The sequence below is a fragment of the Colobus angolensis genome, unplaced genomic scaffold (genome assembly GCF_000951035.1).
Source record: "Colobus angolensis palliatus isolate OR3802 unplaced genomic scaffold, Cang.pa_1.0 Scaffold126, whole genome shotgun sequence".
In the NCBI taxonomy this organism is placed as follows: Eukaryota; Metazoa; Chordata; class Mammalia; order Primates; family Cercopithecidae; genus Colobus; species Colobus angolensis.
Window position 1 is genome coordinate 8,512,816 of NW_012113808.1, and position 61,244 is coordinate 8,574,059.

General features: G+C 40.9%; 2 protein-coding genes, 1 long non-coding RNA gene and 1 pseudogene across 4 annotated transcripts in view; 3 read left to right on the forward strand and 1 right to left on the reverse strand.

Moving 5' to 3' along the window:
• The first annotated feature begins 4,983 nt into the window (after positions 1–4,983).
• Positions 4,984–16,578, forward strand: SFT2D2 (SFT2 domain containing 2). The gene is made up of 6 exons (XM_011933415.1): positions 4,984–5,072; positions 8,586–8,667; positions 10,084–10,119; positions 10,207–10,265; positions 12,553–12,582; positions 15,897–16,578. The coding sequence occupies exons 2-6, from the start codon at positions 8,599–8,601 to the stop codon at positions 15,934–15,936; spliced, it is 234 nt and encodes a 77-aa protein (XP_011788805.1). The 5' UTR covers positions 4,984–5,072; positions 8,586–8,598; the 3' UTR covers positions 15,937–16,578.
• Positions 16,579–18,994: 2,416 nt separating this feature from the next.
• Positions 18,995–20,823, reverse strand: LOC105505550 (annotated as a pseudogene). Its single transcript, XR_001000764.1, has one exon. The product of XR_001000764.1 is annotated as an ankyrin repeat domain-containing protein 36B-like (transcript).
• A 1,675-nt stretch (positions 20,824–22,498) lies between these two features.
• On the forward strand, positions 22,499–26,506 carry LOC105505552. The gene is made up of 2 exons (XR_001000765.1): positions 22,499–25,624; positions 25,721–26,506. It is a non-coding gene; the product is annotated as an uncharacterized LOC105505552 (long non-coding RNA).
• Positions 26,507–48,326: 21,820 nt separating this feature from the next.
• TBX19 (T-box 19) overlaps positions 48,327–61,244 on the forward strand; it is a 32,491-nt gene continuing 19,573 nt past the window's right edge. Inside the window, exons 1-3 of the mRNA XM_011933416.1 lie at positions 48,327–48,557; positions 58,429–58,693; positions 60,097–60,231. Of these exons, the coding sequence (XP_011788806.1) occupies positions 48,361–48,557; positions 58,429–58,693; positions 60,097–60,231 (597 nt within the window). The 5' untranslated portion in view covers positions 48,327–48,360. The remainder of the gene's footprint in view (positions 48,558–58,428; positions 58,694–60,096; positions 60,232–61,244) is intronic.

The window sequence follows — 61,244 nt, forward strand, 5'->3', positions numbered from 1 at the left end:
GGGCGACTGGGCTGTCGGCCCCTGCCCGGAAATGTGCTTTAGGGCCGGGTAGGGCTGGGGGCCCCGAGGTCCTGGCGGAAGGAGCCCTCGCTGGGTGGGTCGGAGCGCCAGACTCGGGCTGGGGTGTTGGGGTGGCGGTCCCCACCTCGCGACGGCGCTGGTGGCCGCGCCCCGAGCTCTGCCTTGGTTTTCGGTCTGGTTTAGGTTATAGGTGTGACATTTCCTATACACTCCCTGTACACATTGCCTTGTGATTGAGGGGGAGAAATTGCCCCCTATCCCATGAGGACAGGGACCACGTCTTGTGTCTCTGTGTCCACAGTGCCCACACCTAGACTCTAGACACCCAGCGCCTCAGGAGACTGCCCGCGTGTTGGTTTGTTTTATTAGAAAAGCTTTTTTTTTTTTCCCCCCCCCCGAGACAGAGTCTCACTCTGTCGCCCAGGCTGGAGTGCGGTGGTGCTATCTCGGTTCACTGCAGCCTCCGCCTCCTGGGTTCAAGCGATTCTTCCACCTCAGCCTCCCAAGTAACTGGGATTACAGACACCCGCCACCAAAGCCGGTTTATTTTTGTATTTTTATTAGATACGGGGTTTCACCATCTGGGCCAGGCTGTTCTCGAACTCCTGACCTCAAGTGATCCGTCCACCTCTGCCTCCCAAAGTGCTGGAATTACAGGCATGAGCCACCGCGCCCGGCCTATTAGAAAAGTTTTAATCGTGCTGGAACCTGGCTACTAATGTCCTATGTTGTAGAACCACACAGAATGCTGCATTTCTATTTGGGGTGCTTTTAGCTTTTGTTTTCCTTTTTGGATGACAAAATAACGTTTCTCTTTACTTTTTGGTGGATTCTTTAGCCTCCGTTCCTCATCTGTGAAATGAGGATGTTAAGATGATATGGCCAACTGGAAACTAATCGGTGTTTCTTCTGGTTTCCCAGCAAGGTCTTCTTTCTCAGCAGGCTGCTTTCACCCTCGTTTGTGGTTGCTGATTTTATTCGGTTTTGTTTTGTGTGATACTGGGACTTACACTTTCTGCATGACATCTCAGAATGCAAAACGTGCCCTCTTACTCTTCACCTTGAGGGAGTAACTCTATGGGATCGAGGTTGGAGGCACTGAAGTTTAACTTCTTGACATTTCAAAACTAGTTGGTGGGTTCTTTTTAATTTGTTGCCTTTGTTAATTGGTCGAGGCTCAGGAGTAATTTCACGGGTTCTTTTTTTTTTTTTTTTATTTCTAGCCTCTATTATGAATCTCAAGTGGAACCTCAGACCAGGCCTAAGAAAGGTCTGACTCGTGGGTAGCTGACCCTCGTTATTTAAAGCTTTATTTCCATTGACTGTCAACAAGCCTTTATGAACAGTTGGTGCTTAAGAGGGAGACACTTTATCTCCCTGCAGACTCTTGGGGGTGGAGTGTTGACAGTGGGATGATGCAGATATTATTGTCTTGAAAATCATCACGAAGCAGTGGGCTGACCCTCAACAGTAGACGACTAGTAAAGTTTGCAAACATAAATGCTGAGCTTGTTTTTCACCTAAAACGGTGAATGTCTGTGTTGGATACTGTGTGAAGGGCTGTAATGTGTTATGCTGAGGCATCTGTTGGATCTAATTGAAAAGGAATAGGTGCTTCGTTGTTGTTCTAAAATACTTTGAACAGTTTCCTCTTTCTGAGTGAGATTCTGTTTATAACATCATTGTATGGCACTTCCCGAGTCTTGAATTCCTGGGAAATGTTTTGTTGCTGACTGACTTCATCTTCCAGGCTGTTTCAGCTTAGTGTTTACTGATTAGGTCAGAGCTTCCTTTAAAATATTAGTACTGATTTAATTGTCTCATATTTTTCATGGTTTGGGGGCTGGTAGAACTGGAGGATTCCGTGGGGAAATTGCTGTTTTGTGTGGTAAGTTGAATTAGGCACTCTTAAAATCTCTTTAAGAGGTCACTAGAAGAGAGTGCTTTTTAAAACTTTTATTCCTTTAATGCAAACCATAAAGGTATGACTAGTTCTATTTCTCCTACCTCTCCTAGGTAGTTATAAAATTTGCATGGCAGTCTCTAATTATAACCCACGATGAATTTTGTGATTGATACCTCATCTTCATAAGTACATCTTAAGTCTGTAGTTTCAATGGACTTCTTTCTGAAAGTATAGGTTTTATGTTTTTTTAATAAAGGATTCTGGGGACAAGAAAGGTATGAGTAGTATCTGATTTTAAAGTGTGGAAATGAAGCAGTATTCCTTTCTCACCTTCTGGCTACCAATCCTGTTTTTCTGAACAATTCTTAGTATTACTTCCTCTTGGCAAGAGCCTCTCTTCTCTCCACATCGCAGAGTGAAAGGGACCTTTGTGAATAGCTGCCAGTCAGTCAGACTGCCCGGGAGCGCATTGCCTACACATTCTATCCAGGTACCATTTTAGCTACTCTAATTTCCAAAAACAGTATGCTAGCACAGCTTCCAGCAGTCATGAATTTACAGACATTTTATGAGTTTGTTTTCATAATTTGGCCAAAAGAAGTGTTTTGCTTTCACTGAGTCCAGTTAGAAGAAGTGGAACAACAGCTTCCTCCTTCCCTGACCAAATGTGCATGTAAAAGAACTTGCAACCACATGTAATGGAAAAATACAGTGGTGAAATATGCCCCCCACCCCTTCCATTTTGGCAAACAGTAACATTTGGATGGATTCAGCTTGAGAGACTTGAATATGGAGTGTCACTTTCCTTTCTGAAGGTAGAAACCAGAAACACGTTCTTGGCTGAACTGCTTCCTATTGTCAGTTATTTTGATTTTTATGAGGGCTGGAATCTCACTATTCTGTTGAGGTTATTTAGCAATCTAGATGTCAAAGCCAATTCAGATTTCATTCTTAACCTTATGGTTTATCCTCTTACCATAGAAAGGTTGAATCTTTTAAAGTATCCCTGTTGATGACATGTAGTGCTCAGGGAACCATCCAGTCCAATCTTACTGCCACTCTTCTTGCTGTAGACAAGCCAGTCCAATCCTACAATCTTCCTATGAACAAGCCAGGACAGTCCTACTACCACTCTTCTTCCTACAGACAAGCCAGGCCAATCCCACTACGCTCTTCTTTCTGTGAACAAGCCAGGCCAATCCCACTACCACTCTTCTTCCTATGAACAAGCCAGGCCGATTTTCTTCCCACCTCAGCTAGTTCTTTTCTCGCCTTGGCAAGGTAAGTTCTTGGTTCTTGCATGAGTAGGAAGAGTGGTACCTTCTCATTTTAGGTACCACTCAAATGAGACTGGTGAGCCGTTAAATGCTTTAGTCAGAAGTAGCCTGACTAGATTGTCTGGGGCCTTGTAAAGCCTGCTACCAGAGCATCATCACATGGCTCATTTTGGAGTCCAAGGGGGTTTGGGAAACCAGACTCCTCTAGGAGAGGTTTACCTCAGCATAAAACCAGGTGGCTCATCTGTCAGGTCTTAACACTGGGGCCCTGCTACCTGTTATCATCCCTAATTTGTGCCTTCTGTGCAGGGTCATGGGCTCAGTTCCAATATGTATGAATGTATAACCTGACCTAAATACCTTTCTCCTGAGTGGAGATTAATGTAGTCTTTGGCAATACGTGCCACACCTGAGGGGAGCCTCTCATCGTTCTTTTCAAGCTTCTGGTTTGACAGGAACTCTGGAGACAGGGTTGAAAACAGATCCCTGAGCTGGGGGTAGTCAAGGCTGAGGGAGTTGCCAGTCTAATGACTCTTGACTCTGTGCCACTATCTACCTTCTTCCATCAGCCCGGTGGAAATATGGTAGGGAACTTTGACCACATTGCTAGATGGAGACCATGCTGGCCATACAAGGTGAGCCCTGTGTGAATATACATGGCCTAGCTGCCCTGTGTGGTGTTGGTCTCTCACTGGCAGCTGTCTTTGTCCAGCTTGGAACAACTATTCCCACTTGCATCAGGTGGACAGACTAGCAGGGTCACCAGTGCAGAGACTTTGTTGTCACTTTTTTTCGAGACAACAAGAGTTATATTCTTGTTGCCCAGGCTGGAGTACAATGTACAACCTCGGCTCACTGCAACCTCCACCTGCCAGGTTCAAGCAATTCTTCTGCCTCAGCCTCCCAAGTAGCTGGGATTACAGGCATGTACCACCACACCTGGCTAATTTTTTGTATTTTTAGTAGAGACACGGTTTCACCATGTTGGTCAGGCTGGTCTCGAACTCCTGACCTCAGGCCTCCCAAAGTGCTGGGATTACAGGCATGAGCCACTGTGCCCGGCTGTTGTCATTTTTGACATGGGAAAAGAACCACTGGGAGCTACTCACAGGCTGTCCTATTTCAATAGTGTTTTTGGAACTCCTGGCTTCTCCTGAACTTTGCTCCAGGAAGGGATTAATCATGATGGCAAAGAATCAGGATGAGCAGGACAGTAATTAATTAACCAGGATCTGTCTCGCACTTGGATGAATTGACTGATGCTGGCACCCTGTAAGTACAACATCTGAACCAAGAGTAAATAATGCGGGTGAGAGTTGACGTAGGAGAGGATGACCAGTGGAGCAGCTGCTTGAGTGCCGTCCCCTCATCTTTTCCTTATTTCCTGGGACCCTGCCTGGTGGAGGGTCCCAGGTAGACTCATGCCTTTCCAGGTGTGGTCCTTATCTTGCTTGGGTTGCGGGAAGGCTCTGGGCTACTCTAGGATTGGCTGTCTCGCCTTCCTGTTCATGAAATGGATTGTGCTCGAGGCAAAGAGTTTCTGCCTCTGAAGATGTTCAGCGGGAGGCACAGCTGTCAGCTGCTGGAGAGGAGATTCATATCTGCATCATAACTTTATAGCTGTGATAAAGTCTGGATTTGATGACTCCCATCGCCTGAGTGTGTAGGATTCTGTGCTCCTTGCCTTCCCTAGTACAACTTAACACTTTCTAGATTTAATTATGTGCTTGCTTTGTTTTTAGTAAATGTGTGTGTATATGTATTTTGTTTTTCAATTTTAGGTTGTTGAGGCATCTTCATTAAGCTGGGGGACCAGGATAAAAGGCTTCATTGCGTGTTTTGCTATAGGAATTCTCTGCTCAGTGCTGGTAAGATTTCCCTCCCTCCTCTGTCTTTTCCTCCTACCTGTCTTTGCTATATATTCCCCCTTTTGTCCACCTCCTTTCCCCTTTTGCCCTTCACTAAAATGCATGGATGAGAGGAGAGGGGAATCAGGGAGGTGGGGAGGGAAATGGCCTCCTCAGGGCTTCCTCTGTGAGCTCTGCTTGTGTGGCCAGGTGGGAGGGGTTGCTCATGTGCAAACACTGTGCTTTAAATTCTAGGGTACTCTTCTGCTGTGGGTGCCCAGGAAGGGATTACACCTCTTCGCAGTGTTTTATACCTTTGGTAATATCGCATCAATTGGGAGGTAACTTTTTTTAAAATCCAATCTTAGCTAATCATTAGATGGGAAAATGGATTTTGGTTGCCCTTGAGGGAGGTGAAAGAAGAGGCTCCAGTAGTTGTAAGGGATTTGGAGAGAAATAGTTAGATCATCTCACATTCATATCTTATTATTTGACAATATTTTATCTCTTAGTTTGAAACACCTGGGAGAAAGCAGCAACTGTGTTGCCATTGTGATTTTACATGTTCAGGAACTGCAGCACAGAGCAGTTCAGTGATTTCTCCAGGGTTTACAACCCAGTCCTTCTGCTTGCTGTATTCTTACTGCTGTCAGAGATTGAGTTGATGGTTTTCAAAGGGCTCATCACTCCAGTGGCCATAAGGGAAACTCGTTTTTATTAAGTGTCAGACCTTCCCAGACCTGAGTAGCAGCTCATGTGGGCAGAGCATCTGAGCGCTTCCTGGAGGTGGGCAGCCCATTCTGCATGTTGTGAATGCACAGACTTTCCAGGTCAAGCTTTCACACTGATGCTTCAATCACACTGGTGCTAACAACTCCACCCTCTCCAGCTGGGAGCACTGGCCTGGCCTCTACCTGGATGACCTGCAGGAACCTGAACTCAGGCATCTTTTTTCCCCCTTTTCCCTTCCCTTGTGTCTCTGTAAATGGCTTCAGAGTCCTGGGGGTCCAAGTCTCCCCTCCATGATTGCTCACCAGGGCTTGATGTATCCCTGTCTTACTGGCTCCTTCCTCTGTGTCCCCATGACCGTTTATGCTTCACTGACTGACTTGTATGCTCAGTGGGTAAGCATTGATCACACTCTGTGCTGGGCTCAGAGGATACAAAGACAAGTCCAGTTTGGTCCCTGCCAGGCAGACATATAACTCATGATATAACAAGATATGGAAAGAGATGCTCAAGGAGGGGCAGCTGACATGACCTGAGTCACAGAGGGCTTCCTAGAGAAGGTGATATCTGAGCTTGTCTTAGCTTTGGCCTGTATCACCCTTACCTGAACAAGATGCCTCTACTGGGTCTCTCTGTCTCCTCCATTGCCCCTCTCCAGGCCATTTTCCACTGCGCTGTAGAGCCATTCATTTATAACCCTACTTAGCCCCCTCGAGTGGCTCCCTGTTTTGTCTCTACAGATGAAGTCCAAATTCCTCAACATGCATACAGTCAAGCCTCTTTGAGATCTGGCTTCACCATTGTCCCATTCCCTACCCAGTGTGCTTCCCAGCCAGGCTGAACTTCTTGTATTTCCCAAAATGTCATTGTGCCCTTGTTAGGTTGTTTTCTCCTTCTGGAATGCTGCCCTATCTGTAGCTGCCCTGGTTTGGTAGATTCTTGCTCATTTGTTAAGACTTGGCTCAAAAGCCACCTCTTCTATGAAGCTTTTCCTGATTACCTCCTCCTCTCCAGAATTGATGACCTCTTCCTTTGGGCTCTCAGTATTCCATCTATATTTATGTGCCAGTGCAGGTAGCGTTTTACTACACTGACTTGTTAGGTCTGTAAGCCACTTGATAAGGGCTGCACATGTATCTTATTTGTCCCCAGTTGTACCCAAACTTAGCTCTGAGTCTGGCTGGAAATGGGGGATGTTAATTAAATGATTGAGTGCCTGATTCTGGCCACCTGCTTAAAGCTTAATTTATTAGTGCTTATGACAGTAAAATGCTGACCCTTAGAGATGTCTTTTGTTGCCTCTAAAGCTTTCTCCAATACTAACTTTTGGTTGGGGGTTGTTTTGGGCAGACAGTGTAAGTTACATTGTATAGTCTAGACTGAGCATAAATATATGGGTGTGTTGCTTAGTCCAGAAGAGCTCTTTAGCAAATCCCTATGGGCTGGATTCTTCATAGCACTGTATAGGGAAATAATAAAGGGAGCAAATTGTTATTTTCAGGGTATTTGGGAGTTTGTGTCTTTGCCTGTAGTCTGTTATAGTTTTGTGTATATGCTGTGTTTAATTTTTAGGACCAGCCTTGACTGTTGCTTCTTATTCGGTGTAGGTTAAAGAAGTGTTCTTTTAGTTGGGGCACTTGAGAGTGAAGCCTTGCAACTTAATGGCACTTCAAAGAGAGGAAGACTTATTGGCCGAGTGTGGTAGCTCACGCCAAGTTGATGTGTTAGACATGACAGTCTGCTTCATCTGTGATTATTCTTGCTAGCAGTCTCTCCTTCATACAGAAAGCATGCTGGGGACCAGGCGCAGTGGCTCACGCCTATAATCCCAGCACTTTGGGAGGCCGAGGTGGGCGGATCACGAGGTCAAGAGATTGAGACCATCCTGGCCAACATGGTGAAACCCTGTCTCTACTAAAAATACAAAAATTAGCTGGATGTGGTGGCGTGTGCCTGTAGTCCCAGCTACTCTGGAAGCTGAGGCAGGAGAATCACTTGAACCTGGGAGGCGGAGGTTGCAGTGAGCCGAGATCACATCACTGCACTCCAGCCTGGCGACAGAGCAAGACTCCATCTCAAAACAAACAAACAAACAAACAGACAAAAAACCCAAGCATGCTGGGACTGTCTTTTTAGAGCTTTGGAATCCAATAGCTATAGAGTCAAGTACCAGCTCTTTGGTAGCTGTGTGATTTTCTCATCTCTAAAATAAGTGTAATACATAACTCACAAAATTGTTGAGAGGAAATGAGGTAATATATGTAATATCTGGCATTTAGCAAACATTCAACAAATAACCCATGATGATATCATCCTCATTAGAATTATTCCCTGAAGATTATGAAAGAAAATGAAATGCTCTACTTTTTAACGTAATCTACCTAAGCCTGTAAGGTATGGTTTTTCGTTAAACTTCCCGAGCCTTGTTTGTTTCCATGAGCAGGTATTGTCAGGGAGGCAAGGTAGCACCTCTCAAGGAGAAGGCTTATCTAACCTAGTGGTATGATATGATTCTACAGTCACACCCACATGCATTTACAGCCTGGGTCTATCATTCCCTAGTTGGGTGGCCTTGGATAAAGTAACTCTGTGGGCTCTGTGTGGTAATTGTTCCTACTTTATGGGCTGGTTGTTGATGGATTAAATGAGAATAATGTACAAAAGCCCTTCAGCACAGTGCCTTCCACAGAATAAGAGCTTTTCAAATGTTAGCTACTGTTGCCGCAGGAAATCTTGGGGAGGCGCCTCAGTGTGCCTAGTGCAGTTCTGTTCTGAATGGCTTGTGTGGGTGTATTTGCCTTTTAGTACCATCTTCCTCATGGGACCAGTGAAACAGCTGAAGCGAATGTTTGAGCCTACACGTTTGATTGCAACTATCATGGTGCTGGTAAGGTCTGCTTTTTAGCTGGACTTCTCAAATGGGAGTTTTTATTTCTGTTGTATAAGATTTTTTTCCTTTTAAACCTAAGGACCTCTTCTCTTTTTCCGTTCAGCTTGACGTATTAACTTATTCCTATAACCATGTGGCAGAAGGGAACACTCTACCTAATGCCGCGATCCCCTCCTCCCCTACTTTGTGTTTCAGTGGGTGTCAAGGTGCTACCGGTTCTGAAAAGCACCTCTAGAGGGCATTGCTTGTCAGATTAGCCAGAGTGGTATGGTGGTAGTAAGGGAGCTCAGACACCTTCCTGCTGACTGTTGAAGCCACACACAGGCAGGGCTTAGAGGAAGTAACTCGGAAACACACGACTCATTCTCTAGGGTGGGTGTCCTGCCTTCTAGAATGGCCTCTTTATTCCTCATTATCTGACTTGGGGACTTATTACTGTTTTTCGTCAGTCTCCCCAAAGTGGGAATGGCCTCCATATGGCCTGTCATCCTTGTACCCTGCTCTGACAACATTGTCTTCAGCTTTGTTGTAGCTTCCTGTCCCATTGACCCCAAATGCCTCTCATTTTTGGCCTATTTTCTTCCCTGTGGTTGTCAAAATCATCCCAGACCTGCATTCTCTGGACTTTTACAACTATTACAACATTTGGAACTTGATGAACATACTTTTATTTTTAGTTTCATTTGTGTAATCTCATTTGTTCAAATAGGTGAGTTCTCAAAAGCTGTGACCACATTAACTATTTATTTTGTGTCCTTTTAGAGTATTGGGCACAATGCTGGACACAGAGTATGTTTAGGACATATTTGAGTAGTTACTGTTATAGAAGGATGGAGAGGAAAGGCATGGCTAACTGCTCTAGCACCAGTTGTCCTTGGCCAGCCTCAGATGTCCACGGCCTGGACAAGTCTCCTGTAGAAAGAGCTTTCTAAGAATGGCCTGAGGGAAAGTGTTAGGTGATAGGTAAACAAATAACTGGCATGCTGACTGTGAGATTGATATCTCATGTTAACCTTTGTCCTTGCATGTGCTTTCAGCTGCAGAGACTAGCATTCGGTAGGAGGTAAAATAGATTTGTGTTAAGCTTACTTTAGTGCATTCGAATGAAAAGATGGATGGACAGATGAATGGGTGGGCCTGAAATGTGATTTGTTTGGTGGGCAGAGGTTCTGGGAAAACTTGAAAGTAAAAGAACATCTTTCTCTTTTTAAGCTATGTGAATCTTTATTGGCTAGTTTGATTTCGTGGAGATTTTTAACTGTTCTGCCAAACATGGGTGCTCAGGTGGGTTAACTGCTTTGAGATGAAGGATGCATAAGTATTGTGTGTTTGTCAAGAATAACAAGTTTTGAGTTTTTTTTTTTTTTCCTGCCATGTTATTGTCATTAATTAATGTTTCCTTTCTCCCTTTAGTTGTGTTTTGCACTTACCCTGTGTTCTGCCTTTTGGGTAAATGTATATTTTAATTTTTCTTAACCATTTTGGCTTTTGCCCCTTGTCTCACACTCTCCTATAACCATATTATTATTTTTCCAGTGGCATAACAAGGGACTTGCACTTATCTTCTGCATTTTGCAGTCTTTGGCACTGACATGGTAAGTAACCTTTTAAACAATCCCCTCCCACATAGCCTACTGACTAATGTAGCCGAAGGAGATAAAACTCACATATTGTGGGTGGGAGAATTAAGAAAACACAGAAGCTCTTTAATTTAAGGATTCTCATTGATGAAAGTGAAGTCAGGCTCCAGAGCAAATGCCCATCAACCCAGCCCACTGCCAATAGATGGCATTAGTGGTCTTGAGTGGTCACAGGAGGCTGCTTGCCTGCTGTGTTTTTTGCTGAACTAATGGTTGATTTTTGAGATGTTACAAATGTTATTAAACCACTCATGTCTGGTAAGTGCAAGGACAATAAAAGTATTATAAGGGATGTTAAAAAGGCTTGTGAGTCCAATAGAGGTTAACAAAAACGGAAAGCGGTAAGAAAAATAATGAGTGTTACATTTGTGATAGAATGAATCATTTAACAGAAGGACAAAGAGTGAATTGTCAGCAGGAGATGAGGAACAGTCACTGACGAAATGGAAAAACGTGTGTCTGTGGGCTGTAAGATCTGCGTATGTGCTTAGAGGCCTGTTGATTTTTGGTAATTCAGCTGAAGAGCAGGAAATTGTAACTCCAGAGCCAAGCATAGTAAAAGGGACGCTGGAGACATTTTGTGAAACCATGAATGGGGCTATAGGTTCTTCGTCCTTTCAAGCCTATACGACATCAGAGTGAGGGGGTGGTGGCACACGTGGAATCTGTAGGTTCCAAGACATTTCTGTAGTTCTTTCAAAGTATATCAAGGGGTGGTATCTGCCAGAACAGTTTGAATATAGATGTGACTCACCTATTTTTGAAAAAAATGTTTGTTACAATGCAAAGAAAACAGGATTCTGGACATTTTAAAGTTCCCAAGAATTGGTTTAACTCCTATTTGGTAGAAATGAATCTTAAGACTGTAAGCTTAACTCCCAACCCTCCCTTTAGCAATTTTGGACTTTTGAATAAATATAGTTTCAAATTGCCTTTTGGAATTTACTATGTTGACAAGTAAATGAGCTTCTGTACATGGTAAGTATAAGGTATGGAGAAGGATGGTGGTGTTTTTGTGTGTGTGTGTGTTTAAATGCACATTTGAGTGCTAGACTGTTTATATTTTGATTTTCTTCTAGGGTAGAAATTGGTACCCATATACACACACCTTGCTTTGCTTATAGACTGATTTTGAATCCAGTTTCAAAGGTTCAGCATTCACATGGGTTCAGCTGAATGGTGATATTCCCTTCGACACTGACGTGTTCTGACTGTTTGCTTTTCTAAGGGCTGACCAGCTTACAGCCTGCCTGACACACAGTGCCTGGTTCTTTAGAGTTCTGGAGCCTCTTCCTTGTATATGGTTCCCTTCTAAGCAACAGGGCTGAGCTAACTGGGATTTACCAAGATACCTTTGGACATACTACATTTTCACCCATAGAGTAGTTGGTAGCATTTTTTTTTCTTCTTTTTTATTCTCTTTTCTCTTCTTTTAAAATTAATAGGAGCAGAGCAGAAAATTTATCCCAGTTGGGTAGAAGTTAAATTCTGTTTAGACTTTATAAAATGTTAGGAGTTCAACTGTGCCAGGTATGGGTGGCTCACACTGTAATGCCAAGACTTTGGGAGGCTGAGGTGGGAGGATTGCTTGAAGCCAGGAGTTTGAGACTAGCCTGGACAGCGTAGCAAGACCTGGTCTCTGCAAAAAAAAAAAAAAAAAAAAATTAAAAAATTAGCTGGACATGGTGGCACATACTTAGTCCCAGCAATTCTGGAGGCTGAGGCAGGGGGATTGCTTGAGCCTCCTAAGCTTGAGCCTAGGAATTCAAGGCTGCAGTGAGGTATGATTGAGCCACTATATTCCAGCAGCCTAGGTGACAGAGCACGACCCTGTCTCAAAAAAAGGGGGCGGTTCAACTATTCTGGGTTTTATTTGGTACTTTTTCAGAATAGAGTTTCTGTGCCATCCGGGTATCTGAAATCTGACTGTTTTAGGCGACTGCTGCTAGCTCAAGGTTATAGCAGTACTGCAGTGAGGCTGAGGTCATAGGGGTTATCGCCACATGAACTTTTGCCCTTCTTCTGTGGCTGCCTGTCTGTACGTGGCCATAGTGTGTGTGTTTGGGTACACATACATATATATGCGTGGGCCTTTGTGTGCACATGCTCACCCCCAGGCTGAGGATGGGAGAGGGTCTGGATAAATCAATGCAGGTACGCTTAAAGCTCAGAAGCCCATTCCACTGGATAATCTGCTACTCCCTTCATCTCATTTGACCCTTTGTTTTGTTTTTCATTATAGGTATAGCCTTTCCTTCATACCATTTGCAAGGTAAGATTGTGTATTTGGAAATATGATTTCTGTCATTCATTTTAATTTAGAGTCTGCTTTCAGAGAGTACATCCTATTTTATTTATCTTTACTGAAGTCTTTTGAGCCAAGTAGACAAATACTATACATCTCATTTAAGTAAGTTAAAGGTCACTCCACCACCCACTCTAATTATACAGCTAATGATGGATATTTACCCAGGTACATCAATTTCCAATGCTATGAACATTCTGCTCTTATATATGGTGCATATATGCACATTGTTACTCTTTTAACCTGTAGCTTTGAGTAGGGTTTTTTTTTTTAATAAAGGTGAATGTCATTTAATATCACTGAGTAAGATATGGAGGGATCTCAATTCGTGCTTCTTGCAGTATCCCACTGCTGGAAAAGTTTCACAAGAGTTTGTAAATGGAGAGTAAGCAGTACCAGGGCTTCCTAACTAGCAGTGTGACCTCAAGCAACTCTCTTGACCCCTCTGGCCTCAAAGCGTTGATAAGTAGACTGAGTTGGTCTAGATCATCTCCAGAGGCCTCTTTTACTCTGAAATTCTAATACTCCAAACCTCTTTAAGCACTTTCAGTGATGAACCTCTCAAAATTAGCTGCATGATCTTTGCCTCTGACTTTGTTCTAATGCAACTATTTAACTTCTATTCTTTTTTTATCATTACCTGTTAATTAAAAACAAGCTTTTTAAAAAAACTGTACTGGGCCGGGTGCAGTGGCTCACACCTGTAATCCCAGCACTTTGGGAGGCCAAGGCGGGCAGATCACGTGGTCAGGAGATCGAGACCATACTGGCTAACACGGTGAAACCCCGTCTCTACTGAAAATACAAAAAAATTAGCTGGGCGTGGTGGCAGGCGCCTGTAGTCCCAGCTACTCGGGAGGCTGAGGCTGGAGAATGGTGTGAACCTGGGAGGTGGAGCTTGCAGTGAGCCAAGATCACGCCACTGCACTCCAGCCTGGGTGACAGAGCGAGACTCTGTCTCAAAAAAAAAAAAAAAAACAAACTGTACTGAGGAAATGAAAAATTATGCATGACTTGGGAAGGAGGAAGAGCAATCTTATGTCTTAACAAATTCCAAGACTGTTGCTGATAGTGATTTGAAAGTGCTGAGGAGTGATTGATTGGATGCGAAGTTAAGCGTTTCAAGTGAAAGGTAGCTGAGTGGCTTCACTGATAAATTCTAGGAGGGTAACAGTTATGAAATACTCCATGCAGACCTGGTTGGTTTTGGGGCCTGGTGGCTTTTCTGAGAAGAATATGGGCAGGGATGTCCTGGGAAGCTAGATTTTTATGTGAAGTAAGCCAGAGTCCATCATAACTGAGGATCCAATGAGATACTGATCAGCCTGCCAACATTTGAATATTTCTTGGTCCCTGAACCAGCTACATAATTTTCAGGGTCCAGTGCAAAATAAAAATGTGAGCTTCTTGTTCAAAAATCACAGGCCGGGCGCGGTGGCTCATGCCTGTAATCCCAGCACTTTGGGAAGCCGAGGCAGGTGAATCACCTGAGGTCAGGAGTTCAAGACCAGCTTGACCAATGTGGTGAAATCCTGTCTCTACTAAAAATACCAAAATTAGCCAGGCATGGTGGCCTGCATCTGTAATCCCAGCTACTCAGGAGGCTGAAGCAGGAGAATCTCTTGAACCTGGGAGGTGGAGGTTGCAGTGAGCTGAGATTGCACCATTGCACTCCAGCCTCGGCAACTGAGCGAGACTCTGTCTCAAAAAAAAAAGATTATGAATTTCAAGATGGCAACATCATCAAATCAAGGCATTAAACCCAATGTGAACCCTTCTAAGTATGGGACCAATGCAGTTGCACAGGTGTCATTCGTGAAACTTGCTTGGAGTCATTCATTAGAGCTTCAGGCTTGATCTGGATTGGCATGTATAAAATTTATGTACAAGTGATTGATAGAATGATGAAATTTTATTTGAGATAGTGAGTTTCTTGTGCTGAGCAAATGAATTACTTCTCTAGTAGGGAGGGAATCACAGAGCTAGATCCCACCCTTCTATTTTTTTTTTTTTTGAGATGGAGTCTCACTCTATGGCCCAGGTTAGAGTGCAGTGACCCGAACTCAGCTCACCTCAGTCTCCAACTCCTGGGTTCAAGCCATTCTCCTGCCTCAGCCTCCATGTGCACGCCACCACTCCAGGCTCATTTTTTGTATTTTTAGTAGAGATGGGGTTTCACCATGTTGACCAGGCTGGTCTCGAACTCCTGACCTCAAGTCATCAGCCCGCCTCGGCCTCCCAAAGCGCTGGGTTTACAGGTGTGAACCACCATGCCTGGCCCCACCCTTCTATTTGTAAGTTCCCCTAGAATAGCTTTTCCCATGGTGTTCCACAGAAATAGTGTTTCTGTGGAAGGAAAGAGTTCTATGATCAAGTAAGTCTGAGAAACAGGTTAAGCAAAATTAGGTAAGTTCCTCTTTGCCTGGCTTGCTAGGTCCTTCCATATGCTATGTGTATTGTGAGCTGCCATGAGGGGGACTTATGTGGCCATAAAACCCTTCTTGTGCAGAGACTCTTCTGGGACTACAGTGCAGAGTGTATCTCAAGAAATGCTGCCCTGGAATCATCTTGATATTAAAATGCAGTGCCTACTCATGGAAATGCATCCATTCACCTCTCTCTCCCTTATGTGACTCCCAGTGTCCTTAAGTGCAGCACAGTTGAGAACATGGAACAGAACTGGGGTATGAGAAGCCTAGTGCCACACTGCACAGTGTGGTGTGGTGGTGGAAATGGAGGTGCTTACTTGGGTAGAATAGTAATTTCTTGAAGACCAACTCTTCCTTGCACCCTCTACACTGAATTCCAAGCGGTATATATCTGTGATAAGGCCAATATAGTATATTAATAAGTGCTCAGAACCCATAGTGAGCTCCCTTCTGCTGCCTGCTTAGAATGAAGAAAGGTCCCAGTTAATATTTAATGCTCTCAGTGCTTTCTGTGATTTTGGCTGATATTGAAGTACAGCAGTCCTGACTGATTTCTTAGTTTCTGATAGTCTATATTATCTTTTTCTCTGATTGTGATGACTATTCCCATAATCAGACTGTGGGGTAAGTGGGGACATCCCCTCTTACAGATGAGGAATTTGAAACTCAAACAGGACAAGGAACTTTCCCAGGATAGTACTACTAATAAATGTTGAAGCTGCAGTTTGATGCTGTGTAGGTCTGATCTTTCAGTCTAGGTGCTTTCTACTCTGCAGCTTCCACTTTGGGTGCCCTCTAAAGTGCCTTTGGGGTGACGACGTTCCACTCATCTTTGTGTCTTTTCTTTCCTAGGGATGCTGTGAAGAAGTGTTTTGCCGTGTGTCTTGCATAATTCATGGCCAGTTTTGTGAAGCTTTGGAAGGCACTATGGACAGAAGCTGGTGGACAGTTTTGTAACTATCTTCGAAACCTCTGTCTTACAGACATGTGCCTTTTATCTTGCAGCAATGTGTTGCTTGTGATTCGAACATTTGAGTGTTACTTTTGGAAGCAACAATACATTCTCAAACCTGAATGTCAGTAGCACAGGATGAGAAGTGGGTTCTATATCTTGTGGAGTGGAATCTTCCTCATGTACCTGTTTCCTCTCTGGATGTTGTCCCACTGAATTCCCATGAATACAAACCTGTTCAGCAGCAGCAGATAACCCTTGGCTGCAAGTGATTCCCAGTTGGCAAAAGGTAGCCCTATCAGAGATCACAGGGGAGCAACAGTAAGGAACAGAGTTTTGGGGTCCAGTTGTCCCTCACGTGGAAACCATCACCACTGTCCTGCATAGAGTGAGTCTGCTTTTACTCTGGCATCTAAGAACAAGTGACTCTGCTTTACACAAGCCCCTGAAGAGCCTGGCCATGGAGTGAGGTAGAAAAGAAGCACTTTTTGGTGGTATATGCTGTTTCTGAATTTGAATCTAAGCATTCTTGGTGTTCTGATTCTACACCTGACTGTGGAATGTATTTTCTGACATTAGGTGAAGACTCTTTTTCTCTTGGGTTTTATTTCCCATCCCTCCCTCCCTCTCCCTACATATCTTTCTTTATGACCTCCTGGCACTAGATGGGGAAAGAACAGAGCAGCAGCAGAAAACACTGCTATTTCTTTTTTGAGAAGAGCCCATAAGAGGTGAAAAGTCCTGCTGTTCTCAGCTATATTTTTTTTCTTCATTATTTATAAATGTTTGCTTTTAAACTGATTTTATTTTCCGTTCTCCCCTGGCGTTGGGCCAGGGGAGAGTGGGGTGGGAAGACAGATCCCTGCTGTGCGGCCAACAGGAAGTAGGCACGCCTGCCCAGTGACCTTTAAATAGTCCCAGTGTTTGCACTCAGCCTGTGCTGGGGACACTGGGGAGGATCCCATAAACTGCAGGTGGTCTCTTATCAGCCTGATGCCTAACCTACAAAGTGCTTTTGTGTCCATGATCTTACCTGGTTCTTATGGACAGCCTTGTAAGGAAGCAGGGATTGTTATCCCACTGTTCAGTCAAGGGAATCAAGGCCCACACTGGTTTTTGGATCCACCCAAAGCCACAGCTCCAGCCTCCTTCATGACCCAGAGTTTTCTGGCCTGTTTCTGGTTGTGCCTCCTGTAACTGCCTATGACTGTTTTCCCCATTTTCATCAGCCAAGCCATCTCCTACCTGGCTGTCCCTGCCCATCTCTTTTGGAAGCTTCTTCCTGGATCTGTAGGATGTTCACTGTCCCTTGTGTTCCCTGTCAGCTCCTCCTTGTTGCCTGACCACCATTAGTATCCTCTCTTGTCAGCCAGTGTTCCTGGCCCTCCAGGACCTCCAGAGTCATCCTACAAATTACATTTATGTGGATTGCCTTTCTGCCCTTTGCACAGGGCCAACTGGTCTACTAGGGCTCCTCCTCTGTCACCACTAAACCAAAGGAAGTGACCTGATGGTTGTCTCCTTGCTTGTGGCTAATTGCTGAACCTTTCTTTGTCCTGCTGTGGCTAAGAACTCAGACTGACTGGTCTTTTTTTATCTTTTCTTTTTGAGATGGAGTCTCACTCTGTCACCCAGGCTAGAGTGCAGTGGCGTGATCTCGGCTCACTGCAACCTCCGCCTCCTGTGTTCAAGCAATTCTCCTGCCTCAGCCTCCCAAGTAGCTGGGATTACAGGTGCCCGCCACCATGCCTGTGCTAATTTTTGTGTTTTTAGTGGAGACAGGGTTTCACTATGTTGGCCAAGCTGGTCTGAAACTCCTGACCTCAGGTGATCCACCCGCCTCGACCTCCCAAAGTGCTGGGATTACAGGTGTGAGCCACTGTGCCCTGCCAGTCTTGTCTTCCGAGGCTGGGGAGGTGTGAATAAGCCTGACGGGGCCAGAGAGAGGAGCTAGTCTTCCCAGGTTCTTTCTAGGCTATTGACAGCATCCAGTCATCTGCTCAGATCCCTAACCTGTCCTCAGCCAGGAAGGGAAATTTTATGCTACCCCTTTGGCTTTTGTGGGATTCTTTCACATCCCAGGTACCTCTTGAAGACAGATCTCAGAAGGGCTGTGGTGTCAGAAGGGGCATGGAGGAGGTCAGGAGTGCTCATGGTTCCTTTTCTTTAGAACTGATATGAGGCTCGGCTAGTCACTGTGAGCTCCAGCAGCTCCAGCAACCTGGAATAAGACACCTAGAAGGCTCACCCCTCCATGTCCGTGTCCTTTTTTTTTTTTTTTTAGATTGAACAACCATTCTTTATTTAAAAAATAATCTCAGCAAACTAGGGATACAAGAGAATTTCCTCAACCTATTGAAGGGCATCTTTAAAATATCTTCTGCTAACATCCTTTGTAATGATGAAAGGCTGAATGTTTTCCCCTAAGATTGAGAATAAGACAGAGAGGTCAGCTCTTACCACTTATATTCAACATTGTACTGAAAATTCTAGCCACTGCAATCATGTTTTAATTGGGAGTTGGGAGAAAGAGGGAGGGAAGGAGAAAAATAAAAGGACTTTAGATTGAAAATAAATAAGTAAAACTGTCTGTTCACAGATATTATCATCTATGTAGAAAACCAAATAAAATCCATTACCAGGTTACTGAAACGAGCAAGTGAGTTTTGCAACACTGCAGGATATATAATTGATACACAAAAATCAATTATGTTTCTCTATGTTAGAAGAATTAGGAATTGAAAATTTAAAAATAATACTATTTACAATAGCATTAAAATATAAAATTCTTGGGAATAAACCTGACAAACTCTGTGGAATATCTGTACACTGATAACTAAAAAGCATTGCTAAGAAAAATTAAAGAAGACCTAAGTAAGTATCTTGTTCATAAGTTGAGAGACTCAACATTGTTGATGTTAATTCTTTCCCATATTAATCTATAGATATAGTGCAGTCCCCATCCAAAGCCAAGCAGGCTTTTTTTTGTTTTGTTTTGTTTTTTTGTAGAAATGAAAAACTGGTTATAAGAGTCACATGGCATGCAGATAATCTAGAAGATCCACAATAACTCTCCTGCTGTGCAGCTGGTTCCTGACAGGTCATAGACCTGTCCGTGGCCTGCAGGTTGGGGACCTCTGCTATGGAGGATCCAGATTTAAATTCAGAAGAAGCTTCATCTGTTTCTGTAGTTTCATTTTCTTTCAACAACTGCTGCATTGAACTTCGCAGGATTTTCTGAAGCTGCTCAATTTGGCCATCTTGCTTTTTAATTGTATTTCTTAACATGGAATTTTCTGTTTCGAGCTTTTGTATGTGGCCTTGCGTCTCCTTAGTACATCTTATAGTTGCTGTAAGTTGATACTGTTTTTCTTGAAGTTGAATTCTCATCTGGCCTAATTTCTTCCTTGAATCTTGCATCTCACTTTCTCAATGGATGCAGTGGCGCAATGAAGCATCCAGCAAAACTTTTGTTGTTGATTGTTTAGGACATCACCCTGTTTTTGTTAAAGTTGTCTCACAACTACTTCTCTTTCTGCTTTCTCTCTTTCATATTGACTTTGTTTTTCTTTCAAATGATTAACTTTATTGATCATCTTATTCTTCTTCTAGCAAAAGATGGCGCTTTATGTACTCAGCCTGAAGATTTTGTACTGTAGCATCACATTTGGCTTGAATATCAATTACTGTTTTTTCTTGATTGTCAGCTTTGTTGTGAACATCATCCAGTTGCTGTTGAAGCAACATAGTTTGTCTTTGTAGTTGACATAATCTTACTTGCTTTTCTGTGCATTTTTCTACTTTATCTTGGCCATTTGTGTACATTTTTTCAATGTCCTTCATTTGACATTGTTTGGTTTAGCTCTCCTTGTATGTGTTCAAAAACCAAAGCCTTTTCTTTCAGAGCCTCTCATGTAACGGAGCTCAGTTTCGAGTCCCCGGAACTTACTCTCAGCTTTAGAAAGTTGCTGAGAAAGAATCAGAACATGAGAATTCAAATTTTCCTGTAAATGACACAGTTTCTCTACCGTGCCCTGGAAATCAACCTCTTGGTCTCTTTCTGTTGAGTGACTTTGATCATGATCACGTAGAGCAGCATTCAGTCTACGATGGTATGATTCCATTTCGTCAGTCTTTGCCTGCTTTGTTTTTCCTTCTCCAGTTTGGAACAGAGCGTTGTGTTCTCATCTGTCAGAGCAGTAAGCTGTCCACTATAATGGGCTATCGCTTTTGTTGATGTTTCCCCATTCTGTTTTAGAGCCTTTTGAGGTCTTCATGCTTTCTTTTTATAATTTCAATGTCTTTTAGGTATTTCTTTTCCAGGATTTGATTTTTTATTGTGTCTATTTCCAGCCTGAGCCTGGCCATTTCATTTTACATCAAGTGGTTTTTATGCAACAGGTCTTCTTTTTCATGACTATCAGAAATCTCAAACTGCAGAGTTCTTGTTCCCATTCAAGTTGTTGATACTCTAACTGTGATTTTTTTTTTAAGATAGTCTTGTAGTACACTAGTCTTTTTCATTTTTTGAATTTTTACTGTAAGTCACTCACAATGATTATCTTTAAGTTCTGTTGATCTTTTACATAAACTACATTTTAAATTTTGGTCTTTTTTTATACGAGATTCTGGAAATTATTTTTTATTATACTTTAAGTTCTGGGGTACATGTGCAGAACATGCGGGTTTGTTACATTGGTATACATGTAATGCTATCCCTCCCCTAGCCCCCCATCCCCCAACAGGCCCCGGTGTGTGATGTTCCCCTCCTTTTTCTATGTGTTCTCACTGTTCAGCTCCCACTTATGAGTGAGAATGTGCGGTGTTTGGTTTTCTGTTCTTGCGATAGTTTGCTGAGAATGATGGTTTCCAGCTTCATCCATGTCCCTACAAAGGACATGAACTCGTCCTTTTTTATGGCTGCATACTATTCCATGGCATATATATGCCACATTTTCTTTATCCAGTCTATCATTGATGGACATTTGGGTTGGTTCCAAGTCTTTGCTGTTGTGAACAGTGCTGCAGTTTGCATGTGTCATAGTAGAATGCTTTATAACCCTTTGGGTATATACCCAGTAATGGGATCTCTGGGTCAAATGGTATTTCTAGTTCTAGATCCTTGAGGAATCACCACACTGTCTTCCACAATGGTTGAACTAATTTACACTCCCACCAACAGTGTAAAAGCATTCCTGTTTCTTCACATTCTCTCCAGCATCTGTTGTTTCCTGACTTTTTAATGATTGCCTTTCTAACTGGTGTGAGATGGTATCTCATTGTGGTTTGGATTTGCATTTCCCCAATGACCAGTGATGATCATTTTTTCATATGTTTGTTGGCCGCATAAATGTCTTCTTTTGAGAAGTGTCCTTCATATCCTTTGCCCACTTTTTGATGGGGTTGTTTGTTTTTTTTCTTATAAATTTATTTAAGTTCTATGTAGATTCTAGAGATTAGCCCTTTGTCAGATGGATAGATTGCAAACATTTTCTCCCATTCTGTAGGTTACTTGTTCACTCTGATGATAGTTTCATTTGTTGTGCAGAAGCTCTTTAGTTTAATGAGATCCCATTTGTCTATTTTGGCTTTTGTTACCATTGCTTTTGGTGTTTTAGTCATGAAGTCCTTGCCCATGCCTATGTCCTGAATGGTATTGCCTAGGTTTTCTTCTAGGGTTTTTATGGTTTTGGGTCTTACATTTAAGATTTCCTCTTTTCCTAATTGAATACCCTTTCTTTCTTTCTCTTGCCTGATTGCCCTGGCCAGAACTTACAATACTGTGTTGAATAGGAGTGGTGAGAGAGGACATCCTTGTCTTGTGCCAGTTTTCAAAGGGAATGCTTCCAGTTTTTGCCCATTCAGTATGACATTGGCTGTGGGTTTGTCATAAACAGCTCTTATTATTTTGAGATATGTTCCATCAATACCTAGTTTATTAAGAGTTTTTAGCATGAAGGGCTGTTGAATTTTGTTGAATGCTTTTCTGCATCTATTGAGTTAGGGAGGATTCCCTGTTTTTCTATTGTTTGGAATAGTTTCAGAAGGAATGCTACTAGCTCCTCTTTGTACCTCTGGTAGAATTCGGCTGTGAATCCGTCTGGTCCTGGACTTTTTTTGGTTGGTAGGCTATTACTGCCTCAATTTCAGAACTTGTTATTGGCCTATTCAGGGATTTGACTTCTTCCTGGTTTAGTGTTGGGAGGGTGTATGTGTCCAGGAGTTTATCCATTTCTTCTAGATTTTCTGCTTTATTTGCGTAGAGGTGTTTATAGTATTATCTGATGGTGGTTTGTATTTCTGTGGGATAGGTGGTGATATCCCCTTTACCATTTTTTATTGTGCCTATTTTATTCTTCTCTCTTTTCTTCTTTATTAGTCTGGCTAGCAGTCTATCTATTTTGTTGATCTTTTAAAAAAACCAGCTCCTGGGTTCATTGGTTTTTTGAATGAGTTTTCGTGGTCTCTCTCTCCTTCAGTTCTGCTGTGATCTTAGTTCTTTCTTGTCTTCTGCTAGCTTTTGAATTTGTTTGCTCTTGCTTCTCTAGTTCTTTTAATTGTGATGTTAGGGTGTCGATTTTAGATCTTTCCTGCTTTCTCTTGTGGGCATTTAGTGCTATAAATTTCCCTCTACACACTGCTTTAATTTTGAAATGCAGTCTCCCTCAGTTTTCCAGGCTGGAGCGTGGTGGCATGATCTCAGCTCACTGCAACCTCTGCCTTCCGGGTTCAAGCGATTCTCGTGCCTCAGCCTCCCAAGTAGCTGGGACTACAGGCGTGTGCCACCACACCCAGCTAATTTTTGTATTTTTAGTAGAAATGGGGTTTCACCATGTTGTCCAGACTGGTCTTGAACTCCTGATCTCAAGTGATCCGCCTGCCTTGGCTTCCCAAAGTGTTGGGATTACAGGCGTGAGCCACCGCGCCCAGCCCCATGTCCTTTTTAATCCCTGGATTGACTTTGTGGGACATGAGGCCAGGGTACTAAGATGTCACCAGGGCTTTATAGGCTTATTTATAGCATAATAGTAGTGAATGTAGTCTTTGAAGTCAGTTGCATCTTGGTGTGAGCTGGGACTAGTCATATACTAGTTGTGTCATATTGAACAAGTTACCTAACCTCTGGTTCCTCAGTTTGTTCATCTGTTTAAAAATTATGGGAATAACAATTCCTGCTGGGTCATTGCAAGATGTCAGTGAGCCATGTCAAGTGCTTAGAATAGGGCTTGGCATAAGTAGAGCCTCAGTAGGGTAGGTGTTATTTAATCCCAGAAATAACTGGCAACTTTGGAAGATGAGAGTGAATGTCTCTAGTCATTAATTTATCTAACGAATACTTATCTAATACTATGTGCCTGGCCCTGTGGACACTGCCATGTTTTTTCTCATTCAGTATTCACAGTGACTGCCCAGTGAATGGTATTGCCTCCATCCTCTGAGAGGGTAAAGAGCCTATCCCAGACCCCACCAGTGGAGGCATCAGGGAGGGGTTCTTGGCAGGAGATGGGTCTTGTAGAAAGGCTTCTGCTTTGCTTTCACTCACTGCCTGTGGCCAGTTTGCTCAGACAGCTCCCCTCAGGACACCATAGACAGCTTTTGCATGACCCTGCCTCCCAGGGTTTTCCTTAAGTTGCCCTATTCTTTAGTTGTTTCCCTACTTGTTTTTGTTAGACTGTGGGAGGAAGAAATCCATTTCAAATCTGCTGAAACCTGTTACCAAGCAACAGCAGTGGTTAAAAGCAACCTGATGAGTGAGTAAAGAATTAGGGTTTCAGACCTGTGGTTAATAATGGTCTCTATCTCCCTGCAGACCTGCATTCCCTTCTCTTCTGTTCACTGCTGGGTGAAGGAGGGCTCGCTGCATTTTGGAAGTTAAGGGAACCAATAAAGTGACTCTTTTGCAGATGGGAATGTGGTACTCAGCCAGCCATGTGGAAGCACTGTCCTGGCGTGATCTGCCCTGGGCTGTTGGCTCTCTGAATGCCGTCTTGGGAGAAGCACTGCCCTTCAGACCAGAAGAGATGGCTTCCAGTCCCCTCTCCGTCTTGTCGCAGCTTCTCTGAGGTTGCTTGTTGAGTATTGGACGTGCTGTGTACTAACTCAATCCCATCTCTTGTCTCATTATCTGAAATGCATCCGCATTTGCAGAATGGGCTCCAAGGGAGCCTTCAGTTCTGCTCCTCCAATAGCCGTAGCTCAGACCCCAGCTCAAGATACCTTGTCTCTGGAAAGGGCAAAACGTTATCCCCAGTGTAGCATTTTCACTGGGTTGATTATCTCAGTGCTGGATCATCTGTCTATCACCCTTGTGTGGAGACTTTGTGAATTATCTGCCTGAGTGCCACCTCCCATCCACCCTAATCACTGCATGCTCAAGGAGCAAGAAATAAAATCATGAAATGCATTCCAAATAAAATCACTTTTTGGCTGGGTGCAGTGGCTCACACTCCCAAAGTAATCCCAGCACTTTGGGAGGCTGAGGTGGGTGGATCGCTTGAGGCCAGGAGTTCAAGAGCAGCATGGCCAACAGGGCGAAACCCCATTTCTACAAAAAATACAACAGCAAAAAAATCAGCCAGGGTAACTGGTGTGTGCCTATAATCCCACCTACTTGGGAGGGAGGCTGAGGCACAAGAATTGCTTGAACCCAGGAGGTGGAAGTTCAGTGAGCCGAGATCATGCCCCTGCACTGCAGCCTGAGCAACAGAGCGAGACTCTGTCTCAAAAATAAATAAATTTTAAAAAATCACTTTTTGATACTTCTGTTCAAATAGATAATAAGGGACCATATCTTAAAGTGTGGAGGATCTGGCTTGGCTTCAGTTTTCCCTATGAAAGTGACAGATGTTGCATCATGAGACTTAGTGGAATGAATTGGGAAATTGAAGGGCAGCCCCATGGCTGTGGATTCTATTTTCTATGGGACTGTTTATGCCAGACTTTGTTTATTTTCTCTTTGCTCAGATAACTTCTGACTAGAGTCGACTGTAGGATTATAAATAGTTTAAAATACCTATTCTCAAACCTCATTTTCAGCGTATAAATTTTTAAGAATCAGTGTTTAAAGATACATGAAGCTATTTGCTAGATTTTTGTTCTAGTTTTTTTTAATTTAAAAATCGTAAGTTTTTTTTAGTAAGCTTAAGATGTCCAGTAGTTTATTTGCAGACAGCATTTTTAAAAAGTGAATAGATGTTTAGCTGAAGTTAAATATAGATTTACGACTGTGTAACTCTTGGTAAGATATAACAAAACCTAGACATCTAAAGTTTTTGGAAATTTTTATTTTAAAAGTGTTTTGGGAGGTAAAATTGTGTGACTTTACCTTGGGTTAATAGTTTTATAGTTAAGAAGAAAGTCTGGCGAAGTTTACTTGATCTCAGTTCACTCAAGAATAGGGTATTTAGTTCCACTTTGGTTATTTTCACTTCTACCCTAAAGTCATAGTCCCTGTTACTTAAGCTTTACCCTTGACTTACCAGTTTTTGTAGCAGCAAGATAAATGGGGAGTAGCAGTGCCTTTGTTAATGTAAATTGACAAAAAATTATGTCCTTTTCTAGCAGGAGTAGATAAACTGATAATGGGCTAAGAAATGTACAAAATGATTTTCTGTAGACAGGATGATCTGTAACCATGAGTCCACTAGACAGGAGAAACTTTGCTGTTTAAAATGAAAGGTTATTCAGGATTTGGAATAATTTGCTAAAAAAAGTAAAATTAAAGGTCAGTTCATAGCATTGTAGCAAATGATGGTACATATTCACAACAAAGTAATGCGACTACATTTAATACATAGCCACAAACAACAAAAGGACAGCTGGTCCCTGATATGTACTGGCTACCTGGACATAATATCCTTGTGAGGCATCCTTAAAGGACAAATTGCAGCTGGTATTTGGGTGAATGTTGCTCTGTGCCTGTTGAATGTCCATGCGACAAGAAGTTATGAGCCTTGTTCTAAGTACAAATGAACCTTGTATTTGTTTAATCCCCTAAGGGAGAGCTATAGTTTACATTCAATTTTTTGGTCTTTCTGCTATGAAAGGTGTTTATTTTGCCTTTGTCAATGTGTTTGCAACCTTAAATAAGGAAAGGGAAAAAAGCCCTCTGAACTCTGATCTTTTGCTGCTTCTGTAAATTTTGATTATGAAGTTGGGAGTGAGGACATTCAAAAGCCCATGGTGAATTTATATGCCTTTAGAATATTGTGCCCGTTTTAAAATGTTTGAGCTTTTAAAACACTTGGTTGAAACATGAATCCTTTTTTGTAATTGTATAAATACTCATAACTAATTTTGAATGCTACTGATTGTGTAACTAAATTTTTGTAACCAAAAACACATTCTTGAGTACTACTTTTCCTACCTTGAAAATCTATTTCATTTAATAAATACTGTTTTCTTTATGCTAACTTAACTTTAAAAGGAATGTTGCCAAGCTGTCTCTCCTCCCCATCACAATTTTTTTTTGCTTTTTTTCTTCAATAAATGATAGCATTATGATCTTTAATAAATCTAGTGTTGTCTCTTACTCATGTCTGTATTTCCAGAAGTCTTTAAGCCACATGAAGATTGTACAACTATAAGAAAAAACCGTATCTTTAATTTGAATTCTCAGTGTGTAGCACACATTATAGGCACTTAAAGATGTTTTTGCAGGCCTAACTTGACATGTAGTCCTCTCTTTTAAATGACTTAGGGTTCCACATGGGTCTAGGGACAGTTTGGAAGGTTTTCAAAAGGTAAGAAATTTCCTTAAGTATTTATTTTGGGGAAAAAAAAAATATATATACATACATACATACAAATACTTTTTTTTTTTCTTTTTTTTTAGATGACGTCTCACTCTGTTGCCCCGGCTGGAATGCAGTGGTGTGATCTTGGCTCACTGCAACCTCAGCCTCCCAAGTTCAAGTGATTCTCATGCCTCAGACTCTGAAGTAGCTGGGATTACAGTCGTGCATGACCACACCCAGCTACTTTTTGTATTTTTGGTAGAGACAGGGTTTTACTACGTTAGCCAGGCTGGTCTTGAACTCCCGACCTCAGGTGATCCACCCGCCTCAGCCTCCCACAGTGCTGGGATTACAGGCATGAGCCACTGTGCTCGGCCTGTTTTGGCATATTCCTCTATACCTAGCTGGTTTATTTATTTTGTGTAAAGTAGGTTGTCTAATTGACATAAAGTTGTTCATGATGTTTTCCTATTTTAATATCGGTAAGATTTCTACTTATGTCCTTTCTTTCATTGCTAATGTTGGTAATTTGAGCCTTCTCTTGCCTTGCTTAGCATAGGAAGAAGGTTGTCAGCTTTTTTTGCTCATCTTTTCAAAGGCAGCTTGGTTAAGATTTGAACACACAAAGGCAGATATGTGAATGGCCAACAAACATATCTAGTACATATTGAATTATATGAAGATTAAAAAAATAGGTAAAATAACTCTGGACTTTCAAGTTCTTAGGTGCCTTCACTGGTGGTAATGAAAAGCAAGGAAGTTATTTGCATGAGTTAGGATAGTCATTACTTTGGGAAAGACAGAATTGGGAGGGGACATGATGGGAGGATGCCTCTGGGTGCTGGTCATGGTCTTTCTTCAAAGACCATGTGGTAGTTTCATGGTATTTGATAAATCATTGTGCTGTATATGTATTTTTTTGTTTGTGTACTTTTGTGTTATGTTTTACAATAAAATAACCAGTATTTGGTTTCATTGATTTTCAATGTTCATTGTCTGTTATTTGATTTTTTTCCTCTTTATTATTTTCTTTCTTTTCTTTTTTTTTTTTTTTTTTGAGATGGAGTTTCACACTTGTTGCCCAGGCTGGAGTGCAGTGGCATGATCTTGGCTCAACCACAACCTCCACCTCCGATGTTCAAGCAATTCTTCTGCTTCAGCCTCCTAAGTAGCTGGGATTACAGGCATGTGCCACCACGCCCAGCTAATTTTGTATTTTTTCAGTAGAGATGGGGTTTCTCCATGTTGGTCAGGCTGGTCTTGAATTCCTGCCCTCAGATGATCAGTCTGCCTCTCCCTCCCAAAGTGCTGGGATTACAGGAATGAGCCACCACACCCAGCCTATTTTCTTTCTTATACATACTTTGGGTTTAATTTGTTCTGTAGCTATTTAAACTAGAAGCCTAAACCATTGATTTTTATACCTTTTTTCTAACACAATTTAAGCTATAAATTTCCTTTTCAGCACTGCATTAGCTCCATCTTACAAATTTTGATATACTGTGTTTTCATTTTAATTCAGTTCAAAATATTTTCTTGTCTTCCTGTGATTTCTTTTTTGACTCATTGATTACTTGCAAGCATGTTTACTTACAAGCATGTTTAACTTCTAAACATTTGGGGATTTTGCAGATCTCTTGATTTCTAATTTAATTTCATTATAGTCAGAATTTGTCTCAATCATTTTAATCCTTTTCAATCTATTATGACTTATTTTATGGCCTACCATCTTAGTCTAAATAAATAAATAAACAAACTTGATGTGGTGTGCTCCTGTAGTCCAGCTACTCAGGAGGCTGAGATGGGAGACTCCCTTGAGCACAGGAGTTTGAGGCTATGGTGAGCTATGGTCATGCCATTGTACTTCAGCTTAGAGGACAGAGCGAGACCTGTCTCTAGACAAGACAAATCCCTAGATCATCTAGGTTTTCTCCTATGTTATTATCCTGTAGGAGTTTTATAGTCTTTTACTTTACATTTAGCCCCTGTGATTCATTTTTTTTTTTTTTTCATGTCTGGGTCTAGCCTTGTTTGTTAAAAAGATGATCTTTGTTCCATTGTTTTTCTTTTGCTTCTTTGTCAAAGATCAGTTGATTATGTTTATGTGGGTCTGTTTCTGGGTTCTGAATTCTGTTCCTTTGATATGTTGGTCTATTCTTTCATCAATACCACACTGCCTTAATTACTGTAGCTTCATAGTCTTGAAGTAAGGTAGTGTCAGTTCTCCAACTTAGTTTTTTTCCTTTAATATTGTGTTGCCTATTCTAGGCCTTTTTGCCTTTCCATATAAATTTTAGAATTAGTTTTTAAAAATATTTATACAAAATAACTTGCCAGGTTTTTGACTGGGATTGCAATGAATCTATAACTCATGTTGGGAAGAATTGATATGAAAATATTGAGGGTTTTTGTTTTTTTTTCTGAGACAGGGTTTTACTCTGTTTCCCAGGCTGGAGTGCAGTGGTGTGATCATGGCTCACTGCAGCCTTGATCCTGGACTCAAGCGATTCTCTGCCCCAGCTTGCTGAGTAGCTGGGACAACAGGAGCACACCACTATGCCTGGTGAATTTTTAAAATTTTTGGAGAGACAGAGTCTCGCTGTGTTCCCCAGGCTGCTCTTGAACTCTAGGGCTCAAGTGATTCTCCTGCCTTGGCCTCCCAACGTGCTGGGATTACAGGTGTGAGCCACCATGACTGGCCAAATATTAACTCTTCCTATTCATGAACATGGTATATCTCTCCATTTAGTTCTTTAATTTCTGTCATCGAGCTTTTAAGATTTCCTCATACAGATTTTGTACATATTTTGTTTGATTTATACATAAGCATTTTATGTTTTGGGAGGCTGATATAAGTGGTATTGTGTTTTTAAATTCAAATTCCACTTGCTCATTACTGTTATATAGGAAAGCAATTGATTTGTATATTAACCTTGTGTCCTGTAGCCTTACTATAATTGCTTACTGGTTCCAGGATTTTTTTGTTGATTCTTTTGGATTTTTGACATAGAGTACCCTGTCATTTATGAACAGAGTTTTATTTCTTCCTTCCCAGCCTTTATCCCTTTTATTTCCTTTTCTTGTCTTATTGCATTAGCTAGGACTTCCAGTATGATGACAAAAAGGAGTGGTGAGAGGGGACATCCTTGCCATTATGGTCTTAACCTTAAGTTTCTTAACCTTAAGTTTCTCACCATGAAGTATAATGTTAGCTATAGGTTTTTAATGGATATTCTTGATCAAATTGAGCAAGTTCCCCTCTATTCCTAGTTTCCTGAGAGTTTTTATCATGGGTGGGTATTGGACTTTGTCAAAGGCATTTTCTGCATCTATTGATAGGCTGGGTGCAGTGGCTCACATCTGTAATCTCAGCATTTTGGGAGGCCGAGGTGGGTGGATCACATGAGGTCAGGAGTTCAAGGCCAGCCTGGTCAACATGGCAAAACCCTGTCTCTACTAAAAATACAAAAAAAGTTAGCTGGGTGTGGTGGCCCACACCTGTAATTCCAGCAATCTGGGAGGCTGAGGCACAATAATCACTTGAAACTGGGAGACAGAGTTTGCAGTGAGCCAAGATTGTTTCAGTGCACTCCAGCCTGGTACAGAGTGAGACTCTGTCTAAAAAAACAACAAACAAACAACAACAACAAAAAAGATATAGTGTTATTTTTCTTCTTTAACCTGTTGATGTGATAGATTATGTTAATTGATTTCTGAATGTTGAACCAGCCTTGCATACTTGGGATAAATCTTGTGGTTGTGATATATATTCTTTCTTACATTCTTGGACTTAATATGTTAATATTTTGCAGAGGATTTTTGTATCTATGTTCATGAGAGATATTGGTCTGTAGTTTTCTTTTCTTGCAATGTCTTTGTTTGATTTTGGTATTAGGTAATGCTGGCCTCATAGGATAAATCAGGGCTCATAGGATAAATCCTGATTGTTTTGTTTCTACTTCTATCTTCTGAAAGAGATTTTAGAGAATTGGTATAATTTCTTCCTTAAATGGCTCACAGAATTCAACAGTGAACCCATTTAGGCCTGGAATTTTCTGTATTTTTAAGTTTATTAATTATTGTTTCAACTTCTTTAATAAATATAGATCTATTTAGATTGTCATTTCTTGTGTGAGTTTTGGCAGATTTTATCTTTCAAGGAATTGATCAGTTTCATCTAGGTGATCAGATTTGTGATCATAGAGTTGTTCATAGAATTCTTTTATTATCTTTTTAATGTCTGTGACATCTGTAGTGATATCTCCTCTGTCATTTCTGATATTAGTAATTTGCCTTTCCCACCACCACCCTGGCTTTTTAGTTAGCCTGGCTAGAGGCTCATTGATTTTATTGATTTTTTTCAAAGAACCAGCTTTTGGTTTTGTTGATTTTCTTTATTGATTTCCTGTTTTCAGTTTTTTTGATTTCTACTCTAATTGTTATTTCTTGTCTTCTGCTTATGTCAGGTTTAATTGCTTTTCTTTTTCTTGTTTTCCAAGGTGGAAGATTATTGATTTTGGAGCTTTCCTCTTTACTAATATGTGCATACAATGCTTTAATTTCCCCAGGCACTACTTTTGCTGCATCCCACAAAATTTGATGAGCTGTATTTTCATTTTCATTTAATTCAAAATATTTTTAAATTTCTCTTGATTTTTTTGACTCATGTGTAATTTAGAAGTGTGTTGATTAATCTCCAAGTAATTTGAGATTTTCCAGCTTTCTGTTATTGTACAGGCCAAAATAATGGAGCTTTCCCCTTGTGTTTTCTTCTTCCAGTTGTACATTTCAGGTTTTATATTTAAGTCCTTAATCCATTCTGAGTTGATTTTTATATATGGTATAAGATAAGGATCCAATTTCATGATTTCTGTTTTTAAAAAATTTGTTAAGGTGTTTTAAGAGCCCAGAATATGGTCTATGTTGGTGAGTATTTCACATGAACTTGAGAATAATGTGTATCCTGCTGTTGTTGGATGAATTAGTCTATAAATATCCATTATATTTAGTTGATTGATGGTGTTGTTGAATTCAAGTGTACTTACTGAATTTCTGCCCGCTGGATCTGTCAATTTCTGATAGAAGGGCTTTGAAGTGTCCACTATAATAGTGGATTCTTCTATTTCTCTTTGCATTTCTATTGGTTTTTGCCTCACACATTTTGGTATTCTGTTGTTAGGCACATATACATTAAAGATTGTTACGCCTCTTTGGAGATTGACCCCCTTAGTGTTATGCAGTGTCCCATCTTTATCTGTGATACCTTTCCTTTCCCTGAAGCTTGCTCTGCCTAAAATTAATATAACTTCTCTTGCTATCTTTTGATTAACGGTGGCATGGTATATCCTTCTTCAACTATTTTTTTTTTTTAAGTTTTATTTTTAGGCCAGGCACAGTGTCTCACACCTGTATTCCCAGCACTTTGGGAAAACTAGATGGGTGGATCACATGAGGTCAGGAGTTTGAGACCAGCCTGGCCAACGTGGTGAAACCCTGTTTTTACTAAAAAATTAGGTGGGCACAGTGGCACACACCTGTAGTCCCAGCTATTCTGGAGGCTGAGGTGGGAGGATCGCTTGAACCTGGGAGGCAGAGGTTGCGGTGAGTTGAGATTGCACCACTGCACTTCAGACAGAGTGAGACTCTGTCTCCAAAAAAAAAGTTTTACTTTTAATTGACAGTTATATATGTTAATGGAGTATGGGGCACAATGTACTGTTTTGATATGTGTAGTCACTGTGGAATGATTAGATCAAGCTAATTAACATATGTATCACATACTTTATGTTTTTTATACTGAGAACATTTAAAATCTATTCTTTTAGCAGTTTTGAAATATATAATACATAATTATTAACTATGGTCACCGTACTGTGCAATAGATCTCAAAAATTTATTCTCCTATTTAACTGCAACTTTGTATTCTTTGGTCAGCATCTCTCATCCACTCTCTACTCCTGGTAACTGTCTTTCTATTTTTTACTTCTGTAAGTTTGACTATTTTAAATTGCACATATGAGTGAGATTGTGTAGTGTTTGTCTTTCTGTGCATAGATTGTTTCACACAGTCCAATATGTCACAATATTGTCCCAGTGACAGAATTTCCTTCTTTTTAAAGGCTGACTAGTATTCCATTGTGTATATATACCACATTTTCTCTGTTAATGGATACCTAGCATGATACCATATCTTGGCTATGTGAACAATGCTGCAGTGAACATGGGAGTACAGATATCTCTTCAGTGTACTGATTTCAATTCTTTCTAATATATACCCAGAAGTGGGGTTACTGGATCATATGGTATTCTAATTTTAGTTTTTTTGAGGAACCTCCATACTGTTTTCCATAATGGCTGTACTAATTTACATTACAACAGTATACAAGTGGTCCTTTTTCTCCACATTCTTGCCAACACTTGTTATCTTTTGTCTTTTTGATGGCAGTCATTCTAACACGTGTAAGATAATCTCTCATTGTGATTTTAATTTGCATTTCCTTGATTATTAGTGATGTTGAGCATTTTTAAATAAATCTGTTGGCTATTTGTATGTCATCTTTTAAAAAATATCTATTCAAGTCCTTTGTCCATTTAAACATCAGGTTTTCTTGCTATTAAGTTGAGTTTCTTATATATTTGGGATATTAACCCCTTATCAGATGTGTGGTATACAGATATTTTCTCCCACTCTGTGAATTCTCTTCACTCTGTAAATGGTTTTCTTTGTTATGCACAAGCTTGAGCTCTCCACATTTGTTCTTTTCCCACATTTGTTCCTTCTCATCATTATTAGAGACTACATTGGGGATTTAGAGTGACATCTCATATACACTAGAAAATCAGTGCAGAATCATTTTGGGGTGTTGTTTCTGGTTAAAAAATCAGATATTTGGGGGTCTGGCAAATAGTAGGCTGCCAGTGGCTTCCAAAAACCTAACCTTTCAGTCATGGAAAGGGATGAACTGTTGGCATGGAAGGGCATTTTAAAGGGCTCTCATGTCAGTGTATTGGAACTGACCCTGGAAACTAATGAAAGAGTAATCCTCCCTAAATCAACCCAAAGCTGGTAATCCCCAAGGCTGCATGTTGGTGATTAAAAAAGAAAGGTAGGAACAGCTGTCTTTTTGTTCGGTTTAATTATGACCCAGTACCTGGGTGAGTGCTAATTTCCTGGTGGCACTGGAAGTGGGTGGGAAAAGGTGTTAGGTTTCTGCAGGCTGCAGGGACTAAATGTACAGACGTGGATTCTGCCTGGTGTATGTCTAGGGATCCAGCCACAGTTCAGGGGAGCTCAAGCTTGTGAGGTCAGGTTGCATAGCTTTTAATTTCTGCCCTTTAAATTGGAGACATGGGCTGCTGTGTGCCAGAGGACACAGCAGTACTATCAGGTGTCAGCTAGACTGCACACCTTAATTAATAGCTGTCTTGCCCACCTCAACAACTAGCTACAGGGCAGCTGCTGAGCCTGTGAGATAGAACTTACGTTATTAAGCAGAAGAGAAACATTTAGCCCTCCTAATCGTTTCAGCAGGGTTTCCAGTCCAGAGGTCACAGCACTGGGCATCTCCTTTCCCCGCATCCCCGTTCCCAATATTCAAGTTGGTGTCCACGGGTGTGTCTATAGCCAGCCTGTGAACTACAGACTGTTGGTTGAAATTAATGCCCCTGCTCATGGTGAACATGCAACATCATTCCTCCCGACTCTTCTTGTGTTCTCTGTCCTGGAGAATGGTCCTGCCGTTTGCCCCGTTTTCCAACTGGATAGCTGAACAATCATCCTGGATACCTTCTCCCTTAGTAGCCATATCCAGTAATGGCCAATTCCTGTGGATTCTACCTTTAAATAGCTCTCACATCTGCTATGCCCTTTCCTGCATTGCACCTGCCTGTTCCTCGCATGGTGCTGAGGTTTGAGGTATGATTGATCCATCACCCAGGTATTGAGCATAGTAATTGATAGTTTCTCAACCTCTGCCCCCTGCCTTCCCTTCCTCCCTCCCCCTTTCATCTTCCACCTTTTGTTGTTTTCAAGTTTTACCACCACTATTGCTTTACAGGCATTTCACACTACTCTCTGTTTAGTTTTACTCTTCTTCTAAGCAACATTCTCCTTAAAGGCATAGGTTTCAAATTCTAGTTGCATTTCTCTGCTATAACTATTATAGTAACAAACGTTAGTTCATATGCCAACTAAAATTATTTCCTTGTGGAAATACGGAACATTCCAAGCCCTTAATCATTTCCTCTCTAGTCTGATATTCCACTGGCTGAACTTGCTGCTATTTGAATACTCAATGTGTTAATGCCTCCTGAGCTTGTCATGGAATAGTCTCCTTTTCCTGGAATGTAGTTCCTCCCTGGCCCAAGGCAAATGCCTACTTCAAAACTGAGCCTATATGTTCCCTCCTCTGTGAAGGTGTCCCTGGTTCCTGCAGATAATGGCAGACTTTCTCTGTTCTATGCTTTTTTCCAGACTTCCACTGCAGGAAACTTGTTGGTCTCCTCACTGTAAGCTCCCTGAGGTCCAATATGCCTGGCACAAAGTAAACACTCAGTGGGTGAATGAATGGGTGAAATGATGCCAGGAAAGTCACTCCTATCCGTGTTATCATGAGTCCCATCTCTAAAATCAGAGGATGTTTGGGAGATCTCAAAGATTTCTTTTCAGCTTTTTCTAGTATGTGAAGAAAAAGGTACAGCAAAATTAATTGCCTGCAGACACAGGATTATTTGTGGCAGAATCTAGAACCCTCATTCTTTTACTGTTTCCTGTGGACTTCAACATTTCAGACTCCTTCTGATAAGGTGGCCCACATGGGGAAGGTGGGCACCTGCAGGCCCCACGCTGAGGAGCAAGCCTCAAGTGAGCGGGGTTCCTGCCTGGGCTCCCGCGTGACCTTTCCACTTGCAAGCTGGAGCTCTCTGCGTAAGCAACTGAAAACGCATCTCAGACATTTGCATAAATAGCTAGACTTCTATAGGAATAAAACTCAGCTGTCTAACATGAGACTCAGACATGCTTGTGCTGGGAGAAAAGCACTTCTAGACCTCCTTGTGCCTGGCTATTTGATTCACTCATGTAGATCATTCTTGGGGCCTTTCCAAGTGAAGACTTTCCTCTACTTCTCCTTCTCCTGCAATGCTTCATTCGAGCCACAATTTTAAGGTGCTCAGAGTTTTGCATGACATTTCAGTTCTTCCATCTCCATCCTAATATTAAATCACCAGGGCATAGCTTCTTCATAGTCTTCATAGACGGAATGTCAGTATTTTTTTAAATTGCATTGATTTTTTTGGGGGGAGATGTCTGTGTGTCTTGGTTTTATTTGACTGGACACTTTGTTGAAAGTGCAACATTCCCAGAATCTGGGAAGAAGCATGTAACATTTGACTGAAAACATAATAGTTTTATTATTTGTTATTGAAAAATGTTTTCTGATTTCTGAATGGGAAGTTATCTTTTAATGTTTTCACATTTGGACTATCTCATATACAGCAAAGATGCATATTTTTTTTTTTCAGATATAGAATCTTGCTTTGTTGCTCAGGCTGGAGTATAGTGGTACAATCATGGCTCACTCTAACCTCCAACTACTGAGTTCAAGGGATCCTTTCCACTCAGCCTCTCAAGTAGCTGGGACATAGGTATGCACACTATAAATAGCTAATTTTTCTTTAATTTTTTTGTAGAGACAAGGTCTCACTATGTTGCCCACACTGGTCTTGAATTCCTCAAGTGATCCTCCCACCTTGGCTTTCAAAGTGTTTAGATTACAGGGGTGAGCCACTGTGCCTGGCCCTAAATTATTTAAAAATAAAATTGTTCTTGAAAAAAACTTTATGAAATGTCAGTTTTCTCTTAAAAATGCCTCAATAAATATGATGCCTCCAAATGTTATTAATTTTTTTCTTAATATCAGTTTTTGCCTCATTACACCTTGAGAGATTAGTAATAAACCAAACAGTAATAATAAACGACCTACTCTGTGCCAGCTACTAGATCTTTTTTTTTTTTTAAATATGGAACACTTCATGAATTTGCATGTCATCCTTGTACAGGGACCACGCTAATCTTCTCTTATCATTCCAGTTTTAGTAAACGTGCTGCCAAAGCAAACACAGCTGTTGGGTCTTACGGTTAAAAGTAATATGGGCTTATCATTTTGTAGGTAAAACAATTTAGTGATTTAATCCTAAGATGCAGATATGAGTCTCTGTTTTCAAATATTGAAGATATATTGTATAGCACATTGTCTAAGATTTAACTTTGTATTTCATGGAAGTACTGTGCTGCAAAGACACCTGAAGAGAGAAAAAAATGAGTGACTTGTTCCCTAAGAAGCTTGGCCAGGACCTACTTACAAAATACGCCAGGAACACAAACGTGAAGCTCTTAGAAAATAATTCAGAAAGCCAGTAACTCACTATAATAGAAAGCCAGAACATCATATCTGAGGAAGATGAGGCTTCCACGAAATGTTATAAGCTTTTGTTTGTTGAGACTTTGAGACAGGGTCTTGGTCTTTTGCCCAGGCTAGAGTGCAGTTGTGGGATCATAGTTCACTATAGCCTCAAACTCCTGGGCTCAAGTGGTCCTCCTGCCTCAAGCTCCCAAGAAGCTGGAACTACAGGCACATGCCACCATGCCCAGTTAATTTTTAATTTTTCTGTAGTGATAGGATCTTGCTATGTTGCCCAGGCTGATCTTGAACTCCAGGGCTCACAGCCTCCCAAAGTGATGATATTATAGGTGTGACCCACCATGCCTTGCCCACTTAAAAAAATATACACACGGCCGGGCGCGGTGGCTCAAGCCTGTAATCCCAGCACTTTGGGAGGCCGAGACGGGCGGATCACGAGGTCAGGAGATCGAGACCATCCTGGCTAACACGGTGAAACCCCGTCTCTACTAAAAATACAAAAACTAGCCGGGCGAGGTGGCGGGCGCCTGTAGTCCCAGCTACTCGGGAGGCTGAGGCAGGAGAATGGCGTAAACCCGCAAGGCGGAGCTTGCAGTGAGCTGAGATCAGGCCACTGCACTCCAGTCCGGTCGACAGAGCGAGACTCCGCCTGAAAAAAAAAAAAAAAAAAGTATACACACACAATAATTAGCCCCTCACTAATAAGTGAAATGGCAACAGTCATGTAGTACCATCTGTCAGGTTCCAACCTGAGCTGGGGTCTGAAGGGAATTTGTGGACAGGTGGAGGGTAATGGAGAGAACACTCGAGGGATCATACGCAGTTGGGACATGGCTTTATTCTCTCCCCTCCTGCAGAGTCAGCAGTGCAGTTATATTACAGACGATAATGGCTCAAAGCCTCATATGAGCTCACACAAGCAGGTTATATCAAATGGCTACATAAATGTGATTACATATTGCACAGGGTTGTGCACCTATGCTCCAAACCTGCTGTGTCAGACTGTACTGGATGTCTACCTCAGCCTACTCCTGATTGCAGCACAGCGATCCACCCTCTAGGCCGAGGGAGTCCTTGTAGTGGGGAGACGTGCCCACAGGGTGGAACTTTGGACTCATAGGCCACAGCAGCAGTATAGGGAGCAACAATTCACTACTAATATTCCTGCTATGCTGCCCATAATTATTAGAGTCCAGCATAGGCCAGAGCCTAAAGATGCTCACCATGTCTGTAGGGTGTCATCAGTAAGGCGGTCAACTGCCTTGATTTCCTGGGAAACTCTTGCAAAACTGCTGTTATGTTTTGTTCATTGTCAGGGATGAAGGCACAACATTGTGTTCCCAAAAGAGCACAGGTGCCACCTTGGGCAGCAGTTAATATGTTGAGGGCCACCCAGTTCTGCAGTACCACCTTCCTGGTTTGATCAACCTCATCTGTCAACAGAAGGAGGGCAACATGGGTGTAATTCAAGGCTCAAGCAGTGTGCTCTGCAAGGGCAGTAACTTGCATTTCTACAGGTGACGCCTGTTCCAGGGATGGTTAATGCTAAGGGGTAGAGGCACCAAGGGGTTCGTCGCACTCACAAAAGCTGGGAACGTAGTGCCTCCCAGTTATTTGGGCATCTAGGTAATGTGGGAATAACAGCGACAGGCACATAAGGCCCCCTCTAGGTACAGCAGCCAGTCCATTTCACTGGAAATAGAAGGGTTAAAATGAAGTCTGTTTGGACTCCCTGGTCTTAAATACTTGCTTTAGTAGTCATTGTCTATATACTTGTGGTCAAGTTACTTAACCACTGTGACCTTCAAGTTTCTCACCTACAAAATGGGTGTAATTATACCACTTATAAGATTGTTATAAATGAGATGTGAATATGATTAGCGTGTTTTATTATTGTCAACACTACTTCTAAAAATCCAGTGTAAGAAAACAATCATGGATGTTCCTAATATTTGTTATATGGAATTTTAATTGTTTAAACCTATTAAAAAAAAGAAAAATAGTAAATACATATGAATATTAGATTGGTTAAAAAAATGGCTCATTTATAAGATGGGATAATTTGCAAATGTCAAAATAGTATAGAAAATTATTTGGTGATGGGAAAATATTCTTTGTATATTGTTAAATTTAAAAAATTAGATTATAAAATCTAATAAATATAAAATCTTGTTAGTGTTTTATTTACTCATAGGGCTAAAAGGCAGTCATTTTCTTCACTTTAAAAACTTGTTTAAAAATATTTTATTTTTAGGCTGGGTGCAGTGGCTTACGCCTGTAATCCTAGCACTTTGGGAGGCTGAGGCAGGTGGATCACTTGAGGAGAGGATTTGGAGACCAGCCTGGCCAACATGGTGAAACCCTATTTCCACGAAAAATACAAAAATTAGCCAGGCATTGTGATGAGCACCTGTAATCCCAGCTACTTGAGAGTCTGAGGCAGGAGAATCGCTTGAACCTGGGAAGTGGAGGGTGCTATGAGCCAAGATCATGCCACTGCACTGCAGCCTGGGTGATAGAGTAAGACTCTGTCTCAAAAAAAAAAAAAAAAAAAAAAAAAAATTAATGTTATGGGTACCTAGTAGGTATATATATTTATGTGGCACATGAGATATTTTGATATGGGCATATAATGCATAAACATCAAAGCAGGGTAAATGGGATATCCATCAACTCAATCAAGCATTTGTCATTTCTCTGTGGTTATAAACATTTCAATTATACTCCTTTAGTTATTTAAAAATCTACAATAAATTATTGACTGTAGTCAACAATACAACTAGATTTTATTCATTCTGTCTAATTATATTTTTGTAACTGTTAACCATCTCTACTTCCTACTACTCTCCCACTACGCTTCCCAGCCTTTGGTAACCACCATTCTACTCTCTAAGTTCAATTGTTTTAATTTTTAGCTCTCATACGTTAGTGAGAACATGCAAAATTTCTCTTTCTGTGCCTGGCTTAGTTCACTTAACATAATGACCTCCAGTTCCATTCATGTTGTTGCAGATGACAGGGTTTTATTATTTTTTTTTGTGGCTGAATAGTACTCCATTGTGTGTATGTACCAGATTTTCTTTATCCATTTGTCTGTTAATGGGCACTTAGGTTGCTTCCAAATCTTGGCTATTGTGAAGAGTGCTGCAGTAAACATGGGAGCGCAGGTATGTCTTAAAAAAAACTGATTTCTTTTCTTTGGGGGTATATACCTAGAAGTGGGATTGCTGGATCATATGGTAATTCTATTTTTAGTTTTTTGAGGAACCTCCATACTGTTCTCCACAGTGGTTGCACTAATTTATATTCACACCAGCAGTGTGTACGGGTTCCCTTTTTTCCGCATCCTCACCAGCATTTGCTATTGCCTGTATTTTGGATAAAAGCCATTTTAACTGCGGTGAGATGATATCTCATTGTAGTTTTCGTTTTCATTTCTCTGATCATCAGTGGTGTGCTTAACACTTTTCATTTGCCATTTGTATGTCTTCTTCTGAGAAATGTCTATTCAGATTTTTGCCTATTTTAATATCAGATAATTAGTTTTTTTTCCAATTGAGTTTTTTGAGCTCCTGATATATTCTGGCTATTCATCCCTTAATAATTCTGGTTTGCAGATATTTTCTCCTATTCTGTGGGTTGTCACTTCACTTTGTGGATTATTTCCTTTGCTCTGCAGAAGGTTTTTATTAATAACTTGATGTGATCTCATTTGTCTATTTTTGCTTTGGTTGTCTGTGATTTTGTGGTATTACTCAAGAAATCAAGAAATCTTTGCTTTCCTTTTTTTTTTTTTTTTTTTGTGAGATGGAGTCTCGCTCTGCCACCCAGAATGGAGTTGCAGTGGCATGATCTTGACTCACTGCAACCTCTGACTCCTGGGTTCAAGCTATTCTCCTCCCTCAACCTCCCAAGTAGCTGGGATTACAGGTGCCTGCCATGATGCCAGGCTAAATTTTTTTTGTATTTTTAGTAGAGATGGGGTTTTAACATGTTGGCCAGGCTGGTTTTGAACTCCTGACCTCAAGTGATCCACCCACCTTGGCCTCCCAAAGTGCTAGGATTATAGGCGTGAGCCACCACATATGGCTGAGTCCTTCCTTCCTTTTCTAACACAATGTCCTGGAGAGTTTCCCCCATGTTTTCTGTTAGTATTAATAGTTTCATAGTTTGAGGTCTTAGATTTAAGTCTGTAATCCCTTTTGATTTGATTTTTGTCTACGGTGAGAGATAGGGGTTTAGTTTCATTCTTCTGCATAAGGATATTCAGTTTTCTCAGCTTTATTTATTGTAACGTTCTTTTCTGTTGATCCCAAATTTTTATTTTATTTTTAAATTTTTTTCCTTCCAACTTTTAGGCTCAAGGGGTACATGTGCAGGTTTGTTATGTGGGTAAATTGCATGTTTTCTGTTCTGTGTTAATTGACTTAGGATAATGACCATCTCTGTTGCTGCAAAAGACATGATCTCATTGTTTCTTATGGCTGTATCGTATTCCAAGGTGTATATGTACCACATTTTCTTTATCCAGTCCACCACTGGTGGGAATCCAGGTTGATTCCATGTCTTTGCTATTGTGAATAGTGCTGTGATGAACATTCATGTGCGTGTGTCTTTATGGAGAATGATTTATATTTCTTTTGGTATACACACAGTAATGAAATTGCTGGGTCTAATGGTAGTTCTATTTTAAGTTGTTTGAGAAATCTCTAGACTGCTTTCCACAGTGGCTACACTACTTTACAAAATTCCCACCAGCAGTGTATAAGCATTCTCTTTGGTCTACAAACTCACTAGCATCTGTTATTTTTTGACTTTTTAGTAATAGCCATTCAGACTGGTGTGAGATTGTGTCTAATTGTGGTTTTGATTTGCATTTCTCTAATGATTAGTGATATTGAGCATTTTTTCATATGCTTGTTGGCTGCTTGTATGTCTTCTTTTGAGAAGTGTTTGTTCATGTCCTTTGCCTATTTTTTAATAACTTTTTTTTTTTGCTTGTTGATTTATTTAAGTTCTTTATAGATGCTGGATATTAGACCTTTGTCAGAAGCATGGTTTGCAAATTATTTTCTCCCATTCTGTAGGTTGCCTGTTTACTCTATTGATAGTTTCTTTGCTGTGCAGAAGCTCTTAAGTTTAATTAGGTCCCACTTTTAATCTTTTTTTGTTGTTGTTGTTATTCTTTTTTTGAGGCAGAGTCATGCTATGTCACCCACGCTAGAGTGCAGTGTCATGACCTTGATTCACTACAACCTCCACCTCCCAGGCTCAAGCAGTCCTCTCACCTGAGCCTCCTGAGCAGCTGGGACTACAGACATGTACCACCATGCCCAGCTGATTTTTGTGTTCTTTGTAGAGATAGGGTTTTACCATGTTGGCCAGGCTGGTCTCGAATTCCTGGGCTCAAATGATCCACCTGCCTTGGCCTCTTAAAGTTGTGGGATTACAGGTGTGAGCCACTGCACCTGGCCAAGTTTTGTTTTTGTTGCAATTGCTTTTGAAATCTTCATCATGAAGTCTTTGACAGGGCCAATGTCCAGAATGATATTTCCTAGGTTTTCTTCTAGGGTTTTTATAGTTTTAGGTTTTACTTTTAAGTCTTTAATCCAACTTGAGTTGAATTTTATATTTGGTGATAAATAGTGGTCCAGTTTCAATCTTCTGCATATTGAGATTGAGATAAGCAGCCAGTTATCTCAGTACCATTTATTGAAGAGGGAGTCCTTTCTTCATTGCTTGCTGTTGCCAGCTGTGTTGAAGATCAGATAGTTGTTGGCATATGGTTTCTTTTTTTGGGTTCTCTAACCTGTACCAGTGATCTCTGTGTTGACTTTTGTACCAATACCATGCTGTTGTAGTTACTGTTGTAGTCTTGTAGTATAGTTTGAAGTTAAGTGGTGTGATGCCTAAAGCTTAGTTCTTTTTGCTTAGGATTGCTTTGGCTATTTGGGCTCCTTTTTGGTCCCAGATGAATTTTAAAATGATATTTTCAAAATCTGTGAAAAATGAGGTTAGTTTTATAGGAATAGCATTGAATCTGTAAATTGCTTTGGGCAGTATGGCCATTTTAACAATATTGATTCTTCTTATTTGTGAGCATAGACTGCTTTTCCATTTGCTTGGATCATCTTTGATTTTTTTTTTTTTTTTTAGCAGTGTTTTGTAATTCTTGTTGTGATCATTCACATCCCTGGTTAGCCATATTCCTAGGTGTTTTAGTCTTTTTTTTACGGCTATCGTGAATGGTATTGCATTCATAATTTGGCTGTCAACTTGGATGTTGTTGGTGTATAGAAATACTAATGACTTTTGTACATCAATTTTGTGTCCTGAAACTTTGCTGAATTTGTTTATCATATCTAGGAGCCTTTGGGCAGAGACTGTGGGGTTTTATAGGTATAGAATCATATCGTCTGCAAAGAAAGATCGTTTGACTTCCTCTCTTCCTATTTGGATACCTTTTATTTTTCTTTCGCCTGATTACTCCAGCTAGAACTTCCAGTACTGTGTTGAATAGGAGTGGTGAGAGTGGGCATCCTTGTCTTGTTCTGGTTCTCAAGGGAAATGCTTTCAGCTTTTGCCCAACAGTATGATGTTGGCTGTGGGTTTGTCATAGATGGCTATTATTTTGAGATGTGTTCCTTTTTGATGCCTAGTTTGTTGAGGATTTTTAACATGAAGGGAGGTCGAATTTAATCAAGAGCCTTTTCTGCATCTATTGAGATGACCATGTGGTTTTTGCTTTTAGTTCTGTTTATTTGATGAATCACATTTATTGATTTATGTATGTTGAACCAACCTTGCATCCCAGAAATAAAGCTTTCTTGATTGTGGTGAATTGGATTTGGTTTGCTAGTATTTTGTTAAGGATTTTTGCATGTATGTTCATCAGGGATATTGGTCTGAAGATTCTTTTTTTTCTGCCAAGTTTTGGTATCAGAATGATGCTGGCCTCATAGAATGAGTTAGGGAGGAGTTCCTCCTCCTCTGCTTTTTGAAATAGTTTCAGTAGGATTGGTACCAGCTGTTTATATGTCTGGTAGAAATCAGCTGTAAATCCATGTGGCCCAGGGCTTTTTCTGGTTGGTAAATTTTTTTATTAATTCAACTTTGAAACTTGTTATTGATCTATTCAGGCTTTCAGTTTCTTCCTGGTTCAATCTTGGGAGGTTGTATGTTTTCAGGAATTCATTCATTTCTTTTAGGTTTTCCAGTTTGTGTCAGCACCATCTATTGAAGAGACTGTCCTTTCTCCAATGTACGTTCTTGGCACCTCTGTCGAAAATGAATTAACTGTAGGATTTATTTCTGGGTTCTCTATTCTGTTCCATTGGTCTATGTGTCTGATTTTGTGCCAGTGCCATGCTGTTTTGGTTACTATGTCATTTTAGTATAATTTGAAGTCAGGTAATATGATTCCTTCAGTTTTTTTCTTTCTGCTCAGGATGGCTTTGGCTATTCTGCATCTTTCGTGGTTCCATATAAATTTTTAGGATATTTTTCTATTTCTGTGAAGAATGTCATTGATATTTTGATTGGGCTTGCATTGAATCTGTAGATTGCTTTGGGCAGTATGGACATTTTAACAATATTGATTCTTCCAATCCATGAACATGGACTATCTTCCCACTTTTTAATGTACTTTTCTATATCTTACATCAATGTTTTATAGTTTTCATTGTAGAGATCTTTCACCTCTTTGGTTAAGTTTATTCCTAGATATTTTATTTTATTTGCAGCTATTGTAAATGGGATTACTTTTTTGATATCTTTTTCAGATTATTCACTGTTGGCTTATAGAAGTGCTATATTGATTTTTGTGTGTTGATTTTTGTATCCTGCAACTTTATTGAATTTGTTTATAAATTCTAATAGTTTTTTGGTAGAGTCTTTAGTTTTTTCCAAATATAAGATCATATCATCTGCAAACAAGGATAATTTGACCTCCTTCTTCCCAATTTGGATGTCTTTTACTTCTTTCTCTTGTCTGATTGCTACAGCTAGAACTTCTAGTTATTATATTGAATAACAGTAGTTTAAGTGGTCATCCTTGTCATATTCCAGTCTTAGTTCTGTTTTTTTTCTTCATTTCTCCCTTACTGGTGCTTCAGAACACTTCACATTTCTGTATTGGAATTCCTCAAGCATGTCTTTCTGTCCTTTCTAGATTGTAAAACTATTTGAAGGAAGGATTTTTATCTTACTGGTACACTGGGGAGACATTGTTCACTGTATCTCACAGTGTTTTCCTTATAAAGACTTATGGGGGAAATGTCTCACAGGTCAAGGCTTGCTTTTATTTTAGGGACACAGTTTAATGTATGCCAGATTATATTCCCCCACTTTGCATTGGCTGCTTGGAAGCTCAGAGCCACAATTGTATCACAGTTCTAAGCAGTACCTTCTCAAAATCTCCACTTATATACCTAATAGTCTTTGCATTAGTTTCCTATTGCTACTGTACCAAATTACCACAAACTTTGTGGCTTAAAACAATGTAAACCTATTATCTTACAGTTTGGGGAATCAGAAGCCCAAAATTAGTTTCACTGGGCTAAAACCAAGGTGTTGGCAGGACTATGTTCCTTCTGGAGGCTCTAGAGGATAATCTATTTCCTTATCTTTTCCAGCTTCTAGAGACTTCTTACATTCCATGTCTTCTGGCCCCTTCTTCCATCTTCAAAGCCAGGAGTGTAGCATCTTCTCTCCTCTCTGACTTCTGCATCTGTCCTTACATCTTCTTGCTCTGACTTTGATCCTCCTGCCTCCCTCTTATTTTTGTGATTGCACTGGGCTCACCGGATAACCCAGGATAATCTCCCCATCTCAAGATCCTTAACTGAATCACATCTGAAAAGTCTATTTTTCCCATGTGAGGTAATACACTCACAGGTTCTGAGGATTTGGAAATGGGCCTCATTTACTGGGGGTCCTTATTCAGCCTACCACATTATTTTCAATGTTAACTGAATGAAATTGAAATTTTTGAGTCTCCTAACCAAATTGTACCTCTGCCTACCCTTCCACCTCCCTCACCTTCCGTATCTCAGTAAATGGCCCTGCCATGTAATAATTGTTCCCATCAGACACACGGTTCTCTGCTCTCCCTCACCCCCACATCCAGTCCCTCATGTTGTTCTGTCATATCGACTTCTAAGGTGTATCTAGAACTCATACACTTCATTTTTTGGCTACTGCCACTACCCTAGGCTAAGCCATCACCAGCTCTTGCCTGAACTGCTATCATAGCCTCTAATTTGTCCTTTACTTCAACTCTTGCCCTTTCCTAGTCTATTCTCCACAAATCAATTAGATTTTTTGCAAACACAAAGCAAATCATGCTGTTTTCCTACTTAATCCTCTCCAATTGTTTCCTATCTCATGTTGAAGAGAATCCAAACTCTTCATCATGACTTCTAAGGCCCTGTGATCTGACCTGGCCCTCTCTCAAAGAACATCTCATTCTACTCTCTTTACCACCACATTCTGGTCGCACTGGCCTCCCTGGAGATTTCGACCTGGCTCAAGCCATGCTTCTCACATGCAATTCTTCAGCTTGGCACTTTGCCAACTCTTTGCCAACTCATCCTTGCTGAGCTTTTGGTCTCATCTGAAATGTCTCCTCCTCAGAGAAGCTGTTCTACACAACTCCACCTAACTGGAGTTCCCTACCCTGCTGGGTACAAATTTTTCTCGACTACTTCACCCTTTTATGTAGTCTTCATAGACTTATCACTACTGATAATTACTTAGTTGTTGTTTACTTTATATCACTTATTTTCTCCATCAGATGGTTAATTCTGTAAAGGCACAGGCCGTTTCTGTTTGTTCCTTGCTGTATGTGATGCTTCATAGGTATGTAGCACTAGGAGGCCCTGAATACATTTTCTGTCATCCTTACCCTGACTTTATCTTACCTTTTTGGGTTTGTTTTCCTTTTGTTCTTGTTTTCTTACTTTGTATTGACATGAGAAAAACTCACAACCCCCAGGCTCTACTCAAGGCTGGGGGCTAGAGGAGGTAGAGGTTCCTCTGCTCTTGTCCCTTCCACCCACTCTCCACTCACTCGCCATTAGTACTGTGTGTTGAGGGCAAAAGAAAAGCTTTCTACTACTGTTTCTTCCCAGGGAATGTGGGATTCATCCTGGAATGCCAAAATAAGGATGAATTGTCAAAAGAGAAAACAATAATGCCTTTCTGGACCAAAGATAGAAATTGCTCTGCATAATAATGTAAAAAGCTTATTTTCACTGACTGGGGGCAGAGTGTTCCTTAGAGAGATTAATATGATACTAGCTGCTTTTTTTCTTTCCCTCTGGCAAAGGCTAGAGATAAACAAAAAACTGGGGTTCTAGACTCTAGGGAGGAAGGACAGCATTCAGAGCTCCATTTGTAGGAGGTGAGCACGGCCCTTGAGATGAGTGGGGTGTGAGCAAGTCTGGGACATACAGGAGAGAGATGATGAGTAGGGGACACCCTGGGAGAAAGAGGTCCTGAGCTCTTTTCTTTTCTCCCGAGCCCTGACCCTTGAGCAGTGGCATACGGAGTGTCTTCCTTTATTCTCTGGTGCAGTAGTCATGTTTCTTGGCACAGTGCCTTGGACCTTCTATATATGCTTCTCTCCAGAGCCTTCATCTAAGATGCTGGAGAGTAGCTTATAGCCTGGGTTGGCATCAAGTTTGTCGATTCTCCCCAGGACCCTTTTCTTTATAGGTGCCACATGTCATGATTTATGCACAAACATGATTTGCCTGACAGTGCAGTCTGGGCCTGGAATAATTTTAATTAATGGGAAAATGGTCCTCAATACACCGATTAGACCTCTTCAGGTACAACAAGATAAAAGCCTGATAATTTGGATGGAGTACTCTTCTTAAATGTCTACTCTGTGCACGGCAGCCAATGGGAAAGCCAGGCTCTCTCCCACCTGATCCAATGAGTAATTAAGAGAGGGCTTTTTCTTCCCTACCTCTCCCCTCCCTCCATCCCGCTCCCCAACTAAAGCTTAACAGGTTGGTGGTATAATGTGGAGACTTTTAAAGGGTGCCATCCTAGGAGCTTAGGCAAGAGCCAGGGTGTCTTCTCCCCACTCCCCAAGCACTGTTCAAGTGGGTTTGAAAAGCAGGCAAGTGAGGGAAGGAAGAAGCTAGAAGCAGGCAAGGTAGGTAACGGCTCTCGGCAAAGTTCGAGAAGTGCCTGTGGCCATGAGTGAGCTGGGCACTCGGAAGCCCAGCGATGGCACTGTTTCTCATCTGCTCAATGTGGTGGAGAGCGAGCTTCAGGCAGGGAGGGAAAAAGGCGACCCTACGGAGAAGCAACTTCAGATCATCCTGGAGGACGCACCTCTCTGGCAGAGATTCAAGGAAGTCACTAATGAGATGATTGTGACCAAGAATGGCAGGTGAGTTTATCTGCCGCCCTGCGTGGGCTGGCAGGGCTTGGCGGGAGAGATGAGACCCCTTGAATATTGAAGAGGTTGCCGCTCTTCACTCAGAGGCAGCGGGATCTGATTAAACATACAGGAACGACTGTCTCCAGTGGCTTTCCTCCAGCCAACTTAATTAATTTCTCTGAGATCATCAGAGGATGAAGCCACCTGTCTTATGTGCATTTTAAATGGAGAAATTCTGGGGAATTACCATAAAGTGGGGGGCATGCCCCATTGGGATGGGAAAATGGACTCAAATGTCAGAAAATAATATTAATTTGTGACTAGCTGCAAACCCTATCACAGACCTGAGCCCCAACTCCGTCCAGTTAAGGTGAAAGACAACTTTATTTGGAAGCTGGATGATCTCCTCCTAAGTACAGCAAACTTGCCAGAAATGTTTGACTAGTTGAAGAGTGGAAGCAAACGGGCAAATGTAAACTCATTGCCTCTCACTTCACCTGCTTCCCCGTGTGTGTTTGTGGTGAGTGTTCATTTGAGATTGTGTGTGTTTGTGATGATGTGGAAGCTGTTGCAGTAATAGTGAATGAAAACATATTATACTGTTTTAGAGAAGAGAAGATGCCTTCTTTCCTCTAAGTGCAACAAATTGAGGGATTAACTGAAACTGATCTCTGCTGGCATTTCTCAGATTCTATTAAACCTAGTCTGCTAAGGGGCTGTCAAGGTAATATTAGAAGATTTCCCTTCGTAGAGGAGATGCAAATATTTTGAAACAAAATCTCACCGCTCGCAGCTTGGCCAAACTAGCTCCAGCATTCAGCTGATGTTCACATATATTTTCATACACAGGGTCACAAAAGTACAAAATGCTGAAAGGCATTTTCAGTAGGCTTAGTTTTGGCTGAACTCTAATTATGACACCCTCGAGAGAATTCTGATAATACAGAAGAGCTGAGGTCATCTGAACTTCTTTCTGTCAGGCTTTTGTCCTTGTGCAAAATGCTTCCTTTCCTGATATCTTGGTTTTCTATATTTTAATAAAGCACAGTATAGAAAATGAACTATTTCTTGTCAATCTTGGAGAGTTGTGAACTCAGGAGCTGTTACATGGCATTAAAGTGCGTTCTAAAATGAAAGCCATACTGAATTAGGACGTTTCAAGAAATTGCGATTACACCAGTAGCAGGAATATCAACCTTGCTTGATTTTTATATTTTCTTTCTCAAAATGGGTTCCATACTTATTTCATATAGATTTATTGCTTTTAATATTTGTTACTGTAATTATAGTTGTTCCTTCTCTTGACCTGCATTTACACATTATTTTTAGCTTCTTTCATAGAAGAAAACATAAAACATATTTTTAATTTCACAGAATTACCCCAAATTCTTAATTGGATTTAATCTTTTGCCCTTTAAAGATGGGCAAAGATGCAACTGTAAAAAGTTTATTTTATCTGACAATAGGTAGAACATTCTGCTTATTATTCTTTGTATTATTGGATACTAATTACACTAATACCTAGCCTCATGCTATTGATTTGGCTGTCAAATTGGCCATGTATTAAGGTAAAAATAAGTACAATCACCAAGTAAATATGTGGTTCATCTATTTCAATAAGGAATAAATAATAAAAGTTTCTGAAACCATTATAAATTCCAATTTAATAATATGTTACATTGGAATGTACTTTTACCATTTAAGAAACATTTTATCTTGCCTTTTATTGCCTATATAATTTTCCACTCTATTTAAAATGTAATATACTTCACATTAACCCAGCGTGGTGGTCTGCTCCCGTTGTCCCAGCTACGCAGGAGGCTGAGGCGAGGGATCCTTGAGCCCAGGGGCAGTCTGGGCAACATGGTGAGACCCTGTCTTTAAAAAGCAAAACAAAATCCTTCATCTTTAAAGTCATTTAATATTAACTACATGAACAATATTCTTTGTAGAAGAAGTCTAATTGCGGTGAACTTGGTTGTTCTTATCTATGGATGTCCTGCTGTGTTCCCCCTCTTCCTGTAAATGAAACCTTTTTCTTAAATTCTCCTAAGTTCTCTGAGCCCTTTAGGGTCAAGATTTTGCCAGGAGATAGGAAGTTCCCTTTATACTTTGATTAAAGTGGGAAGACAAGTCCATAAGAAATTGATGTACTTAATAATGAATGAACTTGGTCTGAAATTACTCCCAACTTCTTAGTTTCTCAGATTAAACCATTAGTCACACTTAACCTTTGTGAATATAGACATCTTTCTTGCTTCATCTTCTTTACTCCCTTCTTCCTTCTTTCTTTTCTCCCTAACCATTTATTCCTCAATGCCTCCTTTCTACTCATTCTCCTATATCTATAGACTCTCTGTGTCTCCTTCAGATCCTTGCCCTCCACATCGACTCCCATGCCTGGTGCAGGTAGATTTGTGGCCCTTCCCTGTGGAGAAGAATGTTCCTGGTATGATTACCCAGTCCTAGCCTTTTTCATTCACATTGTGACCTGGGCCCTTTTTCATTGACATTGTCACCTTGACTTTTTAAAAAAGCATCATTTGGGGTGATAACTCCTGTACACTTGAGGTGTCATTGTTCTGCATTAAAATAGCAAATCTTGCAATAGCATAAGATGGGCTGATGAAAGAGTGAAAAGACTCATTGTCAAGTGGAGATCTACTTTCATATATATAAATAGGAAGCTTGCCTCTGACATTGATCAGAAGCTGTAAAGAGAAAAGCTTTTCCCTGAAAAACATGGAATTATCTCTAGAAACTGGGATCCTGATGTTGGCCTCCTTTCTTTCCTTCCTTTCTCTCTCTCCCTTCCTCCTTTTCTTTCTCTCTTCCCTCCCCCATTCTACTAGTTCTTTTCCCTTTCCTCCTTTTCTTCCTCCCTCTCTTTTTAAAATGGAAAACTTTTAGTACTTTTAGTTATTCGTAGTTAATAGTCCTTTAGATATAACAGTAATAAGTATAAGACCTCCTTGGAGCTCATTTGAGTCATCTCTAGTATATCCAGCCAGTATTTCCTTTCATGTCCATCCTTTAAGCTGGAAACTTATACTTTAGTTTGCAGAAAGAATTCATTTCAGACTTCAGAGGTAAATAAATTAAATTGCTTGCTAGCATGGCAGCTCATGTCTGTAATCCCAGCACTTTGGGAGGCTGAAGTGGGAGGATTGCTTGAGCCCAGGAGTTTGAGACCAGACTGGGCAATGTAGGGAGACCTCTTCTCTACAGAAAATTTAAACAATTAGCCAGGAGGCCCAGATAGGTGGATCACTTGAGCTCAGAAGTTTTAGAACAGCCTGGGCAACATGAAGAAACCCTGTCTCTCCAAAACATACAAAAAATTAGCTGGGCATGGTGACACCTACCTGTAGTCCCAGCTACTTGGGAGGCTGAGGTGGGAGATCACCTGACCCTGGGGAAGTCAAGGTTGCAGTGATCACACCATTGCACTTGAGCCTGGGCAACAGAGTGAGGCTGTGTCTCCAAAAAAAAAAAAAAAAAAAAATCAAATCTCTTGCTTTTGTTTTCTTTACTTGTAACATTTTCACATAAGGCAAAAAGGCTATATTTCTTGTTATCATAAAATAAGAAGCGGGAATTACTAAGTTTAAATTTGTCAGTGCTTAAGGGGTATTGGTGCAGTGCCACCGAGTTGATGGTCATAGTCTCCAGTAAGGGCAGTACAAGAGAGGAGAAAAGTAAGGTTGCACATCAGGCCAATACATTTCCATGTCCCTATAGCCCATGAGTATTTTTCTCTGAACTTTAAAATTGCACCTCAAGAAGATCATATGCATTTATATAATCTGCCGCTAACTGGGCCACCTTGCTTCCCTAAAGCTGTTCTTTTTTTCCTTTTGTTTATTTATCTTTAATTGACACCTGTTGCTATTCTTATGCCTGCTCACCTTCATATAAATGTCAGCATCCATGCACCATGTGTGTCTTACACACACACACACACACCCTCTGAAAGTTCTGATGAGTATTTGATAAATAGTAGAGTTTTGTGGAGAGATGGAGGAAAGTGTTTACAAGTTTAACTTTTTGAATTTGCTTTTAACCATCTCTGCTGTTCCCCCACCTGTAAAATGTGCCTCATCTCTGCCCCCCTTTCTTCCTGCAAACCTCACTTCTCATAGCCTGCTCCAGCAGCACTGGCTTCTGGAGATACACTGTCAGTGAAATAAAACTGGAAAGCTGGTCTCATAATAAAAGCCAAACAGTTTATGGGCAAAGCCCAACCACCTGTGGTTCTTCAGGTGTAGTTTTCTTGAGGAGTGCTTATTTACCCTGCCACATTTTCTTCTCTTTATCTCCAAGGAGGCTTTCTCTCCAGGGTGGTTTAAGTGAAGTTATGCTGTTACTTAGGGACTGATTTACATATTTCTTATCCCTCAGACTCTGGCTTTCTCTATGTTAGCTACATCTAGGAAAAAAATGGGGAAAAAATCACCTTGATTGGAAGTGCAGTTCATTCCTGAAAATAAAGCCTGATCATGAGTGGTAATCACAGATCAGTTAGTTACTGGATCCCTAGATAATGCATCCCTGTCATTGTGAGACAAAAGAGGGGAAAGTGGAGTGGGAGGAGGGGAACTTGGCTTGGAGGCAGGGTTAGTTCTAGTCCCAGTTACAAGACCTTAGGCAAATTGACTGACTTTTATTTATTCCTCATTGCCATAATAGGGAATGTATCAAAAAATGTATTAAAATAGGGAATGGATTAAAAATACATCTTTTCTCAGTTTATTTATGTAGTGATAAAAACAAAAAAAAATTATAAAGTTCTTGGCAAATGGAATACTAAAGAAAATAGAGCAATTAATCATTCTACCATTTCCCAGATATATCCTCCTTCTAAGAGACAAGACACCGTGACTTCTTTGTTTTTATTAACAGCTTTATGATGATGTAATTCACATGCCATACAGCTCATCCATTTGAAGTGTATAGTTTAGTGGTTCTCAATAATTCACAGAGTTGTGCATCCGTCTCCACAATTAATTTTAGAACATTTTTATTGCCTCAAAAGGAAGCCCTGCACCCTTAGCCATCACCTCCTCAGCCCCTGGCAACCACTAATCTACTTTCTGTTTCTATAGAGTTACCTATTTCATATCATGGACATTTGATATCCTGGGAATCATACAATACGTGGTCCTTTGTGAACAACTTCTTTTACTTCGTGTAATGTTGTCAATGTTCATCAATGTTGTAGCATGTATCAGCACTTCATCTTTTTTATTGACAAATACTCCATTATATGGATATAACACATTTTATTTATCTTTCATCACTTCATGGACATTTGGGTTTTTCTACATTTTGGCTATTATGCATAATGCTGCTATGTACCTCTGTGTACAAATGTTTGCGTGGAACTATGTTTGTATTTTTTCTTGTGTATATACCTAGGAGTGGAATTGCTGGATTATTGAGAAACTGTATATTTAACCAGGTGAGGAACTGCCAGACTATTTTCCAAAGTGGTGGCATCGTTTTATATTCCTTTCAGCAATGTATGAGGATTCCAATTTCTCTACATCTTCACCAATGCTTTTTATTGTCTGCCTTTTGTATTGCAGTCATCCTAGTGGCCATGAAGTGGCATCTCACTGTAGTTTGGGTTTTGCATTTCTCTGATAGCTAATGATGTTAAGCATCTTTTCATTGATCATGGCTTCTTTGAAATATCAGGTACAGCTCTGACCATAGCACGAAAGATGGAAAGCCATTACACATTTTCTTATTCTGGAATGAAAAGTCATGCTACACTCTTTATGAGACCTCACATAATATAGTTGAGAGAGTTAAGAAGAGGGCACTCTAACCTATTAGCAGTGAGGATAGTAATTGGAATTTTCCCTTCACTTTGCCTCAGCCACTTTGGTCTTCTCTTTTAGTTTCTGAATAGAGTGGGGCTATTTAAATCTAAGGGCCACTGTACTTGCTATTTCTTTTGCCTCTAAGTGCACCTCCTCTAACATTTTGCATGAGTCATTCCTTCTCATTATTTAGGTCTTAGCTCAGATGTCACTTCCTGTTCAGATCTGGCTAAAGTAGCTTCTCATTCTTTAGTCTCCTTCTGTGACATAGTGCATTTTAGTTCCTTCATGGCACTCTTGCAATTTAAAATGATCTTTTTTTTTTTTTTAAAATAGAGATAGGGATCTTGCTAAATTGCCCAGACTAGTCTCGAACTCTGGACCTCAAGTGATCCTCCCATCTTGGCCTCTCAAAGTGCTAGGATTATTGGCATGAGCCACCACACCCAGCCCCAAATGATCTTATACATTAAAGAAACAACAAAAATTTATTGACATTTTTGTTGCCTGACTTCTTGTTAGAATGCAAACTTCATGAGCAAGAGGATACTGGGTCTGCAATTTTTGTCATTGAATCCCCACCTAGAACAGTTCCTGGCATAGAGCAGGTACTAAAAAACCATTTGTCAAATGGGCAGATAAATCTCTAAGTAGGTATTAAGATTTGGGAAAACATTGAGGGGGACTTTTCCTTTCACTGTGGCTCAACCACGTTAGCCTTTGAGAAGCTAATAAGAAAGGAAAACAGAGTTAAAAAAAAAAAAAAAAGGAGTGATGAATGTAACGTAATGTGTGCTTTCTAAGTCCCAGTTTCCTCATCTATAAAATTGGCATAATAACCTCCTTGTGGGTAAAGTAAGACTTAAGTTATATTTCACTGAAGTGAAATATTCACCTACGCAAAGTCCTAGGTGCAGAGTAAAACTCAGTACAGCCATCCCTTGGCATCCACAGAGGATTGGTTCCAGGCCCCTGCAAATATCAAAATCTGAGGATGCTGAAGTTCCTTACATAAAATGAACTAGAATATTTTGCATATAACCTATGCACATCCTCCCATATGCTTAAGTTATTTCTGGATTATTTATAATACCTAATACAATGTTAATGCTATGTAAATAGTTATGCTGTATTGTTTTTATTTGTATTATGTTTTATTGTTGTATTATTTCTTTTCAAATTTTTCAGTTTGCATTTGGTTGAATCTACAGATGCAGACTGTGGGAATGCGGAGGCCTGACTGTACATGATAACTATTATCACTAGAAAAACAATCTTGCAGTTAGGCACTGTGGCTTACACCTGTAGTCCCAGCACTTTGGGAGGCTGAGGTAGGAGTTGAGCCCAGGAATTTGAAAGCAGCCTGGGCAACACAGTCAGACACTTTTTAAATAAAAATAAAACAAATGAAAGTGTCTTGCATTAAGTAATTTCTGAAATCATAAGTCAGAACTTTATGAAACGTCCTGCCATTTCTTATCAGGAAGACACCAGCCATGCTCTCATGCTTGAACAATTGCATCATTATTCTGGCAGTTTAGTGCATGAGTAATACATTATATGTTTTTTCTCTTACTTTTATGTGTTCCATATAGTCCTATTGAGAAAAGTTTTGGTACCTTTTTTTTTTTTTTTTTTTTGAGACACAGTTTCACTCTGTCACCCAGGCTGGAGTACAGTGGTGTGATAATAGCTCACTGCAGCCTCGACCTCCCATGCTCAAGTGATCCTCCTGCTTCAGCCTCCCCAGTAGCTGGAACTACAGGTGTGCACCACCATGCCTGGCTAAATTTTGTATTTTGTATAGAGATGGGGTTTTGCCATGTTGCCCAGGCTGGTCTTAAACTCCTTTGGTACTTTTTAACTTTAGTATGCAAAATGACAATTATACACATGCCACTCTTGTGTTTTCTTTAAAATAAAATAAAAAGTAAACTTTAGTACTTCAGAAGAAGCACTGGACCAGAACACAGAGACCGTGTCTCCGTATTCCTCATATAAACAGGTCTGACTGCTGGCTGTCAGAATAACCCTATATAATCTCTAGCATCATTTCTGATGCCCACTATTATGATTCTTTGCAAATGGCATTTGCGTTCTCAGGATCCTTCTGTTTTCTACACTTGGCCAATATTATTAAGATAACTGAAAACATTAAAATATATCGTAAAAGGGAATTAATCTGATAGTAGTAGAAAATAAGACAATAATCCTTCTATTGAAGAAAGAACAAAAGAAAATGCAGCATAAAGATTTTACATCACACAGGCAGCCTCCCTAGAGGAAGTGTATCGTTTTAGTTAATGTAAAAGTGCAATCATCTCACTAAGGGACAAGGAGTGTTGAGGTGGATAATGAAGTTCTCAGCAAAGACCTGGATTTGGAATGCATCATCTGATGCATTTTTCTCCCTAGAAATGTTACTTAATTTATATACTTGTCCTAGACTCCCATTTAAATTAGTTTTCTCTCCTTGAACACACCAATACAACCTCATAAAGCTGTTGTGAAGAACTCACTGAATTAGTTCATGTAAAGTGCTTATTCCCATGCCTGGCACCTAGTGAGTGCTCTGTAAGTGTTGGCTGTATTACCATTACACCCAAGCCCTTCGGCTGGCCTGGCTTTGCTTTGGCTCCAGAATCTTACCTTAGGCAGTGACTTTAGAGTTGGAAGCACAAAGGACGTCAACTCTGCCTCTCTTCTGCCTAGCGGGCAGAAACTACTTCTCTCTGCTTTTTTTTTTCTGGTGATATGAAGTCTAAATAGAGGCCGGGTGTGGTGGCTCACACCTGTAATCCCAGCACTTTGGGAGTCTGAGGTGGGTGGATTGCCTGAGGTTGAGAGTTTGAGACCAGCCTGGCTAACATGGTGAAACCCTGTCTCTACTAAAAACACAAAATTAGCCAGGCACGGTGGCGCATGTCTGTAATCCCAGCTACTCTCCTGGAGGCTGAGGCAGGAGAATCACTTGAACCCGGGAAGCAGAGACTCCGTCTGGAAAAAAAAAAAAAAAAGAAGTCTAAATAGAATAGGGAGTAACTGCTAATGGCCATGGGGTTTCTTTTTGGGATGATGAAAATGTTCTAGACTTATAAGCCAGCTACTTGGATAGTTTCTCCAAATATTTGTGAGAGTAAACTTGTTGTATTGTTCTTGTATTAAACTATTAAACTTGTATTATTCTAGTGTGTAGAAGAAGGATCGATGAATCTAGATCCGCATGTCTCAAAGGGTGTTCTTTGGACACAAATTCTCATAAAATGCTTAGCTAAATGATAATCCCACTGTCACATACGTTTAGGGTGTGCGCATTCCTACGCTTTCTTCAAAAAGTCCCGTGGTGTACAAGGGTATGTTAAAGGCCCTGAGGCACCCTGGAGGAAAGAACTGGTCTCACTTTGTACAGTTAAGAGTTCCTCTCAGTTACTTTACCATGTAACCCTGTTTTTGTTTATTTGAGACAGGATCTCACTCTGTCACCCAGCCTGGAGCGCAGTGGCACCATCACAGCTCACTGCAGCCTCCAACTCCTGTGCTCAAGCAATCCTCCCACCTCAGCCTGCCGAATAACTGGGACTACCATGCCCAGCTAATTTTTTTTTTTTTTTGAGATGGGGGTGTCTCACTATGTTGCCCAGTCTGGCATGTTTTGCTATAAATGCAATTACTATTATTTAGGAATAGTGTTCTTTATGAGGTTGGGAAGAGCTGGTCCGTGGCATCAGTGTGCCAGTGGGAAATCTTTGAAGAAAGCTTTATGTGGGGATGTGGCCTTTGATACATCTTGGGCTTCAGGTTCCTTTTGTGTCAAATGACTCCATCAGTGGTTTTCCGACTTTAAAATGGAGCATGTTTTAAAGTGAAATCTTAGTATTAAATTCATTTATAAAAAGAAGCTGCAGTAGCATTGGGATTGTGGACTTGGGTCCTGTTCGTTTGGCCTCCTCACAGGGCATTCCACGGAAGGCCTCAGTATTGAGAGGCCCCTGGACAAGGTGAGAGCTCCTCTAACGTCCCTCCTGTGGCTAAGTTTCTCCCTTTCCTTTTAGACGGATGTTTCCAGTCCTAAAGATTAGTGTCACAGGGTTGGACCCCAATGCCATGTACTCCCTCCTGCTGGACTTTGTCCCTACGGACAGTCACCGCTGGAAGTATGTCAATGGGGAATGGGTGCCCGCTGGCAAGCCAGAGATCTCCAGCCACAGCTGCGTCTACATTCACCCGGACTCCCCCAACTTTGGGGCCCACTGGATGAAAGCTCCCATCTCCTTCAGCAAAGTGAAGCTGACCAACAAGCTCAATGGAGGCGGGCAGGTATGAATGAGGCGGGCAGGCCTGGCCACCCGCTCCAGCCTCCCCACAACACCAATCAAGAAATATCAAGGGTGCATTTAGGCAATTAGAGGTGTCCTCACCAGCCTCTTCTCCCACAGAAGCCAATTATTCCCTGGAGTCCAAATGTAAACAAGAATAAACAGCTCTTAATTGGTGCTTTCAGTTTTTAATGGACTTTCTGATGTTAAGAGAGTGAGAGAGCAGTGGTTTACTTAATCACTGGGGCCCTTTTCAGAGTTTTGTCTTGTGTGCTGTGCTTTTTACCCAGCTCTGAGAGGGAGATGTTTGTGGGTACTAGGGTTTTGTTAGTCCCTCTCCCCTTTTTTAGTATAAGTGGCATGCTGGCAATAGACAAATACCTTCATAAAAAGCTGCTTCTAAATGAAATAATTACTGCCTCCACTTGGGCATTATGATAATTATCAATAGAATATTGAATCAGCTTTGGTTTTTCAGAAAAAAAAAAATCAAAACAAACCTTCCTTAAGCAAGGAAGGTTTTATTTCAGGTCTCCAATTAGAGTAAACAAGCATCTGGGGCTTTTTCCTCTTGTTTTCTGTGTTAGGATTGTGAATACTAGTCTGCTATGGAAGGTTGTTAGTTACTTTCTATAATGTAGGCGGTTTCTGGGGATTGGAGACGGATGGGAGGAAAGGGTCTGGATTCTTCTCTTCCCCACCTGCGTGTTTGATTTTCCCTTAGCCTCCCACCCTGTGCCCATGTGCCCCTTCTCTGATCTCTGTGCTTAGACGGCAGGGACCATAGGAGTTCATGTGGCCAGAGGTAACACTACCTGAGTCTGTGTGGTACTCAGAAGCTTCCAGTTCCTTATTAAAATGGGCAATTGAACAGTGAATTGTTACTGCCTACCAGATTTCACAGCAGGAGACTGTCATTACACCTTTCATTTGACTCATAGAGAGTCTAACTGTCAGATGTCAGATTTCACTATTCTTTAGTCACTTGGAAAATGCACCCATTGTCAGCATTTTGAGTTATTAGGATTCCTCAGATGAAAAAAAAAGGCAAACAATATGTTTTGATAGATTGAAATCCACATTGTTGTGCTGAAAATAGGGGAAGGAAAAAAGGAAGCCAAGATTTTGGCAGAAAACGGAAAACTCTTAAGAATAACTCCTCTCTGACAACCCACCCCTCACCCTTGTAAAGGCTTCAATGTTATGCTTCCTGGAGCTTCTGGAAAATTCCCTTAATTTGTTTCTTAGAGGTGTGGTGGCAGCTCAGGTGGCCTAGGATTTGAAATGTGTGTCCCTAACTGGGGTGGTGCTGAGCTTGGGACCAACTGGAGATGCTGGCTCGTTTATCACCTGCGATACACGGGGCTTTGCTTTTCTCCTCTTTCTCTTCTCCTGCTTAAACAGATAATGTTGAATTCTCTGCATAAGTATGAACCCCAGGTTCACATAGTGCGTGTTGGAAGTGCCCATCGAATGGTAACGAACTGCTCCTTCCCTGAAACCCAGTTCATAGCTGTGACTGCATATCAGAATGAGGAGGTAAGAGTGTGTGTGTGTGTGTGTGTGTGTGTGTGTGTGTGTGTTTGTAACTGTCACCTGGGAGATCATGGCAGGATGGGAGGTAGGGGAGTCCTTATAGATAAAAGGTAGGTTTTCCAGGATTTGGATACACTCAGCAGACATGAAGTTAAACAATGGAGTAGCTGCTCTCCCTCCCTCTTACCTGTTTGCTAAAGGCTCACCAGCATGTGCTCTCCTGATGCCAACAAGGCACAGCTGTGCATTGTCATGAAACGCCTGAGTTCTGTTGAAACTCTGGAGTCTTTGTTGTCAGGCCCCTATGTGCCCTTGGCCTGTGCAGAGTTGAGTGTGTCTTTGAGTGGGTACAATTGGGCAGGGGCTGTCGGATCTCCTGCTCTAGAAGCAAGTCTGTAGCAAGTGATCCAAACGTGTACCCTCCCTTGGGTTTTGTTATGCTATCAATCCTGCTTGTTACTGTTCGATATCTGAGCACAGCTAAGTCTGCTGCTGCCCAGTGACTTGAGCCGCCTGGCTGTGAGGGCTGAGTGGTTAGCGCCTGGCCTGTCTGTGAGCTGCTTTGGGTCCGTTCACATGCTTTGATGATTATCAGAAGAACCCAGAGAGGGGTGAATTCTTTCTGATTAAACTTTAAAAATGTTTTTTAAAGATAATATTTATTTATTTAAAAACACATAATAAACTGACAGTACAGAAGTGTATAAAGTAAACATGAAGACCATAAGGTAAAGCTGTACTGTTTTCTTCTGGTTTTGGAATCTCACTCCCCATGGACATGACGAAGAATTACTCAGAGTGTGTTTTTTTGACAACTTTTCTATGTATTTGTAAATATATATGTGAATGTAGATTTCCTCACATAAATTGGCTCATGTTGTATATATTATTAATCTGCAAATTTCTTTTTCTCCAATTTAACAGTGTATTATGATTACCTTTCTATGTAATTATACCTACATATATCTCCTTTTCTGTAATGCCTGCAGAATATTTTGTTGTATGAATACACTGTT

Excerpts from the sequence above, each read along its gene's own strand:
- SFT2D2 (XM_011933415.1), top strand. The coding sequence starts at position 8,599 with ATGGGACCAGTGAAACAGCTGAAGCGAATGTTTGAGCCTACACGTTTG. Across the intron at positions 10,120-10,206 it reads CCCTGTGTTCTGCCTTTTGG|TGGCATAACAAGGGACTTGC; the intron begins GTAAATGTATAT and ends TTATTTTTCCAG. Across the intron at positions 12,583-15,896 it reads TCCTTCATACCATTTGCAAG|GGATGCTGTGAAGAAGTGTT; the intron begins GTAAGATTGTGT and ends TTTCTTTCCTAG.